At 42.2% G+C, this 72,089-nt stretch overlaps 2 protein-coding genes across 4 annotated transcripts; one reads left to right on the forward strand and one right to left on the reverse strand.

The window, feature by feature from the left end:
• Nucleotides 1–23,017: 23,017 nt before the first annotated feature.
• On the reverse strand, nt 23,018–32,173 carry ercc1 (excision repair cross-complementation group 1). The gene is made up of 9 exons (XM_079562971.1): nt 32,058–32,173; nt 30,522–30,869; nt 30,119–30,222; nt 28,162–28,261; nt 25,739–25,815; nt 25,544–25,643; nt 24,041–24,112; nt 23,265–23,333; nt 23,018–23,198 (listed from the first exon to the last, which is right to left on the reverse strand). Exons 1-9 carry the CDS (start codon nt 32,115–32,117, stop codon nt 23,139–23,141), a joined length of 990 nt encoding a protein of 329 aa, XP_079419097.1. The 5' UTR covers nt 32,118–32,173; the 3' UTR covers nt 23,018–23,138.
• Nucleotides 32,174–32,543: 370 nt separating this feature from the next.
• sona (SON DNA and RNA binding protein a) lies at nt 32,544–44,723 on the forward strand. 3 transcript variants are annotated; one of them, XM_079562839.1, is made up of 11 exons: nt 32,548–32,715; nt 33,737–33,822; nt 36,092–36,287; nt 36,873–36,949; nt 37,757–39,532; nt 40,359–40,698; nt 41,077–41,412; nt 41,446–41,810; nt 43,017–43,480; nt 43,589–43,682; nt 44,112–44,723. In XM_079562839.1, the coding sequence occupies exons 2-10, from the start codon at nt 33,798–33,800 to the stop codon at nt 43,661–43,663; spliced, it is 3,654 nt and encodes a 1,217-aa protein (XP_079418965.1). In that variant the 5' UTR covers nt 32,548–32,715; nt 33,737–33,797; the 3' UTR covers nt 43,664–43,682; nt 44,112–44,723. The 3 variants fall into 3 exon arrangements, with proteins under 3 accessions (XP_079418964.1, XP_079418963.1, XP_079418965.1); XM_079562838.1 differs by having other exon boundaries at nt 32,544–32,715; nt 33,742–33,822; nt 41,077–41,810; XM_079562837.1 differs by having other exon boundaries at nt 32,545–32,715; nt 41,077–41,810.
• Nucleotides 44,724–72,089: the final 27,366 nt, after the last annotated feature.

Genomic DNA, 72,089 nt, shown 5'->3' on the forward strand with positions numbered 1-72,089 from the left:
ATTGGCTTGACTTGCTTTTCTCTTTATCCAGTACATGGTTTTAGTAACTCTCACTAACCCCCCCAGTGTCCTCTACTGCCCCCCTGTAACGGGAACTTCACTGTCTAGTAATCGTAACTGACAAAACTAAGCTGTAACCTGTGCTGCCCGTGATTGGTTCAGCTCATATGTCACATGTACAGAATGGGCCAATCAGATTGCTCTGAACTGTTTTGAATTCAAAAGAGAAGTGTTGACCAGCCTCAGTGTATCCTCAGCAGAAACAGCAGAAAACAGCACCTTTCCTGTTTGATTTCTCATTAATCGACATAAGGTGAGTGTGTCTTTGGATATATTTGTGTTGATATGAGAGTTTGATGTATTGTTACTATTTTCAATGTTTTTTTTCATATTTGAAAAATGCAATAACGGTCTTGCTCTACCTTAAAACACATTTGTTATTTAATTTGGTGACCGCACAGTGGCCTGTCTAATATTAGTGATACAAATTTAAATAGTAAAGCTCCAGACATGTCATTTAAAGACCGAAAATAGATACTTAAAGGTAATTTACTATGTGTTCTCGTGCAAAAGTGCAGCAGCAGCACAGTCATTTGTGCATTTTTTACTCATGGACCATCTACATATTAGCTTTGGCCATATTACTGTAATACTCATTATTTCAAATGTTAAATCAGGTGCAGCCTGTCCACAACATCTAATACTACTGGCTATGATTAAAGATTTTCTTTTATTCCCAGACAGTGACAGCTGTGATTTAGAGACTGACTCTGCATCAAGGCTGAAGGTAAGACTGCACTGATCAGTGTTTTAAACAGCATGTACTTTAGTAAAATAATCTTTTAAATGGTTTGTGTGCCCAGTGTCAGACTGAGGAGTCCAGCTGTGGAAAGACCTGAAGAGACGGAGCTGAACACGCTGAGGTGAGACGGGACTCAAATGTTTGTGTCAAAAACATTTTACCTGTGATTTGGACTTTAGTATTAGTACACAAGTGTTTAGACTTCAAATATAATATAAATATATTAATATCAATCCTGACTTTTTATATGATAGTTTATCCTTATTGTCATAAAACTCTGAGGAAGTCCATAGTCTTTACCTGTTTTTACTGAGCTTACTGATTGTAATTCTTTGTTTTACAGAAATCTGAACTGCTGTGAAACCTCTGAGACCATCTCAGCATCCAGGCAGTAGGTAAGACGGCACTCATCGTTATATTCTGATAAAGTGGCCACAAGTTGGATGTGAAATAACACTTATGAATGGTTTGTGTGTGTCCAGTGTCAGACTGAAGAGCAGCTGTTGAAGGATCTGCTGAGGCTGGAGCTGAACACACTAAGGTGAGACAGAGTCAGAGCTGAGATGTTTGGATGAGGCAAACCAACATTTTACCTGTAGGTTTTGGTCTTGCCATAGGGACTTGTATCTAAAGTATTTTTGTTCTTTTTATGTCTTACAGAAATCTGACCACACTGATGAAGACTTTGAGGAGTGAGCTTACAAAGCTTTACAAAGATGCCCTTCCTCCTGCTGTGAGTCTGCAGAACCTGCTGCATGTACAGAGTCTGTGGAACCTTCTGAGACACTTCAGCTCCTCCTCTTCATTGGCTCAGTACAGACTAATCCACCTGTTTGGACTGATGTGAACTATAACTGCAGAAATAGAGATGTTCTATCATTAACTGCACCTAAAAATGTAAGTGTTTTACACTGTGTTAATGTTAAATAAATTGACTTAAAAACTATACTTTGTTTTGCTTTATTACAACATTTATAACTTGTACTAAATTTGTAAAACTTCATTAATGGGAATAACCAATAAACCATAAAGGGAACAGGAATATTCCATTAACCAGTACTAAGCATAATAGTACAGGTTAAGGTCATATTTAAGTAACAAAAGTAATCAGTACTCGGAATTCCCAGTTGCCAGTACTAACATGTCTAGTAATCAGAACTTGTATCATTAGTAATGAACACTGTGAAAGCCGTCTTAATCATACTAGCGTTACTAGTAATCATGGCTTAACATTGTGAGTAATAGTTATGCATCGGGTTTACAACTTATTCCAATTAAGTGCAATGAGTTGGAATTTACAGTGCAGCTGGTTCATTTGTGCTGCCAAGCGCTCATGGAGAGCCGTGAGTTTCTTAAGCCAGTAGGCGTGTATCATGTCAGGGCCTGGTGCTGTCCAATTTTTCATACCTGAGGCTCTTTCTTGGACGTCTGCCACTGTGATGGTAACTGGATTCTGTTCAGGGAGGTTGCTGTGGTCCTCTCTCAGAGCCACCAGCCACTGTGCATCACTGTTGTGTGCTGCCTCCTTCTCCCATATATACATATATATATATATATATATATATATATTTTATTATATATATACACACACATACATACATACAGTATATATACACTGCTCACAAAAACTTAGGGCACACTCAAAAAACACATCCTAGATGTCAATCGATTCGATTTTCCGGATGAAAATCTTTATTCATAGTGTAGGGCAATGTGTTGAGGACAAAATAACATAAGAATGATAAATGGAAATCAAATTCTCAGCCCCTGGAGGTCTGGATCCAAAATTATAGTCAAAATCAAAGCGACAAATCAGGTCACTGGTTGATCCAAATTCTGTAGAAATTCCTCCAAACGAGTCTGTATCATCCTCAGTCGTGTGTGTGGCCTCCACGTGCCTGAATGCACTCCCTACAACGCCTGGGCATGCTCCTAATGAGACCACGGAGGTCCTCCTGAGGGATCTCCTCCCAGACCTGGATTAGAGCATCAGTCAGCTCCTGGACAGTCTGTGGTGCCACGTGGCATTGATGGATGGACCGAGACATGATGTCCCAGATGTGCTCTATTGGATTTAAGTCTGGGGAACGGGCAGGCCAGTCCAGAACATCAATACCTTCTATTCTGTCCTCACGATGGTGTCACTACCAGGGCTAGACAGATAGCGAACAAAAAAAGACTCCGGAGGCCATGTAGAGTTGCTGTGTCTTTACTGGCATCAGGCAGTAATATTTTTTTTGTAAAACTGTAAAACACATAAAATTGTGTATGAATAAATTGTACAGACAGTGTACCATTATAAAGAAAATAACGCACAAATAGCACACAATATGAATTAATTATGTGGTAAAAATGTGGTATAGTTAGCATGAAGTAGCTTATTACACAGGAGCTAAACAGTAGCTAACAGAACACTTTTGCTAATCGACAACAATTTACACATTTTAGAAAGCAAAATATTGCAACATGCATATTTCGTGACTTACGGACTAAGATACTCCAAGGCTGAAAACTGCCGAAGAGACACTGACACCTGAACCGCACCGTAGACTGGCCATGCTGTTACTGACTGCACGTAGCAAAAAACAAAACCTAAATTAAATCCGTCCACTAGGGGGCAGCAAACAACTATATAATATTAAGGCATTTAGCATTGGGAGACATGTGATTAACAGTACACCTTCATCATGCAGGACCTGCTGACACACTAAACACATAAATTGTACCGATCATAAAAATATTAATACATTTTAAAGCCGGTCGAACTTCGCGCCTGTAAGACACGCATGCGCAGAAGTACTAAATATATTGTGCTGAGTTAAAACAAACTTCTTTCAAAACAGTACTTTGGATTTTTATTAAAATGATGTCATACAAAGCATTATGTCTGTGTCAAGTTAATTTTTTTTCCGACTCCAACATATTAATCACTGTCTTCTAACTGTCGTAAACATAAATTGGCCATGCGAAGCTTGCGCATGCGCTGAACCCCTGTGTCCAATTCTCTTCCTGTCCCCGATATGCCTGCCACAACCCCTATTACAGAGAAATTAGCAATAAGACTATAAATCTCCATTTTGAGCGTTAATGGAATTTTCAGCTGCTGCAGTTTTGAATGTTGACGTCACCACAACCTGTGTTCCGTCATTAGCATAATCACTACGGCTGCATAGCAACAGTGACTCCTGTCTGTCCAAAACTCGCTTGCTAAACCTTGGAGTCAGACACTTCTTCAAGACCAAGCGACAAAACGACTCAAAATGGGGCTAATTTTATCAAAAGTTTGTGCCAATATCGGTTGTTTGAGGTCAGGTAAGTCAGAGTTTGTTGTCAACCAAGAGAGACGTTCTTTGAGCTTAAATATTTAGCAAAACAGCGCTGGCTAATTTGTGTTAAGTGTCTAAAGGCTCTTGCCCTAACTTTTCTGTTTTAAGATGAACAGATAAATACGTTAATTGTGGTCCAAACTGATTCTTGACACCTTTATAACACCTTGGTTTATGTGCGGAGATGAGAAGTTAGTGAATCTTTAATCTAGCAGCAGTATTTGCCATCGTCAAGCTAATTGTCTTTAGCATCGATGCTACTTCTGGGTTTAAAGTTGCGTATAATATGTTGTTACTTTGCTGTACGCGTGCAAATAGATACAGTTCCTTGACAGTATTCAGGATTGTCCTCTGGGAAACTTAAAGCCTTAAAGCCAGTTGATGTAAAAACACAGACTTTGCAGTAGTTTTGAAGACAGCGAACTCTACCGCGGTTTGACAATTACAAACTGTAGCTGACTGTCAAACGTAGGGACACTCGTTGTCGTAAAGTTGGTTTCTTTCTGCCTGCGTGGAGTATTTTGCAGATCAAACATTTGGGATGTGCGGGCAATGTGGGTAGCTTTGAATAGAAGGCTGTTAGTAAGCGGGCATTCCCTTCAACATAAATTATTGTAACCATCTAACCCGCTGTTCTCTTTTTTTTGGCATCAGATTACCGGCTGGTCACAGATGAGGAGATCTTAAAGGTCATCTCCAAAGACTACACATTCCTGGAGGTTTTGTGGAGGGGAGTCCACGCTAAAGTGGTCAAGTGTGTGAAGAAGGAGACCGGCGAGGAGGTGGCCATCAAAGTGATGTACTCCTGCAAGGAATACCAGGAAGAGGTAAGATTTTGATTCACTGTTTCAGGCCCACTTCAATTTTACGTGAGGAACGCCTTTAAAGGCCCTGTACCAGATATTTGTCATGTCCAAAGTCATTCCTACATTTGCTAACGCGTTTAAATGAAATGAAAGTGGTTCAGCTTTTAGCATAAACTGTATTTGCATTTATTTGACTAAATCTTGAATACATTTTGTCAAATTTACATCTGAATTATTCTATTTAAACATGTTATACAGGGCCACTGCAAATGTTTACTTGGCTAACATGTTGTATCTTTCTCCAGTAGAAAATGCATTATTAATTCAGCATTTGTTAAAGTGAATGTGTCGTAGAAGGTGAAAGAGTAGTTCTTATCCCCCATTGGGACGTAAGCCGTTTGTATCAATCGGTAATCTATAGTTTAGCACGCTAACAGCGCTCTTACATTGTTAAAAAAGAAGTCGCAGTGGTTAGGCTTGACAGTTCAATCCATACGCTAGTTATAGGTTGGTATATATGTCTGAGTTATGGAGTAACCATTTGTTTTGTGTCATTAGGTCAAGATCTTGGAGAAAATGAAGGACGCGGGTTTGGACGGTGCTCACACGGTGAAGTTCCTGGAGCGGATTGAGACGCGGCGCGTGAAGGGCCTGGTTTTCGAGTGTCTGGACATGACTTTGCTCACATACATGAAGAAGGTGTTTCCCTTGCCCTTGTGTGACGTCCGAGCCATCATTAAGCAGATGGCCGTGGCACTGGGGACCCTGGAGACATTCGGCTGTCTACACACTGCGGTCAAACCGGACAACATCATGCTTCGCGTCACCAGCCGGCCACTCCAAGCCAAACTCATCGACTTTGGTCTGGTCATGCCCTTGAGTGAGGCCCAACAGGGGGTGCCGGCGTCCCTCGTCATGTACAGGTGAGTAAGCGACACAAGCAGAGGCTGGGGTGTTGTAGTTACGGTAATGGTGGGAGTCGTGGTAGGATTGGTTGTATTGACTTTTAAAGCAACACTGCGTAATATTTTGCTCAGTAGATAAAATTAAATCCAAGCGTTAAAAGTGCATATGACAGGTTTAAATGCTTTTGAAAATTAAACTTATTTAGATGGATAATGTCTGTTGTAAGTAATAATTATCATTTTATTTCAGTGAAGCAGAAATGTTTGGCAGAAAAGTTATTTGTATTTTTTGTGTGTTTTTTATCTCCAGAGCTCCTGAAGTGCTCCTGGGTTGTCCCTACAACAACTTGATGGGCGTGTGGGCTCTGGGAGTTTCGATTTCCAACCTGATGATGAACACCGCGCTGTTCCCAGACGACTCAGAGTATGCGGCGGTAAGTTCTTTACTCTACTTCCCCGTGTTGGTTTACATTTCCTGTATTTGTTTAGTTAGATGCTAATGTTGCCGACAACAAAGTCAAATCTTCATCAGTTTGGTTCAAAGAAAGTTCCAGATTAGAGCCATAAATTTGCAGCAGCATTCATTGTTCATTGCTCAACATTTCCCCAAACTATTAGAAAGTGTATATATATTTTAAAAAGGGTAGCATGACGTTTAGTAGTTCAAAGTGTAGAGCACTAATGTTTTGGGGGGGGGTTGTTTTGTTTTGCAGATCAGAGCCGTTGTCAGTCTCCTTGGACAGCCGCCTGACGAACTTCTGAACCAAGGACGCCTAACCAGAAAGTTCTTCAAAAAATGTGGCGAGAGCTGGACGCTGAAGACCAAAGAGCAGTACGCAAAAGACTATTCCGTTGACCAAACTCCAGGCCACTTCACCGAGCAGTTCCCATCTCTGAGAGCAGTGATAAAGGTCAGTACTGCGTGGTCAATTAAAGCAGCCTCATTGTCTCATCTCATTCCCCCTGAGAGCAGTTGTAATCATTTATCGTTATGTTTCTATCCAGACGATCTACGACAGCCGCGGGGAGGACCTGCAGGAGCTCGACTGCTTCATCGACCTGCTGGAGAGGATGTTGGACATCAACAGCGCCACCCGGATCAGAGCGGCCGAAATTGGCAATCACCCGTTCATCACAAATTACCGGTAAGTGTCGGTCGGAGATTGGCAGTCACTGGGGCATGAGGTGATGCGGTATCCATATCGTCAAGTTACGGTTATATTTAACTCGTCTTTGTGTGCTTGTGTCCCATTAGAAGCATGTTTCATATCGTAACTATAGTTTTATCACAGTATTATAGTTGTTGTTAAGTAGCAGCATTATGTTCCGCAACGTTAACCAGACCGTGTGTGTGTTTGCAGTGAGTGCGGTATCGAGCCGTTTACCGCCGAAGAGGTTCAAGTTTTCCTGCGCGAAAAGTACACCGTGGTGAACATGCAGGGCGTTGACAACCTGTATCATCAGATGGTGAAGTGCAAGACGAAAGACACCGGGAAGTTCGTCTCCGTGAAAATCTCATACAACGAACGGGACACCTGTAAAGAGGCTTGCCTGTTGAAGAGAATGATGAGGAGGGGTCTGGAGAAGCAGAACATCGCAATGTACTTGAAGAGCGTCGACTTTGGCAGCAGCAAGGCTCTGGTGTTTGAGGAGCTGGACAGAAGTTTGAATGACTACCTCCAAATCCAACGAAAGATCCCCATCATGGAGGTCCGGACCATCGCTCAGCAGGTAAATAATGTAACAAGCAAAGAGTTTAACCTGTTAGAATAGATGGGTAATTCGATATCACAGAAATAACACAGTGGAAGCAGCATAGTAATTACGGGTTACCGAAATTACTATGCTGCTTCCATTATGGACTACTTCAGTCCATAAATAACCAGACCATATAGCAGTTCCATGGAGACGGGCTGGAGACGGCCGCATTCTCAGTAAAGGTACAGCCAAGTCTTAGGAAAGGCGAGCCGCTCACAGAAAGCACAAGTTTGATTTATAACAATAACAATATCTATGGTAAAGTGAATTACGTATTTTTTTTATATACCAGTATTACCTAAACTTTTATTCCGATACCAGAGTTGTATTGTTTAACAGTACTCAGCCCTAATTACATTTGCCTTTGCTGCCGAAACCTTCAGTAAAATGTCATCTTTGTTCTGTGTGCAGGCCGCGACAGCATTGACCGCACTGCAGGATTTGAAGATCATCCACACGAACCTGTCGATGAACAGCTTCTGGTTCTCAGACATCCGCCCCAACCACACCAAGATCAAGTTGGTGGACTTTAGCTCTGCCATGTACAGCAAGGACATCCAAGAGGGGATGATTCTGCGGTCGCAATACAGGTATGTTTAATCGCTCTCCTCAGGCAGGGCTGCACAGCACAACGCCTAATTATTGTTATTGCAATATTAGATGATTTACAGTTTTTTTTTTTTGCTAACACTGCACATACTTTAATATAACTGTAAAATGACACTATTTATGACTGTGCAGCCCTACTGTCATGTACCGCAACCTAAAACTGCTGCTAAATCTACTCTTTTTGTATTTCTCCACATTCAGAGCTCCCGAGATGATCCTGGGTCTGCCGATCACCGAGGCCGTGGACGTGTGGTCTTTGGGGAACATCTTTTCGACCGTGCTGATGGGGTTCAACGTCTTCCCAGAACAAAACGACTTTGGAACGGTAAGTCATCTGTGATCCATTACGAAAACATTATTTTTTTTTAGATGGGAGTTTTATGCAAAATGAACGAATCCAAAATCCCCTCTGAAAAAGACTACTATATAATCAAAATGAAACTGTACATTTTTGTCTATCCGTTTACTTATATTCCGTCACTGAAAATGTATATTATTATTTTATTATTATTATTATTCAGGAAAGCAAAACTTGTCTTTGAAAGCATCACACTCCCTCTCTAAAATGAAGGCCTTGAAAGCCATTAAATTGGATTTTAAAAAGCATTAAATTTAATTAAAAACCTGCATTAAATCTACATTTCTTCTCTTTTTTGCATTAAAATGGCATGAAAAAGCATTCAATTTAACTTGTAGAAACCCTCTATACTGAAACATTTTCTCTTTGTGTACTGCTATTATGCCGTGTATTAACAATTTTTTTGTGTTTTGTTTCTTTCCAGTTGAAAGTCATGGTAGCACTTTTTGGAAATCCGCCCGACAACATTCTCAACGCTGGGACCCATGTCAAGTATTTCTTCAAGAAGACAGCCGGCAGGTGGAGACTAATGGTAGGTGTCGACTCCAACCACAATTCAATCATTTTGTTTATTTACAAGCAGCTAAACTAATTTTGACCTTTCCTTACCTTACCATTCCAGACCGACAAAGAATATGCGGCGAGCCAGGGATTGAACCTCAGTGACATTCGCACGCACGACACCGAAAGGTTCGAGTCGCTGAAGAATCTGATTTATGTAAGTTGACTTCTCCGGGACTATATTTTTTTTTACGAATGCATGAGCGATGCCTTTGTCTTATCACGCTTTTGTTTCTGTTTATCGAAAAACAGAAGAAAGTCAATGGCGGCATGCACGGCACCTTGTACCACGACGACTGCGTGGATCTCCTGACTCAAATGTTCCAGGTCGACCCGGCGAAAAGGATCCTGCCCCGCCAGATTCAGGAACACCGCTTCTTCCAGGAGGAGAGGTAAGTGTCGCGGTCGGTGGTGGGCTGTCGGGAAAATGATATATTAATGCCGAGATTATCCCCATTTCAACAATGTGAATTTAAAGTGATAGTCTGTAAGTTTGCATTGTGACGAGAGAAAGAGTTAAAGTAAACAATCAAATTCTTCTTGGACCAGAAAGCTACTCCGAGTTTGCAAAATGAGATTTCTAAAAGCAAAACTCTCTCCTGATTGGTCGCGACAGGCCGCTTCACAGGAAAGCTCGTCTCATTGATCAAAGCGGTGTCCCGGGGTTTCTGATTTGTGTCTGAAATCAGACACATCATGAATTCAGCAAAGGGTGGACTTAAGAAAAAAATTTAATATATTTGCAAATATATTAGACTTGTAAAACATTTAAACTTACAGACTATCACTTTAAACAGTATAACTTTTATCCAACTGTGTCGAAACAAGATGTAAAGAACGACTAAATCAGGTCCAAATTGGGGATGAAATGTAGCTAATCTTGGAATATCTTTAATCAAACTTTTGCTCATTAGTAAGTTGCAGAGCGTCTTTGTTTAAAGCCGTGTTAGCAAAAAAAAGCATTTAGTGTCCATAAAAGTTGCAATAACGATCATTTGCAGAGATACTGTGCAGCCCTCGCGAGTGGCGGTACACCAGACTAAAAAGCATCGTTTTTTTTCTCCTTGCAGTTTCGACAGCGAAGACGAGGAAGAGGAGGAGAATGAGCCTCAGCCACCACCGCAGGTCCCAGCAGCCCGACCCAAGGACACCCCGCGAGTGCCGTGCATCACGTAAGTCTTGGTCAACATATCCTTTATTTAGGGTTTATTAATGGTAACAAGGAATGATGGTGCACATGAGAGTCTTAAATCAAGAAATAAATATTCAATTTGATCATGCCAATTAAAATAACAGCCTCAAATTCCTCAAACCTATATCATTGTACTTAAACTCATTTTCACTAGCAGCCAATTTTATCCGTTTTTTATTGAACATTTTATTTACATTATCAGTCAAATGAGAAGATAAAATGTATTGTTTGATAGTTGCATTCAATTTCACTGGTACATACATTTTTTTTTAAGTCTTAAATTTCACTCGGCCAAGCCTGTAATTAACATCACTCAAAACAATATAAGAAGTGGAGAAAAGAGTTAGCTGCTGTCACGTAAATACATCTAACGCCCTGTAGGGTCCATAGGCTTTTGTGTGAGCGATTACACCAGTATTTAATATTTGAAATACTGTATCTGTAGGCTTGTGCTGCGACCCAGTCCCGCTGGTAACTGTTAAATCTCTGTCCTCCAATTTTGTAAAATCTGCCTTGGAATTCTCGTGAGGGGCTTGGCACAGTTGCATCTAGAACCAGAAAACAGTCATGTTTGTAAAATAGTGAAAAATGGGGATAATTTTTTTTTTTTTTTGGGGGGGGGGGGAATTGGGAGAAATCATGGGAAAAATAAGGGAAAAAAATTCATATAAATATGTTCATAAAAATGGGCAAAAACTAGCCAAATCTTGCTGATTATTAGGAGCATGTATTGCTGTGCTAGCTTTAAAAATTGAATATGAATTACGGTGTCGTAACCTTGTTCTTGTGTGTGTTTTTTTTCTTCAGTGAAATGTGGAGAGTGGAGCACGAGCTGGTGCCACCAGAGACAGTCCAGGTGTTCCCGGACAGAATCGACAACACCCTGCTCACCCTGCATTGTACAAACAATGTCACCCTGGACGAGCGTATCCCACTGGCACACACTGCCCCACGCTTCCACAGATTCCAGCCATATGGAAGGTAAGATCTATCATGAAACCGTAGCTCGGCAAACTGGGCAAAAGTGTTGATGTGAATCTGCTGCTGCTATGTCTGCAATTAACTCATTTTACAATGTATTTCAATGTATTTTATCATATTTGCTGTGTGCAAACTGTGTGGGCAAGCCAAAGGCACATTTCCGCCATCATTGTGCATGGTAGACAATACAATCTGTCTACTATATTCTAGCCAAACATTTTGTTTAGCTGATATGGTGTTTTTGTGCAGATTGGCCCAGTAATTGCATTAGACAATAACTATAAAACAGGTTGAAAAATCTGTTTTGTGACAGCCAAAAGTCAAAGCATTTGAAATGCATTTTGAGAAAAAAAAAGGTAGAAGTGTCTGACTCAATTTTTTAAATCAATTGCAAGAGATATTTAAAACACTGTGTTGCAGCTTTGAAGTCACCTGTGGCATGAAAACAAAATCCCTTAAATCGCAATTCACAGTACTGGGTTAGAAACAAATGTGATCAAAATGCTCTACTTTTTTCTAACTCGGTGCATGTTCTTGTGTATTTCAGTGACTTGCCTGGCATGGAACCATGCATTTCAAAGAAGTCCGCAACAGAAAATAACAGCTGCAACAGCAGTGACAATATCCAGACAACAACCCAGTCTGCATCAACATATGGAGGATCCAAATCCCAGTCTACATCAAGGTCTAGTGGATCCAAATCCCAGTCTGCATCAACGTATGGAGGATCCAAATCCCAGTCTGCATCAAGGTCTAGTGGATCCAAATCCCAGTCTACATCAACGTCAAGTGGATCCAAATCCCAGTCTACATCAAGGTCCAGTGGATCCAAATCCCAGTCTACATCAAGGTCCAGTGGATCCAAATCCCAGTCTACATCAAGGTCTAGTGGATCCAAATCCCAGTCTGCATCAAGGTCTAGTGGATCCAAATCCCAGTCTGCATCAAGGTCTGGAGAATCCAAATCCCAGTCTGCATCAAGGTCTAGTGGATCCAAATCCCAGTCTACATCAAGGTCCAGTGGATCCAAATCCCAGTCTACATCAACGTCTAGTGGATTCAAATCCCAGTCTACATCAACGTCTAGTGGATCCAAATCCCAGTCTACATCAACGTCTAGAGGATCCAAATCTGCATCAATGTCAGGCAAATCAGAAGATGTCAGCAGTGGCGATAACGAAGAAGAAGAGGAAGAAGAGAAGAAGAAGAAGAAAAAGAAAAAGAAGAACTGTCTCCGGCGGGTGTGGTCCTGGGTGAAAAAACACTTGTCCTGCTGCCACGCCATGGACGATGACGACGTCTTGCGGTCACACCTAGATTAACAATGCCATGAGCCATAGTATTAATCGCAATCCGTAAATCTCGAAATTTGAAGTCACAGCGGCGCACCTGACAGAGCGATCACGTGATGTTTTGACCTGTTCGTGGCTGTATGGGTGATTAGCATGGCGCCTTTGCTTTCCATCACAGTGGCTTCCAGGACGCACTGGGCTTAGTTGTTTTGGGGGTTTCTGGTAGGTTTTCTGGATGGAACATATGCTTAACCATGGTTCCATCATTAGAGAAAACCTACCAGAAAACTCAAACTTTTTTCGCCAGCATGAAAGGTTACATAGTGCTCCTTTAAAATATGATCGCTCAAGACTAAATTCGCCTTTTTTGGGCTTTAAGGGGTGGGGGCAACACTGTAATTGCAGACAGTGTTGACCCCACATGTTACCGGGGCCGACAAAGACACAAGCACTCTTTTTTAATAGCAACAAATTTGAATTAATATTTAAATGTAAACACTGATCTTAGTCCAACAACTAAATCTAAAGGGGTGACGGTGGCGCAGATGGTAGAGCAGGTCGTCTCGTGATCGGAAGGTCGTGGGTTTGTATCCCAGCTGCTGCAGGTGCACACTGTCGTTGTGTCCTTGGGCAAGACACTTCACCCTACTTGCCTCCAGTGTCTGCGTGCATTGGTGTATGAATGAGAGAGTGAATGGGTGACTGGTTCCTTACTGTAAAGCGCTGTTGGCCTGAAAAAGCCCAAAGTGGGAAACAGCGGGTAACCACATTGCTCTGAATAACAAAAAGATACTTTCGGGTAGGTTTTCTGGATGGAACATATGCTTAACCATGGTTCCATCAGTAGAGAAAACCTACCAGAAAACTCTAAAAACAGTTGATCCTGTAGCGTCACTGTGATGGAAAGTAAGGCGGTATGCTAACCACCTATACAGCACTAACATCAAACTTTTTTCACCTGCTTAAAAGGTTGCACAACGCTCCTTTAAAATATGATCGCTCGAAGACTAAATTCGCCTTTTTGGGGCTTTAAGGGGTGGGGGCAATACTGTCATTGCAGACAGTGTTGACCCCACATGTTACCGGGGCCGACAAAGACACAGGCGCTCTCGGCTGTGACGCACACTGGAGATTCATCACAGGTCGTCTAAATGCGAGAATATCCATCTCAATATTAACGGATAAATTACTGATGGCTCTTTTTTATTACTATTTAAAAAAAATTTAAACACTGATTTTAATCTTAGTCCAACAACTAAGACTAAATGGGTGACGGTGGCGCAGATGGTAGAGCAGGTCGTCTCGTGATCGGAAGGTCGTGGTGGGTTTGAATCCCAGCTCCTGCAGGTGCACACTGTCATTGTGTCCTTGGGCAAGACACTTCACCCTACTTGCCTCCAGTGTCTACGTACATTGGTGTATGAATGAGAGAGTGAATGTGTGACTGGTTCCTTACTGTAAAGCGCTGTGGGCCTGAAAAAGCTCAAAGCGGGAATAAGCGCGTAAGAAAAAGATACTTAAAGGTGCGGTTTGTAACTTTTTGTTTGGAAAATGTTTTGACCTAGCGCTAACATCAAAGTTTTTTCGCCAGCATGAAAGGTTACATAACGCTCCTTTAAAATATGGGGCCTGATCTTGTGTCTCAAAACGCAGACGATAGCGTGACATTTTGCGCTCAGTAGGAGCACTTTGTGATCTTGCCACTCCAGACTTAGCGCATTTAAGTGGGTTGAGACACACACACTTTCCTCCAACCAGATCGACTCCACGTCCAGGAGAGTGGTTGTGTGGGAGTGGGGGGTGAACATGTGCTTTTGTTTTGCTTCGCGTTCACGCCAAGCGCGGCCGATCTGCGCCACAGCGGACGCTGTAGATCTTTTTCTCTCGAGACGTGAACATCGTTTAGCTCACGATGGGATAAATAAAGTTTTTAGTTTGACCTGTGAGAGCCTAAAGCTTAAGACAGAACGCAAGCCAGCGCAATGTAAACAAAGAAGTGAACGTCAGCCGTGTTTCCATCAGTGCAGTCACCTCCTCTTGTGACGCCCCCTCACAGGTGGCGGAGGCGACTGGCACATATAGCTCCGCCACTCGGAAAATAATTCGCCAAGAGCCTGCGCCGCCCCGTGCGCCGCCACAAGATCTGGCCCATGATCTCTCGAAGACTAAATTCGCCTTTTTTGGGCTTTAAGGAGTGGGGGCAATACTGTAATCGCAGACAGTGTTGACCCCACATGTTGCCGTTGCCGACAAAAACACAGGCGCTCTCGGCTGTGACGCACACTGGAGATTCAACGCAGGTCGTAAATTTTAATTAAATAATAAAAAATAAAACAATTAAACACTGATTTTAGTCTTAGTCCAATAACTAAAAATAAAGGGGTTATGGTGGCGCAGATGGTAGAGCAGGTCGTGTCGTGGGTTCGAATCCCAGCTCCCACAGGTGCACACTGTCGTTGTGTCCTCGGGCAAGACACTTCACCCTACTTGCCTCCAGTGTCTGCGTACATTGGTGAATAGATGAGAGAGTGAATGGGTGACTGGTTCCTTACTGTAAAGCGCTTTGGGCCTGTTAAAGGTAGAAAAGTGCTATATAAATTGAGTCCATTTAACCATTTAAAGCTGAGAAAATAATTACTGTGCTAAATAGCAGCAAAGCAACAAAGGCTTGACATATGTCACTTTACATGTAATGAGTCATATATTAGTTTAACATTTTAAGTTGAATAACAATCAAAAATCAACTAAAAATCAAGGTTCCCAAAATAGACCGTTGCAGCACTCCCATAAAGGTGGTTTTTCACCCCTACACACTGATGTCGCTCAAATAAGAAGAGATCCAAAAAGTTGCATGGTTTCCGCGTATTAAAAAGCATTTAAAGGTTGATAATATCGTCTCTGAAAATATCTTACACAAAATGATTAATGATAATAATGCTCGCGGAATCGTTTTTTACAAAAAAGCTAAAGCATTCCTTAGAATAAACCTAGAATGAAAAGGTCTATGCTAATATGTACAGCTGCTGCCTTGCTTAAAGTGTTCATTGCTATTCACAAGTTGTCTCCATGTGTTTTCTGTTTCAGCTCACTGGTCGCTGGCCGCTCGATGGCCCTGTGATGACTGACCTTCGCCAACCCCGTCAGTGCCTGATCGACTGGTGGACCGCAGACCCAAAACTAAGCTACAGAACAGTTAGTATGCGGCTGATTCCACAAATGTTTGGTCATTTTTATGAGAATTTTTTCAACAATAAAACCATCTATGGAAAATAAAATGTATTGCTTGTTTTGTTAAAATGTTACGTGGTGTGTCTTTCAGGCCTGGATCAAGATCAAATCAGGACAGAAATGTGTCTAAAATAGGAGTAACCAAATTATGATTAAACTGGGTGTAAACCAGACAAATACCTTCATTCAATGCATCACTTAAGCTTAAATGAAATGATCTGTAATTAAAATTTCCAGTGGCATTATGTACCTACATTCAGCGCTTGGAGACCAAGCTTATAGCCATGATCACCGGCAGGAGGATGAAACATTTGTGCATATTTTTAGTGGTTGGGGAACCCGGGAACCTGAAGGAAACCCACGCAGACATGGGGAGAATGTGCAAACTCCACACAGAAAGGCCCTACAGTCATTTTAAAGGATTTGTTTGCCTTTTCCACAAGTATAGTCGTTCTGGCCTTTAGCTGGTGTTCACTGCACACATAAGAGTCATTTGAATATTTCATTTACTTTTTCTGCAGGTAAAGCACTGGCTGAATGATTTTGACAAAAGTCAATATATCAATCAATTTTGCCAGTTTGATTTCATTACATTTTTTCCCCATATTTACAACTGATTAGCCCACATTTCTATAATACTGGTGTATTTTTTTGTAAACACCAAAAATAATGTCTAATAAAAATAATGTCTTGCTCTTAATTGTGTTTTAGTGCCTGTGAGATATGTTCTTATCTTCATCCAAAACATTTCCAAACATAAGCCCCCTTTTAGGACCCAGAGGCAGGGTTGCCAGGTCCACGGTTTTCCCACGGAATAGGGCTTACTTTTAAGTCTTTCTTCGGGTGAAAAAAGTGTTTTTCCTAGCGGGGGGTATTTATAGTTCAAGCAAGATTTACATTGAATTGTGTCAATACAAGGTGAACCAAACTGAACCAAACTCTCGATCTCACTCTAAATCACTAAATCCATTGAAATCTTCATCATCGGTGTCATTTCTGAACAATCGCCTTGGCAACGACCCGGGCCTGGAGGCGTAACTGCACCGTTGACAAGCCTCTCCCGGCAGCATGTTTTTCAAGCTCTCATTTGTGAACTCGTTCCTCTGGCTGTGGCCATCAAGCTTTTAGCCTGGATTAGCTTTCTTTTCTTCTCTAAGAATAACCTCCGCTTCTCGCTTCTCGCTCACTCCGAACTTTCTTTCTGCTGCTCGATTAGCCTGCAGTGCCCTCTAGCGGCATGTTCAATTATATATTTGAATTTAACCCTTAGATGCATACATGGGGTCAAAAATGACCCCATGATGCCATTTGCCTTTTTATTGATTTTTTCATTAATTTTAAGAAATTGCGTTTTTTATATCACTACCCCACTCTTCCACAAGTAGGGTCAAAAATGTCCCCAAGCAGTTCCTATGGAATTTTCTATGAACCTTTAATTCTTAGCAACTCTGACTGTCCCACATATGATGTCAGCAGTCTCACCACCCAGGTCATTTTTACACAGCAACATACATGTCAGTTTTACCTCCATTTATGAGCTTATTTTTCATTGACAGATTATAATGTGTGCAGGGCTGCCAACTTTTCACCAAACTTTGGAGTGAGACTTTGGTCGGTCCCAAGCTGGCTGGCCTTTTTCATGGCGATAGTGTCTCGTAATGGTATTAAATTCTAAGCCAAAAACAAGTATACGTTTTACATGACTGAACACATCAGGAGCTGCATAATGGATCTGTAAGAGGGGGTTTGGCACCACAACACATGACCATCAGAACCTATTGAAAATGCGGGGGGTTTGGGGGTCCACCCCCAAGAATTTTTTTATAATTCAGATATGATTTCCCTCAATCTGGTGCATTTTAGATCATAAATAATAATTGTAGCTTGTCTATTTACTGGTGTTAAAGAATTATATTTCTGGGCCCCTTTCAAATTGGGGCCTCTCAGCAAATGCCCAGAGGCCCCTTCATCGCTACAGCCCTGCCAAAAGGTAGAGTGACACAATGTCTCTGTTTCTCTGAGTCAGTCATTCCAATAATTACCAAATGCAAGTAGCACAAGCTTTAGAAAATATGAACATTTGATCCCTGTATTTTGCAGTATGTTAGAGCATGTTTGATGATTAAACTTTGAATGATTATTCAATGTAATAACTAGGCTACTTTTTCTCTGCCTATCTCTCCCTTGCGCAAAAGGGGAAAAAACGTAAGTAAAAGAGGTCTAGCTTCACGCGTGTGTGTGTGTGTGTGTGTGTGTGAGTGTGTGTGCGTGTCCCTCATCACTACACTGTTTTATATGGTTCTCTCATGATGCTTTTTTTTTCTTTCATTTTATTACATCATCTTATATCTTGTGTCCATGTTTTGTCCAATTATCTTTCCTCTGTTTGATTAAATGTTTGCAAATCTTAAGAAAACATTTTCCCTGTGTTTTTTGCATTACAATATAGTCTATGGGAATTAAAAAGTATTAAATTTCACTTTCTTCTGCTTGCATAAATATTTGTTTAATCTTATTTATTTTGACAAATATCTCTTTGGACCTCAGTGGGTGAATAAACAGCTGTAGTGAAGTTGTTCTGATCAGAAACATTACAATCAATGTCTAAAACAGCATTAAACAGCACATTTTTCAAGAGAATGAAGTTGTTTCACTGTTAAAATACTTTTCAATGTCTGGAATTATTTATTACTTAACACTAGAAATTGAATACTATTGGACTATTAAGTCAAATTCTTATCTGAAACCTGTACCTAGATTTTAAAAAACACAATGTTGCAGATATTTAAAAAAATGCATAAGGAAACTAACCTGGCTAACACCAGGCTGCTGTGTGCGCTCGAATTATTTCGAACTGCACAACAGCCTGGGGACCATGGCCAAATCTCCGGTGGATTTGGGAACCAATCACAGAGCGAGGAGGGACGGCAAGACGATGACGCGCTATTCGATATATGGAAGCTTGTAGTTTATTTACGGATAATTAAAAAAAAAGTTTATTTACGGATCCAACATGACAGCAGCAGACACGATGGTATTTTTTGATCAAGCTTTAGACCTTGTTCTAAATAATTTAGCTCAAAAGTTTACAGCGGGTACGTCATACGTCATCTCATACGATGATATGATTGGCTGGGGCTACGTGCAGACGCAAGAGACTTTTTTTTTTTTTTTTCGTATCGCCCAATAAACGAGTATGGACGATCGTAAACCACACCTCTCCTACGAGAAAATGAATAGGCTATATGCACAGTTTCCCCACGTGACGTCTTCCTGGACAGTCAGCCAGACGCAGCACTTCCTGTCGCTGGTCGTTTACGTTCACAATTAGCAGGTTCCCACACAAAAATAGCGATAGCTCAGGATCTGGTTAAGGACAACGAGTTACTGATGGACAGTCACAGCAACGTATTACAAACATCATGTTCGCTGTGAATCCAGCACCCAAAGGAAACGCCAGCTGTCGTAAGGTAGGAGCTTTTATCTTAGAGCTAAAGGCTAGTGTTGAAAAATGATAATATAACATGTAAACAAGTAAATATTATTTAAACTACTAACAGGACGATTCTTTTTTGCGCAGGCTCGTTCTAAACTTTGCGCTAGTTTTATTTTTTATTTTGTTAGCCGCGTTAGCTTCAAGACAAAAACATCCACCGTTATGAACACGGAGGTTTCCTCCAGTGAAGTCGTTACGTCTCACGTAATATTTTCTAACCTGCTCCAGCCACATCCGAACTTTTACTCGCTGTCCTTTACCAAATCTTAAGCTATTGCTTCATTTCTGTGGGACCTGCTAATTTTTAATGGGAAGAGATGACAGACAGGAAGGACAGCCTCTGGCTGACTGTCCAGGCGGAAATCACGTGGGGTCACTGTGCATATAGCCAATTGGTGGTCCCCAGACTAAATATCACTTGTGATTTTAGTCTGGTGTTAGCCAGGCTATAAGGAAACATAAAAAGAATTATACCTTTAATAATACCATTTCAAGTTGTGCAGAAACGTTTATATTTTGGTCGTGTTATGATATGAGTCATAAACAATATAAGAGAATACAATAGGCAGAGGACAAAAGATTTAACCGAATATGAGAAAATCTTTGTAATGACCCAAAACCTGTGTATGATGAGCTCAAGGCATTCCTGCAGCACAAGAACAATGATTACAGTTATGAAAATCGGTCCAAATGACCAAACATTGAGCTATCTCTCATTTGTGTGGGACCCTGCTAATCGTCAATGTGAAAGATCAAGGAGAGGAAGGACAGACAGAAATCACGTGGGTTCCCTGTGCATATAGCCCATGTGTTTTTGTTGTTGTTAATAGGCTGGACTTTTTCACTAAAGAAATAATTTATATTATGAGAATTAAATTATCAGAAAGTCTTAGCTAAACATGTGGAATTTAAAATGATTGTGCTAATCTTGTAATGACCCGAGGCCTGTGACCCAGCATGAGGCTAAGACATTAGTCTCAGAGCTGTACACCCGTTTACACCCAGGGTGAGCTGCACTGTCTGTAGAATCATCAGCATCACAGAGACAACAGGACAACTCCGTTAGAGTAAGGGGAGCATGTAGCTGGGCAGCTCCTCCTGTGCAGGCACTGATGGTCAGGAACTGTAAATGATTTTGTGTTGATAAGGGGCAGACATTATAAGTTTTTACTTCTTTCTGCTCCTTTTCATTCATGCTAAGTGCTGTTGTTGCATTTTTAAATGAATGAAATACATTTAATTTAATTTTTTTTTTTTAATGAAAAAATGGTTGTGGTCAGGCCTCCTGCAGTGACACTGATGGTTGCGGTCAGTCCTCCTGTACAAACACAAAGGACATGCACATATAAGAATAAAACAGATCACTCCGTCACAGGTGCCACAAGCAGAGGTTTTGTTAGGGATCATTTCTCTTCTAAAAAAAATCCACCATGACCTATTGTTATCTATCAATACTAGATTGCTGCTAATCAAGGAGTAAATATTGTCTTTATCACAAGCCAAAGTGGAAATATTTTACTATATGTTACCTTGGACAGCAAAGCACCAGCAGCATCAAGAAAGGACTGGATTTGAACTACCCCAAAGCATACTCTTAAAGTACATGCTTCATGTTCTCTGTAATAGAAAAACATACATATATGTATGTTATATATATATATATATATATATATATATATATATATATATATATATATACACACACATACAGTACACTGCTCACAAAAACACTCAAAAAACACAGCCTAGATGTCAATCGATTCGATTTTTCGGATGAAAATCTTTATTCATAGTGTAGGGCAATGTGTTGAGAACAAAATAACATAAGAATGATAAATGGAAATCAAATTCTCAGCCCCTGGAGGTCTGGATCCAAAATTATAATCAAAATCAAAGCGACAAATCAGGTCACTGGTTGATCCAGATTCTGTAGAAATTCCTCCAAACGAGTCTGTATCATCCTCAGTCGTGTGTGTGGCCTCCACGTGCCTGAATGCACTCCCTACAACGCCTGGGCATGCTCCTGATGAGACCACGGATGTCCTCCTGAGGGATCTCCTCCCAGACCTGGATCAGAGCATCAGTCAGCTCCTGGACAGTCTGTGGTGCGAGGTGGCGTTGATGAATGGACCGAGACATGATGTCCCACATGTGCTCTATTGGATTTAAGTCTGGGGAACGGGCAGGCCAGTCCAGAACATCAATACCTTCATCATGCAGGAGCTGCTGACACACTCTTGCCACATGTGGCCTGGCATTATCAGGCATCAGAAGGAACCCAGGGCCCACAGCACCAGCATATGGTCTTACAATAGGTCTGAGGATCTCATCCCGGTCCCCAATGCCAGTCAGGGAACCTCTGGCTCGCACATAGAGGGCTGTGCGGCCCTCCAATGAAATGCCTCCCCAGACCAGCACTGACCCACCACCAAACCGGTCATGCTGGATGATGTTGCAGCAGCAGAACGTTCTCCAGGGCGTCTCCAGACTCTGTCACGTCTGTCACATGTGCTCAGGGTGAACCTGCTCTCATCCGTGAAGAGCACCGGGCACCATTGGCGAATCTGCCAATCGCTGTGTTCTCGGGCAAATGCCAATCGGGCTGCACGGTGTTGGGCAGTAAGCACCGGCCCAACGCCCTCATACCACCCTCATGGAGTCGGTTTCTGACTGTTTGAGGACCAACATGCACATTTGTGGCCCTCTGGAAGTCATTTTGTAGGGCTCGGGCAGTGCTTCTCCTGTTTCTCTGTGCACAAATGAGCAGATAGCGGTCCTGCTGCTGGGTTGTTGACCTCGGTCGCCCCCCCAGGTCTCCTGGTGTACTGGCCTGTCTCCTGGTATCTCCTCCATGCTCTGGACACTGCGCTGGGAGACACAGCAAACCTTCTTGCCACAGCACGAATGGACGTTCCATTTTGGATGAGCATCACTCCCTGAGCGGCTTCTGTGGGTTGTAGATGCTCCTCATGATACCTCTAGTGGTGAAAACACTGGACAAATGCAAAAGTGTGAAAAATACGGTACAAAGGATGAAGACAGGGAAATGGTCTGTGGTCACCACCTGCAAAACCATTCCTCTTTTGGAGAGATCTTGCTAATTGCCTCTCATTTCCACCTGTTGTCTGTTTAATTTCCACAACACCAAGTGAAATTGATTCACAATAAGCGTGGCTTCCTAACTGGACAGTCTGATATCCCAGAAATTTGACTGACTTGGAGTTACATGGTGTTTTTTGAGTGTGCCCTAAGTTTTTGTGAGCAGTCTATTTTAACCTGACAAATCCTGAAAGTGAAGCTGAAAACAGCAGTGACACAAAACTGAGGGACAGTTTTTCTTCTGAATTATTTAAATTCATCGTTGTGATTTTTAAGATAAGATAAGCCTTTATTGATCTCACAGACTACACTGACTAACAAAAACTTTAACTGAATTATTGAAATCCATCGTTTGTTTGTTTGTTTTTGGCAACATATCTTTATAGATATATTGGAAATATTCCTTTCAACTGCACAAAGTTTGAAAATGGGGTCTGGGACATTGAAAATCCAGTGTATGTTGAAAACCCAAAGTGGGATAAACAAAAATATGATCTGAAATGATCTGTATCTTATCATATGGTTTAACTGCATTGTTGGTTTTTAAAGATATTTCATTTTCAGGGACTGGTCATTGCCCATCATTTGATAATGGCCCAATAAAGGTACAAGGTGCAGGCTGAATCAAAACCAGTTTGGTTAAGATTTTATACAAAAATATTTATTCATGATCTTTGTAAAAGTGGCATCTGGAAATATATTTTGATTCTATGTTGATTCCATCTTCAGTCTTTTGTCCTGGGCTTGATGAAGGGCTTGTGGAGAACGTCATGAAGTCGCCTTGCCTACGAAACAAAGGTTAATTTAACGCTGTAGCTTTTTATTTATTTTATTATTCATTTTGTGCTCACTTTCTGAGGGCCGAGGCCCGGGCAGAGGACCAGGTCTTCCTTTGAGGCGTTGATGACTCCTTCCACCGACTGAAATGAGAAGAAATGCAAAGTGAAAGGAGAAATGTTTCTAATGCTTTAGTGCCTTTACCCTCTCATGAACGCACTTAGTTTGTGTTACAGTTTGCGCCCCCTGCTGGCAACTGTGAGAGTGAAAACAAACCAATGTTGTCAGTAATGGACACACGGAAGGTTTTTCAGTTCAGTGGGTTTAGTGACATCATATATTTAGTTTCATGCATAAATAGCAAAACAAATATTGCCTATATTTTCAGCAACAAACTCTAAATAATGCATAGAAGCAGGATTAAATTCATGGTTTTAAATTGCTGATTTTTTTGTTGCAAAAATCGTGAATCAGGCAGGAATTAGATATGGAAAAATCCCTCTGAAAAAAACTTTAACATTAAGAAACAGTCTCGGTCCTTCATGTGTTTATCCAAATCCATGCTCTCTGCCCCGATGTGAGAGAGAACAAAAAGCGGTTTACTTGCCGTGCGAAAAGCGAAACCACGCGGTGTTAAACAGTGAAGCTGCTTTTAGAGAAAGCCCTGCGCGCTCAGAGACAGACATGCTTCTTTATTTTAATCAGAGCTTCATTTTCAATATGTCAAAATGGTGGACGGCCTTTCAAAATTTTCCGTCAAAGCTACAAATATTCCGGAGAATTTTCGCTTAATGAGACTTGTGGTGTAAAAACAGTGGAGTTGAAGGAGATATTTTGCGGGGACACTCACAGAGAAGGTGGACAGCAGCGTGATGGCGTCAGTCTTATTGATGGACTTCACTGTCGTCATACAGTCGGTCACCTACGAACAAAGAAACACAATATGAATATTCAAATTAGGGATGCACCGATCCGCTTTTTTGAGCTCCTGATCTGATCCAATGTTTTAACATTTAATCTGGCCGATACCGATCCGATCTTTTTGTATTATTATAATTTTATATAATATATATCATTATATATTATAGCCTATGGATATTACAGCAGTTTTACCAGTTTTTTTTACATGCAAGAAGTTTTGGCTTTAGCTTTGAATTTAAAATTAAACAGAAGCAGGTGTTAGCGGCAGGTTAACGATAGTAGACAAATTCATTTATATTCTCTTGTGTGATGTGGATGTTTTCCTGTTATGACTGATTGTACAGCATCTGTGATTTTATTTTGGCAGCCATCAGAATTCTGTTTTGAAATGTGTCTTGTGAGCCCATGAGGGCCGGGCACTTATGTGTAAGACACAATAATAAGAATAAATCAAATCAACTAAATCAAATCAGTAGATGAGCTTAGCGATAGCATGAAGGCCGTGAGTCTGTGGTCCTGGATCTGCAGCGGCTCCAGTCTGCAGGTTTACTGTGCTGCAATAAACCCAATGGCCGCTGGCTGCCCTGCTTTTTGACCACAAACGTGGGGGCCGCCATTGCTCCGCCGTTGCTGCAGTACCTCCATATCGCCGCTAGGCCCCCATTGAAAAGCATTGGACTTTAGACACGTTAAAAACTACTTTAAAGCCTGGTTTCAATTGTTTCAACGCTAGACTAGGCTAGATATTCCTCCTGAGATAACGCTGGGTTAATAACACTATATGAAACCAGGCTGGTTTTCGTAATATGATTTTTTGAAATCTCGTACTTAATGAGGCTCGGACTGTTAGCATTGGAGCAGCGCGAGCTACACGTCACGCAAGGGCCGAGTCTACGGTGAAAATCCCGCCCGTATGTCCTTTTTAGGAACATGCTTCGTCAGAGCTGGGGAGGCGGAGCCTGTAAATCCGCCATGAATTGCCCCACGGCCGTGGTCATTCTGGTAAACGGGGAGGAGTGAGCATAAGACGTCCATTATTTTCTACAGTCTATGAATAAACCTCGCAGCACTGAGCTGGGGTAAACCTGCAGGCTGGAGCCACGGCAGATCCATGACCGCAGATTCACGGCCATCTTGTATCGGATCCGTCTAGTCATCAAATCCAATCCAATCCGATACTCTCAAAATGCCCGGATCAACTAACGATATTGATAAGTAATAGCAGATCGGTACATCCCTAATTAAAATACTGTATTGTCAGTTGTAACCAATGCTGTTTTCTTTGTATTGTTTCGTACTTTCTTTCTTCATGACTGGGCCGAAATCTAAAAGCCATTGCTCCGTATTGCATTTGGAGCTTCATTATGTCTTTCTTGTGACGTTTTCATGTGTCTCAATGTTTTTGGGATGTTTGTGTAGTGTCCAAACAAACCTTGGACAGATAGTCTTTCTCCACTTGCTCCTTCAGCAGGTCCGCAGGCTTCTTCTCATACGACTTGTACGTTTCCAAGTATCGTCCCGCTTCCTCTGGACTGAGCACAGACACCGGGCAGGCTTTAAGTTCTACTGTATTTGACAACGGAAAATATTATCGAGTGTTTGAAGAAAGATCGGGCAAGCGGCTCACCTCCAGGCCAGGACGAGAGTGCAGTCGGCCATGATGCAGATCCGGGCCAGCTCCTTCAAGGAGTGGTGAGGGTCTTTCTGACCACAGCACAAAACAGACGCAGGTTTATGTTGTGTCGAACACCTCGGCAGTAATATTCTACGTCTAATCACTTAGAATAATGTGTGTGTATTGGAAAGACATTACCTCTTAACCCCCCACTTTAACCAAGCACATTTTCTCCAGTTTGGCTTTACCCAAATCTAAAAGCTTCTCAACCGTTTTATCGCTTAATTGTTGTATTTTTGTTACATTTCATATTTTAAATCATGAAGACCTGTTTTACATGAATGCCTCTGCTCAATGGCTCCATACGATTGACACTGTATATCAGGCTTCTCTGAGGTTCATTACTAACTGTACAGCCTTGACCCATCATTGTGCACTGTATTCTCGAGTGGGATGGCCTTCTTTTGTCCTCCAGGAGGCTTGGTCAGTGGTAAACTTTTATCTATAAGGCCATGCTTGGTCTACTGCCCTCCTACATATGTAACTTAAAGGAATAGGCCACCGTTTTTACATACTGAGATATGCTCTTACCTCACTTTAGTCGAGTTAATATATCCCCGTCTGGTCTTTGTCCGTGCGCTCTGCCAGGCAAACGGAGCACATACGCAGCCTCTCCCACATGTCACATAGCTCCAAAAAAGCTCACGATAGAAGCTACCAAGCTCTTCCACGTGTTCCCTATTTAAATAAAGTTACGTGAAGTGTTTTCTTGCGAAGTATATTTACACAGAAATGTAGCATGTCGATTTTATAAGCAAATAAAAAGGGGGACTATATTGTGAGGTGTAATGATACGAGGAGTAAAACGTCCGCGCAGTAACTCCTAAAGACTTCCCCCGCTCACTTCCGTCAATAACCTTTAGGAGTTACTGCGCGGACGTTTTGCTCCTCGTATCATTACGCCTCACAATATAGTTCCCCTTTTTATTTGCTTATAAAATCGACATGCTACATTTCTGTGTAAATATACTTCGCAAGAAAACACTTCACGTAACTTTATTTAAATAGGGAACACGTGGAAGAGCTTGGTAGCTTCTATCGTGAGCTTTTTTGGAGCTATGTGACATGTGGGAGAGGCTGCGTATGTGCTCCGTTTGCGTGACAGAGCGCACGGACAAAGACCAGATGGGGATATATTAACTCCGCTAAAGTGAGGTAAGAGCATATCTCAGTATGTAAAAACGGTGGCCTATTCCTTTAATCTCACGGAGGATTGTTACTTACTGTTTGCGTTCAGATGATCATTTGTTCCGTTTGCCCATACAGAACTGGGAAAAAGGGCTTTTGTTTACTCTGCTCCTTCTACATGGAACATGTTGGAAAAAGACTTGAAACTAACTTATTCTTATTCCATTGGACGCTTTTAAGTCCAGATTGAGAGCACTTGAGAAAAGGTCTTTAAATTGTAAACATTACTCAAAATGTGTATGTGATTTTATTTTGAGATTTGAAACTGTAACTGTGTATCTTTTGCTGCCTCAAGGCTAGAACTCCGTTGAGAAAGAGGTTTTTAATCTCAATGTGACTTTCCTGGTTAAATAAAGGTTCAATTAAAGCAGTACTAAGTAACTTGTTTACCTTAATAAATCCTTTCCGTAGTCCCTCTGGGGGGTAATACAAGTGTTAATGGGATGATTGGAGGGTCTTTCATCTCCCCCTGGTGTCTCTGGCCAGAAAACCACAATTGCAACTTGACAGGAGCCACCAATACACACTAATAGAATCATGAAGGAGAAGCTAACAGGCAAACTACGGGCTAGCACCATTTAAACAGTATTTACAGCAAAGTTTGAGTGGAAAAAAAAAAGTTTCCATTGTGTAATTGGATGTACAATATCCCTCTCTCCCTTCGCCTTTTCTGTCAGCGTAGTATTTACACTCATGGACAATTTAACAAGTTAAAAAAATCGCAACTTGCTACGACACCTGCAGTTGCGCTTGTGGCCTCTAGGGGCAAGAGTTACTTAGTACTGCTGTAATAATAAAAACAATTCTAATAATCACATTTTTGCCATATTTTTTTGCAACCCTTATACTGCGTTTCTGTAACTTCTTTTACACACTTTTTTGTTTTTGTTGCATTTTTGTAAAACACATTATTGCCTTTTTGTTGCGTTTTCATTCCCGATTTTCAAGACACTTTTAGAAGAAACCAAACTTGGGAAAATGTGCTCAGTTCAGGTGGGAGGTAAGAGGTTAATCAACATCTCAAAGTGAAGTTATAGCCCCCTCTGCAGGAAGCATTAGGAACTGTACATGCTACAAACCACAGATCTAATGGAAACGAAGAAACGGCCAAATGAAACAGGATTGTGTTTATTTGTTAGAAACGGTAGTGTCTCACTAACGTTCCCACACAACAACTGGGCACTTACCACATCCACCTGCACCAGCAGCACCCGGAGGACGAACCCGGAGCCCAGCTGTTTGAGCCGCTCGTGGATGTAGTTGGGGTTCAGGTTGTGATATCGCAGACTGCAGATTACAACAGAAAAAATAAAGCTTAGATCAGAGAAATGAAGATGGTTTCACACATATTTTTAGATACAACACAGGAGCCTTGGTCGGCGAAGAGCATGACACTGGTTTTCATGTTTTTCTACTTTTTGCTAACACCAAATCTATACCAAAGAGGGTCATTTATCAAGGCAGGTGCTAAATGGCGAGTGCAAGCTGAAAAATAAAATATTCAAGTATGTGGCCATGCTGCACTTAAAGGAACAGGCCACCGTATCTCCAAACTGAGATATGTTCTTACCTGAGCTTAGACGAGTTGATGCGTCCCTGTCTGGTCTTCACGAGTACGCTCAGTCGCGCAAAAAGACCAAAGATGTTGTTAGCTCCTCTCAAGCTCTTTTCTCTCTCTCTCTTAAAGTGAAGATATTACTACGCGGAAGTCGAAGTCCCTTTTAATCCGCTTAGAAAATCAACATGTTTAATTTTGTGTAACTAGACTTGGATCGTGGAACTTTTCACGCAACTGCATTTAAATAGGGAAAACGTGGAAGAGCTTCACCCCCGTTTGACTCCATGGGAATATGCTGGGAGGGGCTAAATGCTGACAACATCTTCAGCCTTTTTGCGTGACTCAGTGCACTCGTAAAGACCATACAGGTACGCATCAACTCATCTAAGCTCAGGTAAGAACATATCTCAGTATAGAAAAACGGTGTAAAATGCTGCGTGAGTAAAAAATGTATAAATGAGTTATGATCCACTTTTGCACAAGCTACTCACTTTGCACATGAGCAAACGCAGAAGAGTGCTAAAGGGACATGTGGACACTGATTGAAGTTTCATAATAAAAACAAATAAATATAGCTTTTACTATGACTTTTTTGCAATCTAAACATCAGCTCCAAAAAGACACTCAAGTATCAAATCAAAATGCGTTCCATTGCACTAATCCAAGTGGCTGTAGCTTCAAAATCCCATGACGATGATCGAGATTGACCCGAAGTCTGCAACTTGGATTCAGTTGTTAAATCCACCCCAAAAACGCATAAAGTCAGTGACAGGTTCAATAATCCAACGTACAGACAGTAAATATTATCAATTTTTGCTAAAGGAAGAGTCCCAAAAGAACTATGTGCAGCTGCGTTTGTTATGTGCTGTAAAAGTGAGAGTGAAACTGAGTGAGTGCATGGAAATCAGCTGATAGGTTAGTGAATTCATAAGACATAAGATCAGAGAGAACATCCTCTGAAAACATTCCCATCAATTTACTTCCTTTAGATATGGCTAATAATAATAATAATATGAAGAAAACAGATCCCACAGGCTAAATGTTCAACAGGGTTTCAATTAAAACAATCCTTAAATAAATATAATGTCTGGCTTCTTTTTTGTCAACATTTAGACAGGACGGTAAAGGATTTGTGAAATTATTGGCATCTTCTCCCTTCATTTCGATCATTGTGAACAATCTTAAAATCGCAACACTTTTCCTCACAATAATCGTGAATCCGAAATGTAGAATCGTGACATCCCTAATTGAACATTTTACACAAATCCATCCACTAAACATCAGGTTTTAAGTGGCAAACATTTCCACCTCGTTCTCCGCTTAATGAACGATAATAAAAAATAATGAGACTCTGTGCTCTACCTTAAGAGTCAATACAAAGGAAGTGCCGAAAAAGTGGGCGGGGCAGAATAAGGTGAATAAAACACCATAATACTGACAATCTGTAGAATCTTAAAACTCACTTCAGAAACTAAGTCTGATGTTAGACCAGAAAACATACACGTTCTCTAACTATAGCTTTGGGAAAGAAATAGAGCTTTGGTTTACTTGAGTTGAGGAAACCATACAAATATGAACGCAGGCACCTGAGGAAGAGGGCACAGGTGGTCTGTCCGAGAACATAGTCCGGCACCACTTCTCCAAACTCCCAGGGGACAGTACGCACATATTTCAGGATGGGATTTCCTCTCTGAAATTACATCACAAATGACGATCATAATAACAATTTTATAACACGGACACATAGCAGTCACTATTCAAGCAAGTACTATGGTATGAAGTAACTTGTCTATACAGTGTTGAAAAATATATATTCTCGAGCTTATGTGTATGTACATAACATTTATAGCATTTTCAAATCATAGAAGAAGTCAACCTCTTAACCCCCACCTGAACCGAGCACATTGTCTTCCAGTTTGGCTTTACCCAAAACTGAAAGCTTAAAAAAGCGTTAAAAAAAAAAGGGACTAAAATCAGAAGTGAATTTACCTGCCGGGGACTGACTATAACGCTGCTCCCGGACCCCACCGGTTTGGGCCCTGAGATTTGAACTCCCTCGTCTTTTCTGTTCGAAGGAGTTGCTTCCTCATCTGTGGTTTTGGCGCAGTCTTGAAGTATCTGGCCGCCTTGTGCTGCGGATGACGCCGAGTTTAGCGCCTCTTCGGGACAGTCTTCGGGCCTGGGCAGCGTGGACGAGGAGCGGTCTTTTTCGAGAGGGACTGTGGCGTTGCTTTTGCTCTGGACGATGTACTGGGCGTAGGACATGGGCTGTCCTGCAGCTGAGGATACATCACTGGCTTCCTCTCGATTTGAAGACGACTTGAACTGCGGTTTCAACTGCAACAGAAGCGTTAGAAGTTAGTCTTTAATGGCCTGCTACAATAATAACTTCATGTTCCAAATTCATTCTTCACAGAACTTTGGAGCGACATAGAGTAAAGAGTAAAATACATGGTTTGAGACAGGTTAAAAACAACCATTAGATAAGCTAAAAACAAGATTTGAAAACAAAACTTTTTTTTTCTGATGATTCACTTTCAGCTGAATCAGAAAGTGCATTTTGTTTTATTAGGGAGCAATATTAACCTCTTAACCCTGTCTGAACCAAGCACATTTTCTCAAGTTTGGCTTTACCCATATCCAAAAGCTTCTTGGAAAAAAACGTCAAACTCACAACAAAAACGAGGATGAAAACACAACAAAAAATAAACAAAGAGCAAAAAAAAGTGACAAAAATGCAATAAAAAAGCCACAAAAACACAACAAAGAAAGTGATGGCATCACGGCAGCAATGCAAGATAACAGATCTATTTAAATCAGTTTTGTCGGTCTTAGCTTTCAAATGAGGCATTAGACTGGCCTATAGAGTTCGGGAATGTGACGTCATATCGCTAAGCATTATGGGATTAGCAGCCATTGTAAACTAATGGAGATTTTAAAAGTTAAAATACTGGAGTTATTGTTCACATTAAAACACTTGGACACCACAGTGTGTTAGATGTATATACCAGCAGTATGTCAGCAGCTAACGGATTCGTTCCACTGGTTTTTTCTCCACTTTTTATACTGTTTTTAGCTAATGTTAGTCTATGGAAATGTATGCTAACAGCTGCAAAGATGGCGGATCTCCATGGTAACTGTGGACATTCCCGAACTCTATAGGCTGTAAGCTTTTAGGTTTGGGTGATGCCTTTCAAACATAGCATAAAGGCAGTTTAGCGTTCAGACTTTTCATGTTCTGGTAGATTTGAGGTTGTTTATTCTTTTCAGAACAAAACAGTATGGCATACAAATTATCTTCACATGATTTTAAAAAAATCTATTTGATCGAACCATTGTTTTCCCCCCAATTTAGCATCCATAAGAACAAATGTGTGTAGAAATAGGCACAACGATCCCATTCAAGAACGATGTTGGAAGTTGGCGCGCGTTGCAGAATCATAATAAAAGCGTGTAACGTTAGTTAGCCGAGCGAGCCGAAAAACTACGGTTTACTCATCCGTGACAGGTCAATCAGAAACGCACCGGGGTTCTATCTTTGGTAAAAGTGCTGTCGTCTAGGTTGATGTTGAATCGTTTCTTCATATTTGTGATTTAGCGTTAAATGTTCCAAAAAGCTCCGCCACATCACGCCGCCCTGGTGTTTAATATAATAGATCCATGGGTGTTGTGTTGAACGTCTACCGCCTGTTTCCGCTAACGACGCCTCCACTTCCGCTTTTTCCCTTTTCATTTATAAAAAACATATTTACCACTATTTACTCATCTGAACGCAGAAACGCGCAATGCCAATTATTTGCACTATATATTAATCTACTAGAGTGAGTTTTCACCCAATGAGAGGTAAAGTATTTTTAATTTGACTAATTGTATTGAGAGTGGTTTTACGGGACACTCCTCATGTTGAGAAGATTTTCCTTTTTTTTAAATATATATATATATATATATATATGAATGGAAGAAATGTTCCGAGCGCGTACGCGAATATGCCGTTGCCGTGGAAACAGCAACGCCACTGCTCTGGTTGCTCCCGCGGAGCATTGTGGGATACTCTTTCTGAATCATGGCGGATGCGTTAGCAAGAGGCTAATGTGAACTCTGGCACATTCCCGACAGTGTTTTTTACGGTTTGGAGCGTCTGCTGAAGGCAGTTGTTTTTCTCATTTTCCTGGACATCTTCGGGGTAAGTAAATGCATCATTCCCGACTTCATTAAATTACAAATAAGTGAGTTACACTCAGCGGCTAACGGCTAAAGTAAATAAAACAAATGCTAGCTCAATAGCATGCTAACTATGCTACAGCTAACTGTTGGGTACGCTGAAATACATGGCTAAAACAGCATGCAAGACTTAGTAATGAAATATATTTTGTTATGTGGTAGTGTTTAAAAATATTCACTGTAAATATAGATGTTTGTAGCGGACTTATTCAGTTATGCAATTGTTAGATAATGCGTGCCGTGCCGAGCCTTGGGCTAACACGAGTGTGACTGATTCAGGGCTGCCATAAACCGTACAGGCCCATAATACAGTTGTAGCACGTTCCACTGTCGTTTGACTGATGCCACTTGTTTCTGGATGAACAGAATCAATCTCCCGGGAAGTGAGACTGAATAATGTGCGCTATTTCACACGAAGCGTCACTTGTGTTACTGTGCTGCGGAGTGATGAATGACCGCCCATATTAAGCTCACTTTGAACAACCATTTGGGCGCTAAAACTTGGGCGTTTGAGACGTCAAAATATGTCACCATTTTCAGTCTTTGCCAGAGTAAAAGAGTGAAGTCCAGTGGGTAGTAGGTTTAATGTTGCACATGTTTTGTCCATCCCACCATTTATGTATTATTAAATATTTGTATTTATTACATACACTTGCATAATATGGGTACCTACTTTCTTATCTACTAAATATTCAATCCGAATTCAATTTTAATCCTTTATTATTAGTATTTGAATACTGCTTATCTGGTGAATGAGATGGCTTTAATGGTATTTTTGAACTACTGTGGCAACACAATTTCCCTTGTGGATCTATCAAGTTTGCCTTAGAAGGAGGATTTGGATTGGATTCATTTTTCTTAACAACATTTCATGATGTAATGTGTAACGTGACATTAAAAGATTGTTAGATTTTGTAGTGATTGCCATTGTATTTAATTTGGTTGGTTTGATGTTCACACTCACAGTTGTATCTTTTCCTCAGTGCAGGACTGGGGCTGCTCAGGAAGAAAGGGGAAGAAGAGAGGAGGAAGAGGGCAGCTGCCATGGAGAGTGTAGATGTTCCATCAGGTGAGTAAAGTAAATCAATTCCTCTTTTCCGAAATATGTGAAAGGTCACAGTTGAGGTGCTCTGTGCATGCACAAACAAATGAGAGCGTTTATCGCAGGTTTGGATAAACGTCAGTCAAACATCATTGTAAATGAGCCAGAACTGTAGAAATAATTTCATGACAAGGGAATCACGGTCTGAAAGCCTCGTCATTTATCATATTGGGTCATGCTATAAGGCCTTACTATCTCTTTAGAACAGTCATAACCTTGGGCACGGTGGCACAGCGGTTAGTGCTTGTGCTTCACAGCTAGAAGGTCCGGGTACGATTCCCACCTGGACAGGGCCTCTCTGAAGTTTGCATGTTCTCCCTGTGTCTGTGTAGTTTTCCTCCGGGCACTCCGGTTTCCCCTACCAATAATAAACATGTACAATAGTCCAATGCGTCGTATAAATAAACATGCCTTGCCTTTGAGTGCTTGAGTGTGGGACAACGGATGCAAATTAGTAGGGATGCACCGATCCGATACTGGTATCGTGTATCAAAGCCGATACTGAAAAAACGATATCTGGTATCGGTTACAAATATCTGATACAGTTTTGTCTCTCAGCACCACTGTCGGAGTGGCCGTTTGATATTATAGTTTATGAAATGCTGTTAAAGAATAACTTCCATAATCTATGTATTGTAATGCACAAGTTGTACTGATCAGATCACTTTATGTGAGTTGTTTTTATTGATATAAGATCCTGTCTCAAGGATAGTGTGGAAAATTCAGTGATGCCTGTTAGTTGTTTCTTCCATTAGTTTCCATTAGTAGATAAATAGATTTTCCGGACTATAAGTCACACTTTTTTCATATTTTGGCTGGGGATGCGACTTATACTCAGGTGTGACTTGTATATCAAAATATATAATTTCACATGTTTGATATTTTCACACTGATAGCCGCGAGAGGGCACTCTAGGCTTGTGTACCAGTATCTGATTTAAAAATGTAATATTTAAAAAATGGCAATCGAGCAGTCGAAAGAAAGCTTGGAGTGAGCGAGAAACTTGTGAGGGACTCGCGAAAAGTGGAGGTTTCCCTTATTGCAATGAAGAAAACAAAAAAAAGCTAATCGTGGTCAGAAGCTTGATGGCCACCGCGAACGGCATGAGAGCTTGAACAACGTGACCTCCATGTCCAGACAGTAGCCATGGCTGGTGTGACTTATTCTCCGGAGCGACTTATAGTCCGGAAAATACGGTAATTGATAATTGATCTTGAACATCATGACAAGAAAAGATAAGACTTTATTGCTTTCACGTTGAAGTTAAGTGGACCGTTCACTTTTTCACTGAGAGAAAGCCATCGGTTAATATCAGATATCGGCAAATACTCAAACTGCAGTATCGTATTGGTATTGGAAGCAAAAAGGCTCATGTATAAATAATGATAATGATAATAATAATAAATGCTTAAAAGTAAATACACTTCACATAAATTGGCTACGCACAATACACTCACTAATGCTAACACGGCTGGTGCTAGCATCCTCAGCAGCTTATAAATACTCACTGAAGAGGGTCTTACCTTTGTTCTAAAGGAGACATGGAAGCACTGCAGAGTCAGACTCTGATAGAATCAGTCCACCAGCTGTAATGGCTTTGTTTTTCGCATATTAAGTAGCCATGTGTTCCGGGTCTCAGCCTTTCAAAGTAATCCAGTAGGACTGGGAGGGCCTTTGTACATCAATAGGCCTTAAATACCATAATGCTTTGTTAGTCTTTCCTTACAATAATGATGTTTTAGTATTGCAGACCCTCCTCAGTGAGAGTATTTTTAAGCTGCAGTGAACGTTTGCTCTAGCTGCGTTAGCATCAACAAATGCGTGGCAATTGGCCTAATTATTTTCTATGAGATCTAGGTTATGATTGTACTACAGAGATGGTATGGCCATACAGCATGACCCAATAGGATGAATGACGATGCTTTTAGACTGTGAAGCCCTTGTCCTGCGAATATTTTGTCATTTTTGGCTCGTTTACGATGATGTTTGTCTAACATTTATCTCAATCTGTGGTCTCTCTAAGTTGTTTGCATGTGCACAGCTCGCCTCAACTGTGACCCAGCATGTATTTCGGAAATGAGTAATTCGATAATAATATCCCAATCACTGTATGTGTCATAATCTAGAAATAATGATCCCTTTTTAAATGATCCCAGACTGACCATAGTTCGCCCCCCAAGTTTTACAAAATGTGTGCGTACATCTCAAATACAACAATGAATGTGGTGTTTTGCAGGAGAGGACGAGTCTCCTGAAAAGGTTGACTCCAAAATGGAAAATGAAATGACACACAAAAAAAGTAAAAAACACAAAAAACACAAGAGTAAGAAGAAGAGAAGGAGAAGGAAGGGTGAAAAGGAAAGCAGCTCAGAATCTGCAGAATCCGACAAAGAGTCACCACCACCGAGACCCGTCAGGACCACACGAGCCAGGTCAGTTCAGCATCCTCGCCTGTTTTTCCTCTCTCCTACAACCTTAAACGCATCTCTTTCTCTATTTCACATTTTGTTGGTTAGAAAATGCTAAATTAATTGAAAACTGCTGACACAACATCTCCAATAGTTTCACCTCCTGAAACTTCCTCTCCAAGCCGACTCAGTCTTACACCTCCCGCCCCCCTCTTTGCTGCTGTTCACGGCACAGCTATTGTCAATAAAGAGGAACAAAAAACTAGACAGGGCTGCCTCATGTGCTGCAGTAAAGTTGCGGCAAATGTTGATGAAAGGTTTGCTGGAGATCGAGAGGAGAGGAAAGAATTTGCTGGATACGTAGGGCCTCAGGAGGAGCTTTGGGGAAAAAGGAGCGTGCTAGAACGTCCAGTGCGGTGCAAAGAAAAGTCACCGGGGAAGTTTCACAGCTTATGCACAAGTGGTTCAAGTAACCGGTAACTTTGCATTATTCTCCGCTCAGGTTTCCGTTAATATTAATTTTGAATACTTACATTTTACTGGTCTTTGTCCCCTTCATAAGTCAAGTGTTTTTAATAACACAAATGCTGCATATCCACTTCTTTCCAGTGCCCGACTGGCAGCAGTGACAGGAGCTGATGACAACGCTGTACCAAAAGGGGACAGTAAAAAGGCTCCTTCAACAGGTAAGAGGGATTTTTCAGTTCTGTTATTGCACTGAGATGAGGAACATATCAAGCTCTTGTGTATATGAAGGGGATTGATAATCTGTATTTAAAAACACTACCAAACATAAGCATTACTGCATTACTTAAAAAAAGAAATCAATTAAAGAGATGTACAATGAACATGAAGTAACAATTAGATATTAATCCAAATGTACAAGTGTAAATGAAAATCACTGGAACTGCAACCACTAATTTGATTATTCCAGTTTGATTGATTATGACATAATAGACCAGAGGATTGTGGTTTTCCAGGAATTTTCATGAAACATCCTAAAGTGGCACATTTGAAATGTGGTCAAAATAAAATTCTCAAACACTTTTTTGGGGCATAATTTATAATTGATTTACGACAGTCCTTCTCAAATAGTGGGGCGCTGGGTGATGCCAGGGGGGTCCACATGTGACCTGGTGTGTTTACTGTGTCCAAATTAATTAAGAATATATATATATATATATAAAAGTTTTTCCGGCAAAAATGTGCCAAATATTGGCAACAGTCAACCTGCTTTGTGAAAGTGTATGAAGGGGGGCGTAATAGGAAATAATTGAGAAGCACTGATTTATGATAATAGCAAGTTCTTGTCTTGTACATTTTACAAAAATGTAAGAACTAGATGAACTAACTGACTAAATGAATAAATATCCACTGTTGAGGAAATGTTTTTACTGAGGAATTGAATTTTCCAACGAAGAAAAAGGGTGATGAAAATATGAATAACTCTGAAATCAACAACAATAAGGTAATGTTTTTATATTACTTCACAGATCGTGTTGATGGAGACTCTAAATCCAAAAAGCACAAAAGACATGCAGGCAAAAAAAAGAAAAAAAAGAGAAAGAAGGATGAGAAACAGGAGAAAAAGTCACCATCTCATTCTCATACAGAAAGCAGTTCAGCCTCAGGCTCAGACTCTGAGGAGGAGCCTTCCACAGAGCTGACAGAGCCTGCTAATGAGCTTGATGATGTTAAAGTGTGCCAGAACTTCCCTGATCCAGTGTCCAAAGTCAACAGCCAGGACGGAGATGAGAAAGAGTCTCCAGTGCAAACGCCCAAGACTGAAGTTCCTGAGATGAACAAAGAGGAGAAATCAGATATGACCATTTCACCTTCTGCGCCAAAGGACAGCCATACCAATGGAACAGAAGTGAGGTTTATGTCTACAACCAATGATGACATTGAACCAACCGACGTAAAACAGGAGAGCTCTGGCGAGGACACATTCAACCATTCCCATGTTCTTCCGGACATCATCCCCAAACAGGATGCAGGTTCTTCACCTGCATTCAGAGATACTCAGTGTATGAAACAGGAGGATTTACAGCAGATCCTCCCAGAATCCCAAACCCAAAGCTCTCCAAACCCTGCTACCTGCTTAGATGTCAAGACGCCCGAGCCTTGTGACCAAAAATCACTGACTCTTTGTCAAGATTTGCAACAATCTGTTGCATGTGAGAATAACATGGCTGAGAAGCTGTCTGAGCAGTCACACTGCCTTCCTATTACATCTTCAAAGGATAATTCTCAAAAACCTAGGCAGGCTTCTCGATCCCGTTCAAAGTCCCCGAAGAGTAGAGTATCCCCAACCCCTAAACCAATGAAAAAAGACCTTTCTCGGTCCCGGTCAAAGTCCCCTAAGAGAAAACCATCCCAATCCTCTAAACCACTGAAAAAGAACCCCTCTCGATCCCGTTCAAAGTCCCCTAAGAGAAAACCATCCCACTCGCCAAAACCCTTGAAAAAGAACCCTTCCCAATCCCGGTCAAGTTCACGTTCTATTACCCCCAAAAAGAAGGTGTCTAAGTCTCCCAGATCTAAACGGACATCCGTGTCACCAAAACGGCGCAGGAGTTCGCCTTCACCGAAAAAGAAACCGAAACGAAGATCTGTCTCAAAATCCCCAAAGAGGCGCCAAAGATCTAAATCAAGATCCAGGGGAAGAACAAAGAGGTCTCGCAGCCGGACACCGAGACGTGGCGCAGTCGCCAGACGCTCACGATCACGTTCTGCAAAGCTCAGAAAATCACGCTCCAGATCGAGGCGGGGTGGGCGAAGATCAAGGACACGCTCACCAGTAAGACGCATCGGTGGAAGACGCTCGAGAAGTCGATCCATATCACGGCATCGCAGATCCCCACCGCTTAAGTCAAAGAGATCTCGCTCCCGATCGGCGCGTAGAGGCAGGAGGTCCAGATCGCGATCCGCCGTAAAGCGTGGTCATCGTTCAAGATCGAGAAGTGTTCGCAAATCCCCACGCAGACGGTCGAAGTCCAGGTCACCCGCCAGAAGACGATCTCGATCGCTCGGGAGAAGAAACAAGAGCCCAGGAAGAAGGCATCGATCAAAGTCCCGCTCACCTCCCCCAGCAAAGAGAAAGTCTAAAACGCCCAAGAAGATCAGAAAAATCTCGAGGTCCAGGTCCAAGTCAAGTGATGCGCAGTCCAACGCAAGCTCTCCTGCGCGATCCACCTCACCCTCTCCTGTGAGAGGGAAAAAAGAGTCCATGCCAGGGAAAGTAAAGCCCAACGAGGACAAAACAGACGGTTAGTATGCACTCTTCACCTGTACAAGATGACATTATTTATTTTATGTTTATGTGATGGGGACAGATACTAAAACATAGACACTGTAAAAGAAGTTTGACATTGTAGTACTTATAGCAGAAGCTAATTTGCAGCACGTCACTAGATGGGCTGTTAGAAACGGGTAAACGTACAAAACCACATTTACTTTTCTGTTTTACAGGAATGTCCTTCCTTTTTCCAACAATATTTTCTTAGCAGATGACAATAAAAACAATGTACCTAGTTTGTATTCCACTTTACAAGATTGCCAAGCTTCTCAAAGCACTACAGCACTTCGACCATTATTCATGCATTGCTTCACTCTGCCCCCATTTGGTGGAGGTAAATGTATCCTGAAAAGTGGGGGTGTGTCTTGAGCAAGGATACAACAATAGTATGTAGTAATCAGAGCTAAGATTTGAACCTCAAAGAAGAATTTATGGCTAAATGTTCCAACCAGTAATCACATGAAATTCAGTGACCTTCTGACCTTTGTCTGCAGGTTTTGGCAGCACTGTTTTTTGGCCTAATTTTCATTGGCAAACTCTCTAATCTAAGGCCGTCAGAATTGGCGGTTGGTATACCCGATGCAGACCATCAGTGGTTCTCTCGACTTGGATAAAAATGGACACTTTTGTCTCGTCTTCAAGTTTGGCCTCATTTAGACCGTGTTTACACCCAGTTTGGTCCAGATTTAGTGTCATCTCAAAGAGACCAGCTCTGACATGAACTCTATTGATTTGTATGTTTCATGTATTTAAAAAAAACTATTAATTCACATAATTTGCTGTTTTTTAATTTGCAGCTGACATGAAATTAATGTCTGGTGCCGCTGCTTCCAGTTCTCAAACTGATAACACTTCAGAAAGGCCCCAAGAGACACCTCTGGACCTGGACAAAGAGGAGACGGGGCAGCTGAATGAAGAAGATGGCGGCACGTCCCCTTCTGTATCTGCAGCACCCGCCTCTGGTCCCGATGAGGACGGATTGTCCTCTCCTGCTCAGACAGAGTGTAAACCTCCAGCATCTCCACCCCAGAAGAAGGAGCTCTCCAAATCCCAGTCACCAGTAAAGCGCCGACAGCTGTCACGCTCTACCTCATCCACAAGGCGCTCTACTTCCAAGACCCGCAAGAAGAAGTCGAGGTGAGGTCAATCTCAAAATCAATCAAACTGTGCTTTGAAGTAGCAGTTCTTGGATTGCTACATTGGCAAAATAAGTTTTATCCACGAGGAATACGCACTGTTGACCATTAATTTGGTCACAGTTTTGCTTCGAAATTGGATTAGGTATCGGGAAAAATATTATTGAGAGATCGGTATTGTAAACCAAGTATCGATTTGCTAAGGATAAAAACTCCTCTGAAGAAAGGTCTGAGAGACTAGACTACCAGTCTATGGTCCCAACATGGCATAGGAAATGAAAAAAGAAACAAACGAAAAACCCTAGACTAAGATAATCCCTAATTGATTGAAAGTTGATGTTTTTCAGTAGGAATAAATCCATGTCGTTTGTTGTTTCAGGTCCAAAACTCCAGTAAGGAGGAAGTCCAAGTCGCCTGCAGAACGGAAAAAGAAGCGGTCCAAGTCCCGAAGTCCTGGCCGTCGAAGGAGGTCCAGCCGCTCCCGTTCAGCAACACGCCGTAAACGCTCCTCCTCCAAGTCTCGAATGCGAACCCGCAAATCAAAGTCCCGCTCTCCAGTCAGGAAAAGGCGCTCACGCAGCCGCTCCGCCGCGGCGCGAGGAAGGAGGCGCTCCAAATCTGCAGACCGAAGCAGACGATCAAAGAGCCGATCCGCGGGGAGAGGCAAGAGGTCCAGGAGCCGGTCCGCAGGGAGGAACAAGCGATCAAGAAGCCGGTCCCCAGGGAGAAGTAAACGATCAAAGAGCAGGTCTCCGGTGAGAAGTAAACGCTCCAAGAGTCGCTCTCCAGGCAAAGGCAAGCGTTCCAAGAGCAGGTCCCCGGGAAGGAGGAAGCGTTCCCGGAGCCGCTCCACGGGGAGGAGCAAGCGATCCCGGAGCAGGTCTGCAGGACGGAGGAGGAGGTCCCGGTCCCGCTCGTCGGACCGTAGGCGCAGGTCCCGCTCCAGGGGCAGGGGGAGACGGCAGGCGTTCCGCAGCGGTTCTTTAGACAGACGGGACAGATGGAAGAGAGAGCCCAGCCACTCGCCGGTGCTCATCCTCCGCAACCAGCGCCGCTCAGGGTCCAGGCCACGACGCAGCTCCAGCAAGTCGCCTCCACGGCTCACCGAGCTGGGTAAGGCTTCAGACACTCTCCACTGGCTGGTATGGACGCACCAGCTCACGAGTCACGTTCTGAAGTAATAGTTGTATAACATCAAAATATTATTAAGTTCATTAGTTTAAAGTAATAATACTTTTACATACTGCGTCTGTACTCAAGATTTTTGTTTACTTCCCACTGTGATTAAATCTTTATGTGGCAAACCTTTGGGTTAACATTTTAAAGATTAAGTCTGAAGTTGAGTAAGGGAAAAAAGCACGAGAGTCTGAATGTAGCTGATGGAGAGTCAAACCGCCACAGGAAATGACGTCACCTCCACTTTTTTTTCCCTGTAACATTTATGTCAATTCTTCTCAATCAAACACCTTTAGCACACCTCTCAGCTACTCCATTTTCCCAGACTGGCATGGTTACATTCCCACATTGCATCGCAATATGAGCTAACTTCGCAAACCGCCGCACCACCTCCACCTCACAGCGCACCACCTCATCACACCCCTAACCCCCATCTGCCCCCCACACGTGTAGAAATCGCAAATGTTTGAAGCAGCAGACGCAGCGACAGCCAGCAGCTTAGTGCAGCTTAGTGCAGCTCTAAGGTTATGTTTAAGGTTAGTTTGGATTATTTTTCTAAGTGTTGTCCCTCCACCGGCTGCATTCAGACCCTTCTATAATTAACAGCCGTTTGAAACGTGTGATAATGGCAGAAAGAGTAGAGCGTGTCGGCCTGTGACTGAAGGGTTGGCAGTTCGAATCCCACTGGTGCCAACTGTCATTGTGTCCTTGGGCAAGACACTTGATCCGCTTTGCCTCCAGTGTCTGACACTATAAATGTGAGTGAATGGGGGAGTGCTTCCTTGTTTGAAGCATTTGAAGTTAAGCTTCAGCTTTGGACAGTTATTTGCATGTTAGTCAAAACACGGCCATTTTGCCTTCTGTTTGTGTGAAAACAACAGCTTCCCATGAGAGCTAGTTTTCTATACATGGAGCCAGGTGAAGTTCTCATGGCATCCATTCAGTCATGTGACTGAAACCAAACCATGGTGATACATAATGAATGTGAAATAATATTCAATTATTTATTTTTATTTTTAAAAATTGCAACATTGTACAAAATAGCGTACGCTATGCAAAAAGATCGCCACTCCTGTTTTGTTTTGTTTTTTCAGGCTAGGCTTGTCGGGGTCTGTGTTTCTTATTCTTTTGATTTTGTTTCAGATAAGGACCAGTTGCTGGAAATAGCTAAAGCTAATGCAGCTGCCATGTGTGCCAAGGCTGGCGTTCCCATCCCAGAGAGTCTTCGTCCCAAAGCCATCCTCCAGCTGCCACTGCCCTCTCCCTCCCCTGCACCGCTGTCCCTGCCTCTGCCCCTGCCCCTCCCCATGGGGATGGGGATGCCCAATATGGCTTCATTAGGGCTGTCCAGCCTCCCGGGGATGCCCTCCATGTCCAACATGAGCGCAGCTATGGCCAGCATGACGGCGGCAACTATGACCGCTGCCCTCAGTAACATGGGTGCACTGGCTGCCATGCCCCCCCTGGCCCCTCTGCCCACCATCACCAACAAACCCCCGCCCAGCCTGGCCCCCCCAGCCCCCTCCCTCAACCTGGACCACATCGAAGAGGCCAAGAGGAAAGTGGCTCACCAGGCCAACGTTCACACCATCAAGGAGCTCACTGAGGTATTCTTTCAACAACAAATGACCAAATGCTTTTTTTCCCTCCTCGCTTGTGAACGTTGTGTCTTTGCCAGAATAAAATGTCTAAGATGTCCCTTTTTATCTTTGCAGAAGTGCAAGATGATTGCCAACAGCAAGGAGGAGATGGCCATTGCTAAACCTCACCTCTCAGATGATGAAAACTAACACCTGATTTCCCAGCGCAGTAAGCAATCTTTATGTCTCTGTTGAGTGGCCCGCAGTTTGTGACTGCAGGTGGAAGCATAGGAAGGGAGGGAGGGGAAGGGACAGGGACTGACTTCAGCTTCCAATCCGATACTCTCAAAAATCCACGATCGGCCTCCGTTTCCTATACTGAATATCGGATCAGGACATCCCTGGACTACTAGGGTAGGCATAATGAGCCGTGGCCTCAGCCGACACCTTTTCAGCGACCTTCCCTGTTTGTAATCACTAAGCTGTATATACATTTTGTAACTGAAATGAACAAACGTTTGTTCATTCGTTCATTCATTCAAAGTCAGAGGGGTGTTAATAAAATAATTCAGTCTTTGTCATCGGTGACAAAAACAACACTGTAAGAGATGTGTTCAGGCTATAAATCCAAAAGTACAACTGTGTTTTGCTCCTGCAGGGTGGTCCTTTGGGAAACTGAAGAAACGCTGAAGAACTTTTTAAAGAACGGAGCAGCCCTGGTTTTGTTGTGACCAGTCTGCACCTGACACAGAGGAAGACCCACCCTGTTCTCCTGTTCCTCCTCCTCTTTTCCCTTCTCTGCTCCTCCTCGTTGGTGTGATCGCCCAGACCGAACTGACACACCCAACACACATGTATTCCCAGTGTGTGTACATAGTGCCCCCTGTCCTCACACTGCTGTACAGACCCGACTAACTGGTGGTTTTTTAACTGGCTCCTCTGTAAAGGTTTTTTTTTTTTCGCTGTTCTGCTGTGGTCATAGGTTAGCTGTACTTTTATCACCTCTGTAGGGGTAGTTTTAAAACCTCACGAGCTGCGAAGAAGAGAGGCGCACCAATGAAGGGACGGAAGGCGACACAGGAAACGCGGCCGCCCTGGGTGTACTTTTAGAATACGGCTGCACAATATAGTAAAGTAAAACCCTCCGAAACAATTTAAAACTTACAAGCTACACACTTCAGTTGGCTCCTGTCATTTATTCACGACTCTTAATTTTCCCCACAAAATCTGTAGTTCCTAGCATAGCTGTAGTTATTTGCTTATTGTAGACAAAGGGGCGGGGGGATGGACAACTCCACCTCGACTTTAACAAACGCTGAATTATTAATATATTTTCTATCAAATAAAGATACAGAGGCATGGAGAGGAACATCCGTGGTTCAACAGCCCATACATTCATAAACAACGGAGAATGCTTACCATCATTCTAACGTTAGTTTCATGCTACACATGCTAGCGCTAGCTTAAGTGTAAATATGTTAACAATCCGATGGAAAACGGCTAAAAAGAGTGACAAATTGGGATTCCCGTTACATACTTCCTTCCTCCTCAGCTAAGCCGAGCCCCCAGTATGACGCGCTGCCGTCTGTACATGGTTAATGACTTTCAAGTGGCGCTGATAAAGGCCATCTCTTTACTAAAAAATGATGTACAATTAACATCAAAATATACGTGGAAATAAGATGGCAAAATGCATTTTATTGAAGTAAATATGTCTAGGGGGTGGCCAGAGAGGGCGCGAGCCACCCCTGATTTCTGATCTACCCCTGTGTGCCTGCCCACTCGTAGTTTAGTAGTCGTAACAAGTTCCATTCATGTTGTTGGGAAATAGTCCTGAATGAGCGCAAACCTATGCCAAAACCTTAAAGTTCACTTTTAAAGTGTTGCTAGTGCCTCCCTAAAATAACTAAATGCACCAAACTGGGTCAACCCAGTCCACAAAGTCTGGACACAGACTTTGCTAAACTTGTTTTTACTCAAAGCTACTGTATATCATACAGTTACAAACCACTGGTGCACACATGTCACACATGTACCAAGTGTCAGGAAACACCGAGTTCTATTTGCTTTTGGAAATGGAACTACACAGGTGTCCTGTTGTTGTAAGGAAGGTCGTAGAATAAGGTATGGTTTTGGGGACACACCATCACCACAGAATGACTAGCCGCGACCCAAACAGAATTTAATTTGTCTATTATGTAAAATACTGTATTTCCCATACATTATTTTTGAAATTGTCTAAAAAGCCTATGAAGCTGAAATCATAACAAAAACAATCCAATAACAGTCATTGAACAAACTGACCGTGTTTCAAGTAGAAGTTATTTGTGTATTTTACAATATTGGCTGATTTATTTCCAGTAAAAGGCCGATATCTCCGGAGCCGAAAGTCATTTGCATTGGTGATGGCTCCTCCCTCAACTACCTAGGCCTCAGGGGAGCAGAGAAACTGCTGATTTCTGTCTTTTTAACGAGCTCCTACGAGAGAACCTACTAAACATCAATAAATCAGCCCTATGCCCCAATAAAGCGCCCCCTGCTGTCACTGTTCACTGACACATTTTACAGTTCGGCATCATAATATGGAAAAACAAGGAAACATGGGCCGAGCATATCGGCACCAGCCTTAGAAAAACCCATATCGGTCGACCTCTAGTTTCAATACATTTTCAGTGATGAATATTGAGAGGAAGGGCTGGTGGCTAGTGAGCTGGTGACCCACTATTGGGCCCCGACCCGCCAGTTAAGAACCACTGTCATACAGCACATGGCACATAAACATGGTTAACATGGTGGCTTTCATCATTCTGAATCTAAATCCTATGTTAACGTAGTGACGGCTTAGTGATCCTATTAACAGTGGAACGGTTTAATCGTGGCCTCTTTGCTTCTGGTATTTGAAAACGAAAATATGCAAAACAATACTTGCTGAATCAAACACCAGATATGATTTGATGTTGTTCAGAACATTGTGGCAGCTGTCATTCAGACAGATCTTCAGGGTTCATCCAAATGTTCACACGGTTTCCCTCGTACTTGCACTGTTTTCTCCCTAAAGAACCACTAGTGTATAAAGTGTCATTGTGAGGCACCCAGGGCTGTCCGAGAAAACGTCTGCAACGGAATTATTACTTTTAAAATACAAGCATTTAAGGATTTTGAGTTTTATTTCATTTGATTATGTTGCTTGCTTTGTACATAACAGTGTTGGTTATTAAACTTCACAAGATCTGTACACAAATGTTTCCCGCTTCCTCTATTTTTTTTATAGATCACATACATACACGTTGTTATAGCCCCTTATGTCACTACTTTGGTACATATAAAAAAAATATACAAAATTATCCATTTTGTGCAATATCCTGCAGGAGAAATGATGGAATAAACCAAATTAAAACTGGGAATGAGAGGAAAGTGTTTCAACCTCAAACCGTTCAGTGTAATACCACCTATGTTTTGATTTTGTGTCTTTTCTCATCCAGGTCTTGTGTGTTCTGTTCCAAAATCACCTGCAGTTATGCTTTTCTCCTCTAGATGGTGCACTCTGCCAAGACTTCAACCATCGCTCTAATGGGGGGGGACTTCTATTGTTCTGTTCTCTTGCATTTCGCTGTGAGATGTTGGATTTGAGTCACTTTTTGGGGCGATTATAAAACGTGACATGACCAGGTAAAACAAATACTTGGATAGGTCATTATTATTAGATACAGATTTAAACGTTGTGTATCACAGTCTCAAGGATTCAGGAACAAGTCCAGAGAAGAAGATTAAAAAAAAAAAATCACCTTGGGAATTTCAATCGATTTGTATTGTGCTTTATGGGGCGACAGTGGTAGACGGTAGAGCGGGGCCGTCTTAGGATCGGGAGGTCAGGGGTTTTTAATCCTGTACACAGTGTCATTGTGTCCTTGGGCAAGACACTTCGCCTACCTTGCCTCCAGTGTCTGTGCACATAGGTGTATGACAGTGTGAGCGGGCATGTATAATGGTGTATGTTAAAGGAATTGGCCACCGTTTTTACATACTGAGATATGTTCTTACCTTAGCTTTGACGAGTTCTTTAGGACCTGTCTGATCTTCACCCGTGCCTTCAGTCACGTAAACACAGCGCAGACGGCGTTAGCATTTAGCCTCTCCCTCTCTCCACTATAGCTCCAAAACAGGTGAAGATAGAAGCTACCAAGCTCTTCCACGTTTTCCCTATTTAAATATGGTTACGTGAAGTGTTCCACTACAAAGTATAATTACACAAAATTAAACAATGTGGATTTTCTAAGCGGATAAAAGGGGGAACTCTATTGTAAGGCGTAATAATACCAGGAGTAGTTCGAAATCCGAGCAGTAATCTTCACTTTACTGTGCAGATGCCAAACTACTCCTGGTATTATTACGCCTTACAATATAGTCCCCCCTTTATCCGCTTAGAAAATCCCCATTGTTTAATTTTGTGTAATTATACTTTGTAGTGGAACACTTCACGTAACCATATTTAAATAGGGAAAACGTGGAAGAGCTTGGTAGCTTCTATCTTGACCTGTTTTGGAGCTATAGAGGAGAGAGGGAGAGGCTAAATGCTAACGCCGTCTGTGCTGTGTTTACGTGACTGAAGGCACGGGTGGAGATCAGACAGGTCCTAAAGAACTCGTCAAAGCTAAGGTAAGAACATATCTCAGTATGTAAAAACGGTGGCCTATTCCTTTAACTTCAGACTTTGTAAAAAAATAAATTGAAAAAAAAAAAAACAGTGAGAAGATGCATGTGTTTCTTTTTATAAAGTGTATGTAAACATCTGGTTCCCACTGTAAGTTGAGACCATTTGCAACAGCGCCTACTGAAGGAACATTTAAAATGTACTAATTCTAGTCTCATTCTTCCAGAAGGAAGTGGGGACGTGTTGTGAAAGTTCTTGCTCAAAAAGAACTTTCCATTGAAACCTTTTCACCTCTTGAAGTCATTATTTAACACAGGCTTCTCATTCTCACCTCTATGTCTTCAATTAACCTCACCTCTTAGTAGAACGCTATGGGGGGGGGGCCACACGCCCTCGCCCCATTACTATTCTACACGCTATGATTTCCCGTTTTAGAATTTGAAATAGTTTGGAGAACTGGTCAAAGAACATCTGAGCAAACAAAGCACCTGGACTCAACACGTGAGTGAAACTGCAGACACGGGATTAACATTGCTGGAGGATTTTTTAACATTGCTGGAGGATTTTTGACATTGCTGGAAGATTTTTTAACATTGCTGGAGGATTTTTGACATTGTTGGAGGATTTTTTAACATTGCTGGAGGATTTTTAACATTGCTGGAGGATTTTTTAACATTGTTGGAGGATTTTTGACATTGCTGGAGGATTTTTAACATTGTTGGAGGGTTTTAACATTGCTGGAGGATATTTGACATTGCTGGAGGATTTTTGACATTGCTGGAGGATTTTTTAACATTGCTGGAGGATTTTTGACATTGCTGGAGGATTTTTGACATTGCTGGAGGATTTTTTAACATTGCTGGAGGATTTTTAACATTGCTGGAGGATTTTTTAACATTGTTGGAGGATTTTTGACATTGCTGGAGGATTTTTAACATTGTTGGAGGGTTTTAACATTGCTGGAGGATATTTGACATTGCTGGAGGATTTTTGACATTGCTGGAGGATTTTTAACATTGCTGGAGGATTTTTTAACATTGTTGGAGGATTTTTGACATTGCTGGAGGATTTTTAACATTGTTGGAGGATTTTTAACATTGTTGGAGGATTTTTAACATTGTTGGAGGATATTTGACGTTGCTGGAGGATTTTTTAACATTGCTGGAAGTTGCTGTTTAGACGTCTATCAACATGCAGCTGGACATGATTGATACTGCATGGTGTGTTGCTAGATCTACTCTAAAAGTGACTACTTAAGATTACCTATAATGACTATTGGCAAGATGTGTTCAGATGAGGTTCACCACCTCATGACATCAGCAGGTGGAACAGAAATGTTATTCTTTAACAATAGACTGCCTAAATTGATAAATGTGTTATTTTAACACAGACAAAGCTCATCATAAACTCAATATCAAGTATCCCTTATTGCCTTTCGCTTCTCGGCCTTTGATGCGGCCTTGTGTCTGGTTTAGAGCCCAGCCTACACATGGAGAAGCTAATGGTGAGGCTGACTTTAAAATGAGAGCGTAGCCCACTCATTATTCCACTAATCTTCCCAGACAATTAACCAGAGGGAGACTAATTACATTCATCTCTGAGATCTGTAATTACCATGACGCAGTGACAGGAAGAGAGGGGGAGGAGTGAATGTCATGAGAGCATGTGTCTGCCGTGAGAAATACCTTGATCACCGTCGATAACTCAGCATGGAACATTTGAAACTCTGTTGTTATGGAACATGCAGCTCATCCCACAATCCTTTGTAGTTTTAAGGCGAGACAGTTCTCTATTTTTGGCAACACATCCTAAATAACAGATAGAGCCATGTTTAAGTTTATGGTTTTATTTATTTTTTTGTGGTTGTGATGTTTTTTTTTTTTAGGGTATTTTAGAAATCTTGTTGAATTGAGCTAGTTATCTGTGCAATAGTCCGTTTTTCTCTTGAGATTCAAACCTCAGTTATTCAGGCTCAGAATTAGATATTGGAAATGAAGGGAAAAAGAGAGGAAGAGACATACTGTACCTCACTAATATGAAATAGTATCGTTTCAAATGTGAGAAAGACACAATAACGGCTGTTTTCACACACGTTGGTTTTTATTTTATTTTATTATGATTACCATCATCATGCGCGATCGTGACACAGCACAACAGTTATATTGGAGAGGGAACCTCTACTTCAATTTACGCATTTTCGCCGCAATGTTACGCAGCTCCCCGGAGATGTAGGACCAGGGAGGTTTGAATGATTGAAATTTCTAGTTTCCAATACAAAAGACACTTTCTGTTCGAAAGTTATGTCAGAAAATCAGCCATTAAAAAAAAATTAAAGCGCAATTCGGCGCTCCCTCCAGCAGATGGCAGCCGTCTGGGTCGCCTATGCCCACGGTCGGCCCTGCTCGGACATGTGGCCCTATCACTGTCCTCCTCTCGACCCTAGCTCTGCTCACAGTGTTTGCTGCACACCTGAGCGGGGGCTGGAAGGTGCCCTCCAGCGCTTCAGGTGAAAAATACTGTCACCGCTGAAATAATACGCAGGGACAAAGTGAAGGGTTAAAGTCATCGAGCCACGAACGTTCACCATTGATCCTTCAAACACCAGGAAAGGTGTTTCAAAGGAGTTCACCCCTCCCACCTGATAATGGAGCTCAATTGTGAAGGTCCAGACCCTTGTACGAAACGCAATCAGTTTGAGGGTATGGTAGAACCAGGCTATGGCTGCGTCCGAAACCAGCAGATTGGTAAGAGCTCTTACGCCAAACCGGATGTGCGTCAGCGTCCGCCATGGCAAGATGCTTCCGAATTGGTAAGTCAGTTAGGAAGTAGTTAGGAAAAGGAGCCTTGATGCTAACTATCTTAGCCACTTTAGCATAGGGACCTCTGGTGCTAACTAACCGGTGATTAGGAGCTATGTGCCATCCCACAAGCCACTGCGCCAATGTTGTTGGACACTGTACAGTAGGGGGCGACATGCACTTTTGTTTGGCCTCACTCCACCAATAACTTTAAAGAAGAAGAAAAACAGCTGTTGGTGATGTCACTTCCCTTTCCCCTGTTTAAGGATGGACGGATTGTTCAAATGCTGCTGAAGCTCTAGTTCACTAACTGCATAGAGGTCTAACAGTCGACCCCATGAAAGGATAAGGAGTTAGTTGCTAGTGTCAGTGCCTAGAGGCTACAATTTGATGGTTTCAGACGCAGCCCAAGTAGACGGGAAATTGGAGTAGAAAGTCCTGTGTCTTTGTACCATGGACACCTGCGGCCTAAAAAAATGTTCTTTTTAAATTTCGTCGGTGTGGCTTATATCCAGGTGTGCTCACCGCTCAATAGTCCGAACATTGCGGCCCTCCATGCCCTTTCCTCGCTCTAGAAAGAGGAATGAAACTGAAACGAGTTTGGGCGCCCTTCAAGCTCCACTGGTCGGACCTCAGAGCGGCCGGTCCTGAGAGACTCTGTAGATGGATCTAAAGTGTTGTCGTCACACTGACTCACTGTGTGTGTTGACAAACTCTCTGAAGAGGCCAGTTTGTTCATCTGTAGCCGACTTTGGCCTGTTTCATAGCTTTCTAACAGTGCTCTTACTTGAGTCAATATTTTGGCTTGTCTACCCACCTTTGATCAGCACGAGTGTTGTTAGACCTATATCAAAGCGTGTGAATGTGAGCGCGTGTACTGTTAGCATACTAGCGCCTCTGTAGTCGGCTCACACACAGGTGGCGGCTCAGCGACCCTTGGATCGATGTCCCTGCAGCTCCGTGATGGATGACCTCAGTGTGTCCTTGTCCTCTCTGTCAGGCAGACGCTCGGGCAAAGGTCGCACACTCTTCATTCTCTCTGTCACTCTTCTTCACAGTCATAGCACGATGGCAGTTTTACCTGCGCCGAAGAAGAGTTTGTCTAGTTTAGCGCGTTGATCATCAGTAAACATAGAGCGACGCTGCCTGTTTAAAAGATATTGATTGTATGTTTTGCGAGCTCAGTCTGGAATACAGAGTAAGATTTAGTGAGGACCCCCCCCCCCTTTGCTTGAAATTTGCTTGGAACTTCTCCAATTAAAATTTTTTGGGGAAAACTATCTTTGAAATGATATGCAACATCAGACTTTGGCAGACACATGGCTGTTGCTGGTGGCAGAAAAAAACACATGGAACGGAGCAGCCAGGGCCGTGTTATCCAGTGGGCTTGCCTGGGCTGGAGCTCGGGGGCCTACAGTAGTCAGGGGCCTATCAGAATTGAATAACAAAACAAAATCCAATTTGTTGATTTTTCTGTCACTCACTTTACATTAGCGGCACGAGTTAACCAACCCATAGTTACTCTACCACTTTCTTGAATTTTCTGTCAATCACTTCATTGCAGCACAAGTTTACCAACCCCACTCTCCAGGGCCGAGCTAACGTCAAAGGGCCTATCGGAACTAAAATAGCCTTTTTTGTTTGTTTTGCCATTTGTTTATTTATCTGTTGCGGCATCAGTTGACCATTTAACAGCCAATCCTGATGCGGAGAAAGTTCATGTTATCAGGTTCAGTTCAGTTTCAGTTTATTACAAATATATGGTAAAAGCCTTTATACATTCACTCATAGATGATAATGCATATATTCATAAATGGGACACCCTTGAAGCAACATTTAGCTTCTATATGGGACCCAAGATGATACACAATATTAAAAACAAAAACATACATTACGACATTAAAAACCTGGGATACATATGACCTAAAATACCTATTACCTACCAACTAACCTTACCTAGCAGGGGCGGACTGGGACTGAAAAACAGCCCTGGACTCTGACCAGCCTGGCCCAAATTAGCGTAATTGTGCACTTCCACAAATACATATTTTAACCTCTAACCACCCGCCTTAACCGAGTGCATTTTCCCCAGGTCGACTTTTTATTTTTATTTATTTTTCTATTTTTATCATCAGCAAAAAGAACGGGAAAGGTGGTCATAGAAACAGAAGCAAAATCATTGATATAAATAATAAATAATATTGGTCCCAAAATTGAGCCTTGTGGTGCACCATGCTCCACGGAATTCCTTTTAGATTCTTTTTTTTTTAATACTGGGCTTTACCCAAATCTAAAAGCTTCTCGACTGGAGAGCAACAATGTAACGCCTCATTTGAAAGCTAAGACCTACAAAAGTGATGGTAACTTTTTGTCACATCGTATTTTTGTAGTTTTTTTCATTATTGTTTCTATCAGTTTGTGTTTCTCTCACGTTTTTGTGTTTTTTTGTGTTTTTTTTAGTTTTTCTCATGTTTTTGTTGCTTTTTCATCACATTTTTTGTTGCTTTTCAGCACATTTTTGTTTTGTTTCCATCCTCTTATTCTCGCTATTTTGATGCTTTTCTTTTTAACTTTTAGATTTGGGTAAAGCTCAGTTGAGGCGGGACTGGTGGCCCTAGAGCCAGTGGCCCCTCTGTGCTCTTCCAGAATGGACATATGGCCGGTCCGCCCCTGTTACCTACTCTAATATAAAACTACCTTGCCTTACTTTTACTAGCTTATAAATGCATCAATTTTACATAAGATGGATAGGTTAAATGCAGAGGACAAAGTTCCCTACGGGGACAATAAAGTATACAAACAAACAAACAAACAAACATAAAAAAGATACATATTTTTTGCTTACACACATTAGTACATATTACTATCAGACATGAGTTTAGGGGGGCTATATTTCATGGTTAGCCCAGGGGCCTATGGGTAGGTTAAGGCGGCCCTGGGAGCAGCGGCCACTTGTTTACATGGAAAGCATCTGTAACAACCGCCATCGTTTTAACAAACTTGGGTAATACAACAGACTTATTTTTTCATCTCGAGAACCATCGTCCCCCTGAACACAAAGAAAGCTGCACAAACGCTCGACATCTGCGGAGAGATGGAAAAGAATCCGGACGCTGCTGCGCCTCTCAGATCAAACCCAGGGAATCACTCAGACAAACAAACAGGAAGCATGGCAGTAGGAGAAGAAGATCTGGTGATTTTAAGAATAAAATCAGCTACAAACTTGTGCTAACTCGTCTTAATGGGCAAAAGAGAGGCCAGAAGCGCAACTGCAGGAGTCGTAGCATGTTGCAATTTTTTTACTCATTAATTGTCCGTGAGAGTAAATACTTCGCTGACAGAAAAGACAAAGGGACAGAGGGATATTGTTCATCCAATTACACAATGGAGATCATTTTTTTCACTCAAACCTGGCTGTAAATACTGTTCAAATTGTGCTAGCCCGTAGTTAGCTTTGCCCATTAGCTTGTTAGCTTCTTCTTCGTGATTCCATTAGTGTGTATTGCGCCTCCGGTCCGGTGGCAGCGAAGTTGCAATTGTGGGTTTGTGGCCAGAGACACCAGGGGGAGATGAAAGACCCCCCAATCATCCCATTGACACTTGTATTACCTCCAGAGGGACGACGGAAAGATCTATTAAGGTAAACAAGTTACTTATACTGCTTTAAAACCAGGCGACTGTGTAAAATTATGAAACTTGTCATCGTAAGTACCACCACTGATGATGTGTGCCAATTCAAGAAGTTTGACGGCCACCAAAAATTGGTCGGAGGGCCACACTTTGGGCACCCTTGGCTTAACGTTTTTAATGTAAACAATGTCAAACTGAACTTGAATTTTAATAACAAAGCTGCTAAATGCTCATCTATTCTGCCATTCTCACTTTGTTTTCCGGGGCATCAGGAATTTGTACTACAATGGGGGAATTGAACAAAATGTAGCAAAATCTTGATGCATAAAAATAGCTGTACTTCTAATGTTAGCGAATGAAGTGGAATTAACTTACAGGTCTAACATTATGCACAATATAGATGAGAAGCAAAAGTGTATCATTCAGTTACTTTAATTGCAATAATGACTATTGTAATAGGTTTCTTCAATTAATTTTTTTCATCAAATTGCGCCAAAACAAGACAAAATACTAAATCAGGACCAAAGCGCGACTTAATAAGCCTTGGCTCGAGGTTTTGTCATTTGAAATAGTGATTTTTTATTAAGAAATAAGTGAATAAAGCGTGTTTTCATCACCGCGGATAACTGTTTTCACCCACGGCAAGGCTCACGGATCCAAACCTCTGCCATATAGTATAACCTGTAATGTTCCGCAGTGTGGCTTTACCGCACACTTCGGGCGTGTTGGTCATCTCCTCGTGGGGGTCGTGGGGGGGATGGCCACAGCGCTTGTCCGTGTCGCGGCTGACCTATGAGCTCAGCCTCCTCCTCGCGCTGCCTCCTGACCGCTCACGTGTCCGCTGAAGATGAAGAGCGCTGATGATGTACGATCCTGGGGTGAGTCAGGCAGCGTGGAGCATATGTGGAGCAGCAGCTTTTTATAGACCGCCCCCGACACTTTTCACACTCAGATTTCCAGGCAGTTCACTTCATCAGGATTGCGCTGTCAGGTTGTTATTGAAGTGAGGTGAAGGGAAGCCCGGCCACGAGGCAGCAAAACACAGTACAAGGGTACAAAGCATGTTAAAAGGAGATGAGAGGACAATGCCATTTACAGACACTGAACTGTACTGAAAAAAGACAGGGACACAACACCAAACATGAGCACAATGCTGCTGCTGGACATCCGTGATTTTGCACGTTTTTTAACCTCTTAACTCCCGCCTGAACCGAGAGGATCTTTTTCCTCACGTCATCAGATTTTTTTCCATCATTTTTTTGTTGGGTATTCAACTCATTTTTGTAACTTTTTTGTCATTTTTTTTGTCATTTTTTGTCACATTTTTGGACATTTTTTTTGTCTTTTTTTGGTCACATTTTGGTCATTTTTTTGGTCATTTTTTTGTCAAATGTTTTTCATTTTTTCATCAATTTTTTATCAATTTTTTGTCATTTTTTGTCACATTTTTGTCATTTTTTTGGTAATTTTTATCACATTTTTGTCACATTTTTGGTCTTTTTTTTGGTAATTTTTTTGTCACATTTTTGTCATTTTTTTGGTCATTTTTTGGTCAAATGTTTTTCATTTTTTCGTAAATTTTTTATCAAATTTTTGTCATTTTTTGTCACATTTTTATCACATTTTTGTCACATTTTTTGGTAATTTTTTTGCAATTTTTTTGCAATTTTTTGTCACATTTTGTCACATTATGGTCATTTTTTTGGTCATTTTTTTGGTCATTTTTTGGTCAAATGTTTTTCATTTTTTCGTAAATTTTTTATCAAATTTTTGTCATTTTTTGTCACATTTTTATCACATTTTTGTCACATTTTTTGGTAATTTTTTTGTAATTTTTTGTCACATTTTGTCACATTTTTGTCATTTTTTTGGTCATTTTTTTGTCAAATGTTTTTCCTTTTTTCAGCAATTTTTTTTAATCAAATTTTGGTCATGTCTTGTCACATTTTTGCAATTTTTATCACATTTTTGTCATTTTTTCGTCATTTGTGTCAATTATTTGTCAATTCCTTGTGACATTTTTGCCACTTTTTCATACATTTTTCGTCACTTTTTTGTCAATGTCTTCTCACTTTTTGGTCACATTTCCATCATTGTTTTTCGTCTCAGTTTTGTTGCTATTTTCACAGCTTTTTTCCAGAAGCTTTTGGACTGGGGTAAAGAGAAAACTGGAGAAAATGTGCTCGGTTTAGGTGGGAATTAAGGGGTTAAAGCTGCCAAATCCCGTCAGAGATTTTAATTCAGCGGGAAATAAGTTCCACTGATTTGCGCCTCTCCCTGAAAGTGCAGATTGGGCAAAGGCTGTTTTTCTAAAAGGCACTTTGCAGTCTCCATTGGCGGCTGCTCGGGTCGACCTAGCCTGCTCTGGGGCCAGTCCATTGAGACACTTAAAAATCAGTTTCACTAAAAAAGCTATGAAAAAAAAAGTGACAAATGCGGCGACAACGTGACAAAAAGTTAGAATGAAGCCTAGGCATTAAATCATCTAATTTCAGCATCACCTCCAGCCAATGAGCACTTCCGAGAGGGCCACACCTCCACCTCAGCCATCAGCGTAAGAGCCGCACCTCCGTAGCAGCCAATCATCGCCCTCGGTCCCGCTTTTAAGCCCCGGCAATCATGGTTCGTTCGCTTCCCAGCTGCTCTGTGACCCACCTCCGCCCCGTCTCGGCCTCTTCTGCCCCCGGCTTCTCCCTGCTGCATCTTCACGGGTCTCCTATACCACCTCCAGTGTTCAGGCTCCGGGGGAAGACATCCCTCACTCCAAGCTGTTCATCCATACTGACTTTCATACATCGATGTCTTCTGCCGGGGTCTGATCGCCAAAACTAATATACATGTCAATAAATCTTCCTCATTTGTCTATCCAGGTTGAAATCACTTTTGTAGGTTTGAGCTTTCAAATGAGGCATCACACTGTTGACCGAGCTGGAGAAAATGCACTCAGTGAAGGTGGGGGTTAAGAGCTTAAAATATGTCTTTGTGAAAGTGTTGCATTTACGCTATTTTGGGCCAGGCTGGTCAGAGTTCAGGGCCGGTTTTCAGTCTCAGTCCGCCCCTGGATGAATGATGCGTGAATGTTGGTCAAGAACGTTGGTCCAGGTGTGTGTGGGCCAATCGACAAAACACTGGGGAGACAAAAGTCGTGTCTTAAGATCTATGAGATCCCAAAGATCCCCAAAGCTCGGTCCCAGAAGGCAAGCGATTTGTTTCTAGCCCAGTCACTCCCTCAACTCACAGACTTATCACTTTAATAACCTGGCGAGACCAGAATGATACTCCTCTATTTTTTATTCTGGGACCAACACCCTCATTGGCGGTAGTAGAAAACTCACACGAGCCAGTGGAATCAGATTTGTGTATTTGTGGCCACGTGTTGTTCGAGCAGCTTTACTCATGGGACGAGGAAGTCACTCAATTACAACCTACAGAGGGCCACAGGAGAGAGAGAGAGAGAGGTTAATGACCAAAAGACATCGACAGTCGGTGAGTTCCAGGATTCATAATCCTGTGCAAATATAAACGCAGAACCGCAAATAACACAGCGTCAACGGCAAGGACGTCCACCCTTCGCTCATTGGTCGACTCCGCCTCCTGTTTGCTTGCGTATGTCCCGCTGTGGAAATGGAGTTGATGCTATGGTCAGCAGACTCAATCGCTGGCTTCTCAATCAAGTGTAAAAATGTGTTATTCTCACCTTTGGGGTCTTCGTTGCAAGTACTTTCATCACTCAAGTCCAAGGAAAAAAAGCAAAGGTAACACAAATTGATATGAAACAAAAACTGTTCTCTTTCTCAAGAATAAAAAAGTACCCTTAATCTCAATTTGATCTTGAGACTTTCCTTGCAGGTTGGCCAAATGTTCCTCTCTCCAGGGCAGTGAGCAGCTTGCAACGTACCTTCGGGAAGTCTGTAACATTCTCTATGAACACGGACATTGTGCCCAAGTAAGTCGGCCACTTGGTCCATTTCATGGTCTTTTAAATCCGGGTCTTGGAACAGGGTGGCGACACAGTATTTGCGAAGTTGTGTGGCCTTTAAATTATGTTTTGATTTGTTTGTTCACTCAATATTTTTGAAAGCTAATTCCCTATATGAATTGTCAGCCTCAAATAGTTTTTTGTTGTTGTTGTTGTTTCCTGATCTTGAATGACACCAGCTTTTTCCATCAACAACAAATGGCTCTCAGATATCGGCGTATCACAATCCCAGGACCTTGAAGTGCAAATTAGTGCTTGAGTGGGGCCTTTAATGCTACAACAATGTCCTTAAATAAACCCCTGACAGCAATGAGACGCTGTCACATTGGATTGTCCAACCACTGTGACTGTGGCAGGGCAATCAGATCTGAAGAGCATCATTGTATTTACAGAAATGATACTCTACACAGAATTCTACGGTTTAACCACGGACCTGGCAACCCTGGCGCCAACTATGGTAAGTTGATCAGGATCCAGAAATTCTGTGACTGAACATGACGCATCCCAAACTCCCACCAGGCTGTGATTGGTTTTGCTACATGAGACTGGAGTGTTGCCAAATTCAAACGATAGAGGTCCGGACTAACTTCCCTTGTACACCGCGTTCCAAATTATTATGCAAATGACATTTTACTCAGATTTTCTTAATTGTCAACTCAAATGAGAGTCAGCATAATTTTTAAGTCTTTAAATCAGTGACAACAGTATTTTTTCTTTTTCAAAAATAAAAATAGTAATAAACTTTGTTTCAATACATTTTAAAGCTTGTAATTAACTGAACATGGTCATTTGTTGTATTTGTAGCATTAGGAGGTCATATTTACTGAAATGAAAAGCTATTTCAATCAATAAAATCTTGACAGGTCAAGTTATATTTTACCATAGGAGCCCTTGTGTGAGAGCAGCTTCAAAATTCTTAAATCCATTAAAATTGTGAGTGTTTGGACGGTTTCTGCTTGGATTTCTTTGTGGGATGTTAGAATAGCCTCCCCGAGCTGCCGTTTGGATGAAAACTGCCTCCCACCCTCATAGATGTTTTGCTTGTTGATGCTCCAAAGGTTCTCAATAGGGTTGAGGTCAGGGGAGGAGGGGGTCCACATCATGAGTTTCTCTCCTTTTATGCCCATAGCAGCCAGTGATGCAGAGGTATTCTTTACAGCAGGACATGGTGCGTTGTCATGTATGAAGAGGATTTTGTTCGGGAAAGCACGGCTCTTCTTTTTGTACCATAGAAGACAGTGGTTAGTCAGAAACTCCACATATTTTTCAAAGGTCATTTTCACACCTTCAGGGAGCCTGTACGGGCCTAAAGGGGCCGACCAGCTCTCTCACCATGATTCTGGCCCAAAACATGACTCTGCCCCCTCCTTACTGACATCACAGCCTTGTTGGGACATTGTGGCCATTCACCAACCATCCACTACTCCATTGATTTGACCATCCAGGGTTACACGGCCTCATCAGTGAACAAGACTGTTTGAAAATGAGTCCTCATGTATTTCTGAGCCACTGCAGCCGTTTCTGTTCATCAGCTTCTATGAACAGTTTAGGGGAGGCCCGGATAGAAGGTTTATACACAACTGCAGCCTCTGGAGGGTCCTACACCTTGATATTCGGGAGACTCCAGAGGCACCAGCAGCTTCAAATACCTTTATGCTGCTTTGTAGCATTTGTTCCCCTAATCTAATGTATTTGTCTGGCAGAAACCGTCCTCATTGTGCCTTCATCTGCACAAACCTGTGTGTGCTCTGACTCAGCCACAAATCTCTTATCAGTACGATGATTACGCTTAATCTTTCATGAAATATCGAAGGTTTTCATAACTAGACCAAGGCATTCAACTATTTCACGCTTTTTATCAGCAGAGGGATCCATTTTCTTTCACTTATTGCTTGAAAATGATGGTTTGCTTAATAATGTGGAACATCCTTTTTCAGTAGTTTTCCCTTTAACTGGGCTTAACCTGACAAATAATCATCCCAGGTCTGATTGATGTCAGTGATTCAAAGAGCCCCGAGACACAAAACCATCCATGAGTTTAATTAATGAGGTTTTTTTTACCTTTTTGACACTGGAATACAACTTGCATAATAATTTGGAACGCCGTGTATATTATAGAGTCTGTCCGGCTGGCTGACCAGGCTAACACCAGGACACACAATGAGGAACAGTGACCCTGTCCTCATAATCTGAAATCTCCTCCCACCGTTGCATTTATCCTGGCCGAATGTTTGTTCATGGCTGGACCACAAGGACTGTTTGACCCTACTGCATTTGTAACAGTGTGGGGTCGCAGACGTGTGTTACCCATGTCCGCCTGTGTAAAGGGCAGTGTCACTCCTCACCTGTCTTCACCCCTGACGTCACACGCCGAGGAGCCGAGTCATGGATGCTCGACTGAGGGCCGCTCCAGCTGAGCTCAGGCGATCGAGCGCACTGTGGCCGTGTGATGGGCCAAAACCCGGCGGTTACAGAGAGTGGTGCGGGCCGTTTGTTGGGGTTAAGCCAGCGGGAGCACAGACTATTTGCGGAATCGCATATGGCTCGCCGTGGGATTGCTCCTCGTGCGGTTGGGCGTTTTGAGGCGAGCGGCCACTCGGGACGCGTGCCAAACCTGTCCATCTCGGCTCCTGCAGGCAGCGAGTCTCCTCTTTTTGTTTACCCCTAATGTGAGTCTGCACTAACTACGAGTCTGTGTCTTTGGAGTGGCTTCAGTACGCTCTCATGGACTGACAAGAACATTTCCCACCTGAAATATGAACAAATGTTGTGACCAAAGCTATTTTCCTAATCTATGTCTCTGTCAGTTCGATGGTGAACTTTAAGTGGGCCGGGGGACTGGGTTGAGATAATGGTCCCTGGAGTGCTGGTATATCTGTGCCATATTAATATAAACAACTAATTGGAGAACTACTTGCACCCCCCGTTTGGTCACACATTCAAAAGCCTTGATAAGAAAACCTCATTTTTGTGCGGGTTCACCTGGAATTAGTATGCAGTGTTTTTCTTGATGAAGCCTGGAATTAGACTAAGCTTGTCAAAAACAGCATGTCCTCAGAATTCAGTTTATGTCCATTTGAGGTGGACCAATATTTCAGGCCGATTTTACAGTATCGGCCCGATCTAACGCCGATAAAAGCCAATATCTCAGTTTTTGTTTACATGAGTTTATTCATTGATATAATTGATAAAGGGTAACATCTTTACCAAGAAAAATGAAGACTGTATTGATCTCACACTGAAGAAAAGAGGACCATTCATCACTCTGAGAAAGACACTTTAAAGCAGGGGGAGGCAAGTTTGTGTTGTGGAGGGCCGATTTTCTCCATTGACAAAACGCCAGGGGCCGAAACTCACAATTGTAGCCCAAAATAAAGCACCTTTTGTGAAAATAATGACACTATTTTCCACATTTTAGAGAACTTTATCACATCTTTGGTCTATGATTAATGTATTTATGTATTTATATTTCTTCAAAATTCTCTTGGGGGCCTAAGGTTTTATGCTGGAGGGCCGGATTTGGCCCCTGGGCCTGACGTTGCCTACCCCTGCTTTAAAGAAACGGTCTTAGTATTGGTTAATATCGAAAGAATCAACATCAGAAGCAGAAAACTTGAATCGGTGCATCTCTACTACCTACAAAACAGGAATGTTTAAATCAATCAGCCCTATGCCCCTAATAAAGCGCCCCCTGCAGTCACAGTTCAATACTGACACAGTTTACAGTTTAGATGCTTCATACACAGGATTGGAAATATCAGCTGTGCATATCGGCATCAGCCAATAAAAATCTTCTAAAATCGGCATCAGTATCCGTAGAAAAACCCACATCAGTCGACCTCTATGCCTTATGTTCATGCTTTTGTCATGTTTGTTGTGTGCTAAATACACGTGTATGCATATGTAATAAATAATAATAATAATACATCAAACTTGTATAGCGCTTTTTTGGACACTCAAAGACGCTTTACATGGGGGATAAATCAAACAAAAAGGGGGTTTAGGAAAAAGCTAGTTTGAACAGGTGGGTTTTGAGCACTGATTTGAAGGTTGGTAGTGAGTCGGAGTTTCTAATGGGCTGTGGGAGTGAGTTCCAGAGAGTGGGGGCGGCGATGGCGAAGGCTCGGTCCCCCAAGGTCCGGCGGTTAGTGCGGGTGATGGGAGTGAGGCGGTTGGAGTCGGCTGAGCGGAGGCGGCGGAGGGGGGTTGGTGTTGTTGTAGGAGCTCGGTGAGGTCGGGCGGGGCCAGGTTATTTAGGGACTTGTAGGTGAGGAGGAGGAGCTTTTCTGAATACGATATTGAACGGGGAGCCAGTGGAGCTGTTGGACGGGGGTGATGTATTCTCTGGACCGGGTGTGGGTGAGGAGGCGGGGCAGCAGAGTTCTGGATGTATTGCAGTTTTTGGAGATGAGTGGTGGGAAGTCCGTAGAGGAGGCTATTGCAGTAGTCGAGTCTGGAAGTGATGAATGTGTGGATGAGGATTTCAGCTGTAGACTAGGTAAGGGAGGGGCGGACTATGTCCACATAATACATGTATGTCAGAGGCTTAACCCAGACCTCATGAAACACTATTATGCCAGGTTACAACAAAATACATTTCTGTTGTAAAATTAACTCTGAAATGACTTTTTGATTGTTTGGTTTCTTTTTTTTCTTTTTTCTTTACATATAAACATGCTGGGTTTGTAAAGATGTCCTTATAACGTATAAAAACAGCCTGTGTGTGTGCATGTGTGTGTAGGGGGCTGGGGGTGGGTGAAGGTTAATGCTGGAGAGCTGCTCCTGCTGACTACTCCATTAACTCACGCCTGCCACATTTGCCTCTGCACCGCAGTAATTAATGACACAGGTCTGTGTTACAGTGTGTCACAGGCTGCAGTCGCCCTCCTTAAAGTCCCAAATAACACTGCACTTTGGCTTTTGTTCTGTTCTAGTATAAGTGACTATAGCACAGGAATGTTCTTCATGCAGTATTATACATCAGAGAAGTAAGCACTGGAGCTCAATGTGAAAAAAAGAAGTCTCATAGAGCTTGCTGCGGTAACGCTAACATTATAACTAGCTTTCTCTGTTATTTATGCACAACTTTGTGACTGTGATTCTCATCTTAAAGGGATATTTCAGGATTTTTGACATAGGGCCTCATTTCCTAGTTTTCCAGAGTGTTGCTGATTTCTGGAGATATTTTGTTTGTAATTCAAGCAGTTCTTATATTTGAAGAGTTTCCTGGCGCTAGGCAAGTTCACGGCTAGCGCATTTCTACGATATCAGCTAGCCTGTATTAAAAACAGTCTGACCCGCTCCACAGTGCACCTGAGGCAAATCACTTATAACACCAGACTAACCATATAAATGTCTTTGTCGATAGAGTAATTTTAACCATTTTGCATTTAAAATACCTTATATTTGAGCAGCATCAGCTTCCTGGTTGTATAAGCTACACAGTGGCGGAGTGATCTGCTAGAAAATAGTCCCTCAAAATGCGATCAAATGCGTTCAACTTTCATCTCCAGATAATCAGAATCACCTTTGTTTTTCCGTACGCTTAATAACATGCATGATGCAACGTGCAATGTTTAATTGGCATTGATCAAATACTGTCATATTGGCTGCGGAGGAGTTGCAGAGTTACTAGGCAGTTGCAAGAAAACTGAGGCTTATTGGAACATTTGCGCTACAGCTGCAGGATTCTTGGAGCGGCTGAATTGGGAATAGTTTGCTATGCATCGTTTGTGGAATGCATTTCTTTCTTTTGGACTGAGCTGTGGCCGACACCAGGAGCAACAATGTAAAAAGGAAACATGAGGCTTATAACAACGACCCCCGCTGATGCTCTTCATCCATCAGGAGGTAAACACTGACACACGATGGAAAGACTGACACAGATCAGACCTGGTGTTGTGGCAGTCGAAGGCATGTGTGGTTTATTTATGGAAAACTGTTGTTGTTTTGGTGTTAGGGGTGAGAGCACTGATCTACAGTATCAAAGTAAACCCGTGCATAACCTACGCTCAAACAGACTTTTCAAGGCAATTTCGCTTTTGTTTTTAATTTGATGTCGATTCTAAGGAAGAAGACAAGGCAGCGCGATGTAAAGAGGAACATAATGTGAAGGTTTCCACAGAAGAGCGGCTCCAAGTGCTGCTTGTAATGAACCAGCCTCAGTCGGCTTCTTTTTCTTAAATAACGCCCTCTAGCCTTTAGTGCAAAACCTGCGCCACATGCAAGATTGCGCGTGTGCCACTGCGCCAGTCACAAGATCTGGCCCTTTGAGTTTTATATTTTTTTTAACCACCATTGCACCTTTTTTTTCCTCTCCAACTCGTCATGCAGTAACAAAAGTGCGGAATTATCGCATTTAGATATAAATTAGATGTATCTATGGTCAAAGAGTTACTAATATACCTAAAATTTGCTATGATGAATTTCAACATTGGTTTTATGTGTTTCAACACAGAGAAACCATTTTGTCAACATTCAAAATCATCGTGAACATACACCACATTCGAGTCCAGCATGCTCCTCTAACAATCAACGGTGCTGCTGTGGAGAGGGAGACCAGCACCTGGGTGTGCACATCACAGTGAACCTCTCCTGGACCATGTGTCACACAAGGTGAGGCTCTAAACCAGCTTAAAGAATACCACTGTTAAATAATGACGCTGTGCTTAAAAGTCTACAATGGCTTTGATTAATAAATATGTATAAAAATAGACAATAATGATGATTTGATAACAAACACTGAATATAAATTAAGAGCCACCAGGTCTAAAAGTCTAAAAGTTCAGTTTCCTCCAATAAATCAGTACGTGGATGCAGTTGGGGGAGAGGAGGCAGGTCAGTCTCAAAGGGGGGATAGTGGGGCCTATCAACCTTATGCTGGAGACTCCGGCACTCTCCATGTGCGGCTCAAAGTCCTAGTTCGGCTTGAAGAAGGAACCTGCTCCATCCCTTGGTCCACAGCGCTCGTCCCTTGACACTGTGGAGAAGGGAGTTCGACCTCAGTAACAGTGACGGTAATATAGCCTATCAACAGATCACGGTGCACGCGCGCCGGTGGTGGGTTCACGTCCCTTCACTTAGCTCTATTGTGCGTTGAGTTGGATCCGACCAGTCAGTGGTGCGTTTGCAAATAAAATTCTTTGAATCTTTTGAACTGTGTCATCAGTGTACAGTACATTATCATTTTAGCATTAATACACACAGATGTAAAATCATTCATATAAAGAGAAAACAGCAAGGACCCTAATATAGAGCCCTGAGGCACACCCATAGTGCATGCTCATTAGGGAGATGAAACATTATTTACCGATACACACTGCTGCCTTGCGCTTAGATAATATTGAATCCAATTAATTGGACTCATGCTAATAGAGAAATGTGTTAACCAACATAGTGACAATGGCAAAAATATCTTGGATTTGTTTCAAAGCAAGTTGTATGTTCATGCAAACAAGGCAAGCGTATACCAATGTTATCTCACAGGCCTGAACCTGTATCCTGAGTTAGTGTGCCCTATAATGCTTGCTTACTTTGATAGGTGAAAACGGGAGCAAAGAGACTTGCAAATTCCACTCAGAAAGCCCTTCACGAGGTTTGGGAATCGAACCATGGACCTTCGAAAATATGTCCTTAAAAATGTCAAATATTTAAAGTAATATCAATGGTGCAGACACCACACACATCAGATTGTAAAGTTAGTCCTGAGCTACTTAGGGCCAACCTGACCAGGATGTTATTGGAGGTATAGGGGAAACCGGAGGAAACCCGCGCAGACACGAGGAGAACCTGCAATCTCCAAGTTTCAGACAATCAGGTCTCACAGCTTGACGTCCATCATGACGTTACACAGTGAGAAAAATGGACTCCCCCATCCTGCTAAACTGCGAGTCCTGCCCAGACACCTCTTCACTTGGGGGACTCTTCAGTGTTACAGAAGACGAAACCTGTGGATTTTGTAGCGCTCAAATGCCGCTCAAAGACCTTTAGAACCTCACCTAGCTGTTGGTTTCCTTCATGGCCAGTAAGGACTCTACAGTAAAAAATACACTGAACCGTTGTAACATTATGTAACCCTGTCTCTGATGGCAAGGACCCCTGTGATGCCTCTGCTTTGTGTTGTGATTTGGAGCCAGCAGTGCAGATAGGTTTCCACATCCAATGCCAATAAAATCAAATAAAAAAATCTATTGTCGTTTCCCCTGGGGTCGACCCACAGAAGCGCGGCTGCACACAGTTTCACCAACGGACGCTCTGACCGACACAAAACACTCACTTTTTAACAACTTCTTTTACAGATTCAGAGCCCGATCTTGAATAAAGTTTGTCGTTTGTCCAGTGAGAGCCTGAAAAGGATGGAGCGATGTTAATGTAAAGATGAGCAGAGCATATTTACTTTCAAAACCCGGATGTTGTTGCCGTTCTCTTTCCTGTGTCAGGTGCGATCTTAACTGATGGAGCTTGATCCGGCCGGCGCTGACGGAGCCGAATATAAAGTTAATCCTTATTTTTGTCGGAGCGGCGGTCGGTGACAGAGGCCCACGGAGCGGAGGGAGGAACAGTTAAAATAGCAACGCATTTGCAGCAGAGGTCAGGGCGGAGTGGAACGGGGCAAACACAGAATCTGTATGCTCTCTGTATGCTGAGGTTGCCGTACCACCAGTGACGTGCACAGACATTGGGGTGGGGGGGTGGGTGCAAGGCAAGTTTATTTGCACGACACATTGTTGCTGTTTATTAGCTGACCCAATGGAAGCATGCACAAGTTGAATAAGAGGGGTCTCAAGATTGACCCCTGGGGGACTCCACAGGTCAGACACAGTTGCCAGGTGCTCAACCGTGAAAAAAGGGCACCCCCCTCCCCTCTCCCATCAGGAAAAACATAGAAAAAATGGTGATTTCTTTATTTTCTGTAACCATAAGTATTACTGCCATTGACACTGATAGTATTTAATATAACATGCACATTACAATATGGACCTAATAATAAAGTATAGTCCTACCTCGTCTTATAAAATCTGTCATAAGACTCTCCAATAATACAAAGGTACTATACACTTAAAACACATCTTGTCCAATGTCATTGATTTGTCCATGTCAAAAATATCTGAAATCATAATTATCCAGACACTGGACTGTTCATGTTCCTGTGCTCCTCCCACAGAGGCACCTCTCCTCCTCACCCTTCCCTCTCCTCCGGCTCTTAACCCTTCTGCCTCCTCAGCTCACACTCCTCTGGCCCTGGTCTGCGTCCAGCCCTGACTTAGTCTGAGCTATAAAACTCATTTTAAAGGAATGTAAAGGAACCATTTTTCCATACTGAGATAGGTTCTTACCTGAGCTTAGACGAGTTGATATACCTGTCTGGTCTTTGTGCGTGCCCTCAGTCACGCGAAACGACCAAAGATGTTCTTAGCATTTGGCCTCTCCCAACATATTCCTATAGATCCAAACAGAGTTGAAGTTGAAAGCTACCACACTCTTTCACGGGCACAAAGACCAGACAGGTACGGATAAACTCATCTAAGCTCAGGTAAGAACATATCACAGTATGGAAAAACAGTGGCCTGTTCCTTTAAAGAACATCCATCCATCCATTTTCTTCTGCTTTATCCAGGGCCGGGTCGTGGAGGAAGCAGGAGGCATCCGAAACAGATGTCAGAGCCACCTCAACTGGCTCCTGTCGACGTGAAGGAGCAGCGACTCTACTCCGAGCTCCTCCCGGGTAACTGAGCCCCTCACCCGATCTGGAAGGGTGCGCCCAGCCATCCTGCGAAGGAAACTCATTTCGGCCGCCTGTATCGCGATCTTGTCCTTTCGGTCATTACCCAAATCTCATGACCATCGATGAGAAGGGCTCTGTCCCTGCGTACCACATCAGGCTGACTGACCCTAAAATCGTTCAATTCCTACCATCTCAAACCCACTCAGCTTTTCTGCAGTGATATTCAACTTTATTACGGTCTCAGAGTTGAAATATAAATGATACTTCCTGTATAAATCTCTGCACTCTAAGCGCTCACAAAGGGCAACACTGTTCTGGAACCAAAACAAAACTGTCCAGGTGTGTTTTTGCCACTCTGCACATAGCGGAGCAGGAGTGTAGAGCACGTGGCCTGGGTGTTCCTCTATAATTGAAGGCGCTTTGACACGGAAGCACCTGAACACTCATCCAATATTCACGCGTGAAACAGGTGCATTAAATATTGAGCTGAGCCAGGGGGCAACTGTACAGCGCCGCCTGTGACTTACTGTGGAGATATCAGATTGATTTACTGACTGTGAAGGCAGCGAGAAGTAGTGGGCGGGCGATCAGGAAAAAAAAAACATCTGGACGCGGTCTTCTAAAAAAGACAGATTTCAAAGTGTTCGGGAGGTTTTCGTGTGTGCAATAAACGGTCTGCGGTGAAGATGCTCTTTGGTGCTTAGGGAGCAGAAATAAGTGAAACCAAGGCACTCTCTGCATCAAAGTTCTCTCTTTACATTTTCTAAAAGCCTTTCCAATCTAAAATCTTTCAAGCATCGTGGGTTGGGTAATTCGTCCTATGCGTAGTCAACAATAAACGATTGTAGATACTCTCTGTCACTGGTATTGAACAGATCAGTTTGTGGAGGCAAAACTACTTTCTCCAACTAAACTCAGACAAAACTGAGATCATTGTTTTTGGCCCACAGACACAAAGGCAAAGTGCTATCAGTCACCTTGAGTCTCTCTCTCTGAAACCAAAAAATCAGGTTAGAAATCTAGGAGTGATCATGGACTCAGACCTGAACTTAAACCGCCACATCAAAGCAATAACATCAGCAGCTTTTTACCATCTGAAAAACATGGCTAAGATCAGAGGAATAGTGTCAAAACCAGACTTAGAGAGACTTATCCATGTGTTTGTCTCCTGCAGGTTAGACGACTGTATCGGCTGCTCACTGTCAGAGCTGCAGAACATCCAGAACCAGGAAATACGACCATATTAGTCCAGTGCTCCGGTCTCTGCACTGGCTTCCTGTCACTCAGAGAATAGAATTTAAAACAGCTCTGCATCAAAGTCCATTAAAACTGCAGGACACATGCAAGTGTGTTTAACAATTTAGGATACGGATACAGAATAATTGTAATTTTGATAAATGTCATTTCAAGTTGAATTGGTCCTGTCCTGGTCAGAAAGTCTCACCAGCCTCTTCCAACCTCAGAATGGCAGATATAGGCTTATTTCTGTGGGAGAGGCTCATATGAGGGGGACATTCTTTTACTTCGTGGCTCGCTGTGAGGCCTTAAGCTGAGAAAGTACTGACGTGTTATACATTTCCTGAATCCTCAGAGTCTAGAGAGTTACCCAGTATCAAACATTTGAGTCTGCGATGTTCCTGAAAGAAACAGCGTTAAGCGTAGTACAACTGTTTTTGCGAAAATTGTGAAAAAAAAATCCTCATTATCTAATGGGCTGGAAATGGCCAAAAACAAAATATGGACCAGTGTCAAAAGCGACTTTTTTGACATGGGGGTGGTGCACTTCAGGAGCTGGAAACTACGAAAAAGCTGTAGCTCTGAAAAGGCTATCATACAAAAATATAAACCTCAGACATGGACCTACTTAAAAATTGATAGCCTTTGCCACCTTTTCGGTACCGATGTGCCAGATTTTGTGGTTTGGCCCATGGACTACATCTCTGACATGCCAGAGCCGTGAGAACCATCTCAGGGAGGGGTGTCCTGGTGGATCCCAGAGTCAGGACTAAACACGCTGAGGCTAAAGCTAAACTCTGGAACAGTCTTCATGAGGATGTGAGACAGGCCTCAACTCTGACAATGTTCAACTCCAGGCTGAAAACAGTTCTTTTTACTCATGTATTTGACACTGCCACCGTGGGCGGCACGGTAGCGCAGCGGTTAGCGCTCTCGCTTCACAGCTAGAAGGTCCAGGTTCGATTCCCACCAAGGACGGGGCCTTTCTGTGTGGAGTTTGCATGTTCTCCCCGTGTCTGCGTAGGTTTCCCCCGGGCACTCCGGTTTCCCCTACCACTAAAAACATGCACAATAGGCCAGGATGAATGATGTGTGTGTGAATGAATGTATGGTGGTGGTCAGAGGGTCCGTTGGCGCAGATGTGTGTAGTCGCGAAAGCGCCTCTGACAGTCTCCCCCAGGGGAAACTGAAGCTACAAACGTAGCTTTCCACCACCGAGTGTGGAGTGAATGTACAATTGTCTCATGTAAAGCGCTTTGTGACTATATGTCTGTGAAAGGCGCTATATAAATATATAAATAAAGATCTTCTTCTTCTTCTTCTTCTTCTACTGGAAGTATTTTATCTGCACTCTTGCCTTTTACCGTGAGTGATTCATTTTTATGTTGATGTTTTATTGATTTTGTCTGTTTTAATTTTATGCAACTGTGAAGCACTTTGAATTGCCTTGTGCATGATTTGTGCTCTACAAATAAACTTGCCTTGGAACACGTTTTGTTTAGTCTATTTAATTGCAAATCATTTACATCAATTATTCCAAATTGATCAGTTTTGGAGTATTTCTGTGACAATGACCCTGAAAAGTGACCCTGCAAGTTGTGAAATGAATCGGGATGTTACAAATATGCTAGGAATGAGTTTGGACACAGCAAACTTATTAACGTAGTGGCTTCGCTCTCATGAGATACACAACTACACCATAGGCTGCATATATTTAATTTAATAACCATATAAAAGGTACAGAATAAAAGCTGAAGCTGTAATGACATTATAAAGCCACCAGTGATCAGAGTGGGTTCAGCTGCTCCGTTTAAAAACCTTCACCGTCTTCTCTGGGAATTATCTGAAGAACGGGTCACGTCCATGATTTTCTCTTCACATTCGATAAATAAATAAAGCGTGTTTTTCATATGTGCATTAGAAGTTCTCAGATGATCTCGGCACATTCATTTCAATGGACGAGAGCTGATGTTTTCACCCAAAGATCAAGGTCAAAGTTTATTCATAAAGCACATTTAAGATACAGTTGACACTGCCCAAAGTGCTGCACATGTTTCACAGCTCGTGTTGAAAGCCAGCGCATAGAGGCACGTTTTTAAGAGTGACTTAAAACTCTCAATGGATGAGGCTGATGGAATGCTCAAAGGGAGCTCGTTCCAAAGTTTGGGTCCAGCGGGTCCTCGGGTTTTTTTCTTAGAGCGGGGACGGGTTAAGAGCTGTTGGTCACATGACCGCAGGAGAATACAGAGTCAACATTTCAGACAGATACTCTGGAGCCAGGCCATTCAGCAATTTAAAAACCAACAGGAGGATTTTTAATTGTATCCTGAAGGGCACCGGGAGCCAGTGTTAATTTTGACAACATATTTTAATTTAGTTTTAGTCTTAGTCTTTTGACGAAAATGTAATTCGATTTTAGTCTAGTTTTAGTCAAAAAAAAATCTTCAATTTTAGTCTAGTTTTAGTCGACTAAAATTGCAAGTAAATTTAGTCGACTAAATTTAAGACAAATTTAGTCATTTATAATATTGATTATAATCATATTTAATCTTGTTCCTCTGCTTCATGTTTCTGCTCCACATGAACAAAGCTCAGAGCTGATCCTTTGGCAGTGAATT

This window comes from Gobius niger, assembly GCF_951799975.1.
Source record: "Gobius niger genome assembly, chromosome: 9".
NCBI lineage: Eukaryota > Metazoa > Chordata > Actinopteri > Gobiiformes > Gobiidae > Gobius > Gobius niger.

What these genes read in the sequence shown, in the direction of transcription:
- sona (XM_079562838.1), top strand. Translation starts at nt 33,798, where the DNA reads ATGGAGAGTGTAGATGTTCCATCAG. An exon ending in GAGTGTAGATGTTCCATCAG is followed by an intron (nt 33,823 to 36,091) that starts GTGAGTAAAGTA and finishes GGTGTTTTGCAG; the next exon opens with GAGAGGACGAGTCTCCTGAA. An exon ending in TAAAAAGGCTCCTTCAACAG is followed by an intron (nt 36,950 to 37,756) that starts GTAAGAGGGATT and finishes ATTACTTCACAG; the next exon opens with ATCGTGTTGATGGAGACTCT.
- ercc1 (XM_079562971.1), bottom strand. Translation starts at nt 32,117, where the DNA reads ATGAAGAAACGATTCAACATCAACCTAGACGACAGCACTTTTACCAAA. An exon ending in AGAAAGACTATCTGTCCAAG is followed by an intron (nt 24,113 to 25,543) that starts GTTTGTTTGGAC and finishes CTTTGTTCGTAG; the next exon opens with GTGACCGACTGTATGACGAC. An exon ending in CGCTGCTGTCCACCTTCTCT is followed by an intron (nt 23,334 to 24,040) that starts GTGAGTGTCCCC and finishes TTCTCATTTCAG; the next exon opens with TCGGTGGAAGGAGTCATCAA.